Source organism: Dreissena polymorpha, chromosome 7 (assembly GCF_020536995.1).
Source record: "Dreissena polymorpha isolate Duluth1 chromosome 7, UMN_Dpol_1.0, whole genome shotgun sequence".
Lineage (NCBI taxonomy): Eukaryota > Metazoa > Mollusca > Bivalvia > Myida > Dreissenidae > Dreissena > Dreissena polymorpha.
The window spans coordinates 29,252,966-29,313,913 of NC_068361.1; the positions used below are offsets into that span (position 1 = coordinate 29,252,966).

A 60,948-nucleotide genomic window follows, 5' to 3' on the forward strand; every position below is an offset into this window, starting at 1 on the left:
GGTCACACTTTGAGTTCAAAGGTCAAAAATGGCCATAAATGAGCTTGTCCTGGCCATAACTATGTCATTTATTGTGAGATTTTAAAATCATTTGGCACATTTGTTCACCATCATGGGACGGTGTGTCGCACGAAAGAATCACGTCAATATCTCCAATGTCAAGGTCGCCACGACTAAAAATAGATTTAAAAAAAAAAAAAACTTATAAAGGGGGTTAATTTTGTTTGTTCATTTCAAAAGTTCAGTTTGACTTTTCTCCCTTTATCAGATTTTTTTTTCACAATGAAAACCTGGTTTTGTGACAATTTTGTCCCTTGTTAAATGTATTTTTCGTATACGTACTGAAACATTAAACACACACAAAGATAACTTTATTTATCAAGCATGTGTAGCATATAATAAACAATAACACACTTACACAGCCATATTTTATACCAACGAAATACAATACACGATAAATACGGAACATAAACAGGTAATAGTTTTAAATAACTTTAATTTGATAATTATTCCGCTTGCACTTGCCTTATTGAAATTAGCGCATCGAACCGCTCTTATAGGGAATACATGTAATAAACACCGACTCGCTTGTTTTCACACCTTTATTGACATTACACAACAGATTAACACCAATTAGCTGTCGAGTGTCGTTTAACCTCTAATCGATTAAAATCAGTTAAACGGGCGGATAAAGCAATCAAGCTGTGATTGCCAGCTTTTTTGAATTTATGAAAATACATGAAGTTGCATAACATGGATTTGAATCAGAAATGGAAGGTTGGAGAAAAAAAGGGATCCAAGGATCCCCCGCGTTATATTGGACACAGCGTTATAACGGACCGCACTATATTGGAGTTAAAGTGTATTATTGATAAATCTATGTTAAAGTTTGCATACCACCTCAAATATTTTCTATGTCCTTTGACATATTGCTTTCATATTTTGCATACTTCATAACCAACATGATCCCAATCTATAAACAAGAGCAGACAACTGTATCAAGCATTTTGACAGAATTATTGCTCTTTTATACTTAGAATATGCATATTTTTGATAAATCTATGTTAAAGTTTGCATACCACCTCCAATATTTTTATGTCCTTTGACATATTGCTTTCATATTTTGCATACTTCTTTACCAACATGATCCCAATCTATAAACAAGAGCAGAAAACTGTATCAAGCATTTGACAGAATTATTGCCCCTTTTATACTTAGATAATTGAACATTTTGCTTAAATTGCCATAACTTCTTTATATATGATCACATTTGATTCATACTTTGACAAAACAACACTTACCTGACATACCACAATGCACTGCACACCCAAACTATCCCCCATGCCCCACCCAAGAATTCCCCCCCCCCAAATTTTATTTTTATAATTATTTTTGAAACTTCATCTTTTAAATTACCACCAACCCACATAAACCACCCCTCTCCATGATGGCTTACATTAACCTGTCAAGCACTCGAAATCTCTTAAGACAATAGTTACGGTCAATCTCAACCATGCATGGCCGCATTCCCAAACCTGGGGCACCCCCTGGGTCAAACATGCGGCGTGGGAATACGCGTCGGCCTCTGCCGCACCATTCTTCACCATTTGACTTCAAATTAATACTTAAGATTTCTTATGACAACACAGTGTCTCGACCATCCATGTTCACATTACCCACCCCAGGGCCCCGCCCACTTTGGTGGTAAAGATCCCAAGCTATTTCAGCATAATTAAAATCCAAGCCATTTTTGTGGTCAAGACCCGAGCTTTCTCACCATAATTAAAATCCAAGCCAGTTTGGTGGCAGAGACCCCGAGCTATTTCAGCATAATTAAAATCCAAGTCAGGTTAGTGGTCAAGATCCTGAACTATTTCGGTATAATTAAAATCCAAGCCAGTTTGGTGGTCAATTTTTTTTGTGGTAAAGACCCCGAGCTTTCTAACCATAATTAAAATCCAAGCCAGTTTGGTGGCGGATACCCCGAGCTATTTCAGCATAATAAAAATCCAAGTCAGTTTGGTGGTCAAGATCCTGAACTATTTCGGTATAATTAAAATCCAGGCCAGTTTGGTGGTCAAGACCCCAAGCTCTTTCAGCATAATTAAAATCCTAGCCAGTTTCGTGGGGGAGACCTTGAGCTATTTCAGCATATTTAAAATCCAAGTCAGTTTAGTGGTCAAGATCCGGAACTATTTCGGTATAATTAAAATCAAGGCCAGTTTGGTGGTCAAGAACCCGAGCTTTTTCACCATAATTAAAATCCTAGCCAGTTTCATGGCCGAAACCTCGAGCTATTTCCGCATATTTAAAATCCAAGCCAGTTTGGTGGTGAAGATCCTGAACTATTTTGGCATAATTAAAATCCAAGCCAGTTTGATGGTCAAGATCCTTAGCTATTTCAGCATAATTAAAATGCAAGCCAGTTTGGTGGTCAAGAACCCGAACTATGAGCATAATTCAAATCCAAGCCAGTTTGGTGGTAAAGATCCCGAGCTTTTTCAGCATAATAAAAATCCCAGCCAGTTTGGTGGTCAAGACCCTGAGCTATTTCAGCATAATTGAATTCTAAGCCAGTTTGGTGGTCATGACCCCGAGTTATTTCAGCATAATTAAAATCCAAGCCGTTTTGGTGGTCAAGACCCCAAGCTATTTTAGCATATATTTTTTCGGCATAATTTTTTCTTACCCAATTGTTTTCGTACACACATTTTTTTGTACCCATTTTTTTCTGTTTTTTGACTGAATAATGCCCCCTTTTATAGTTAGAAAATTGAAAATTTGGTTAAGTTTTGTGTTCAGGTCTACTCTTATCCTATTTGTGTTAAGGTCTACTCTTATCCTAAAGTATCAAAGCTATATCGTCTACTTAATGTTATAAGTCATGTAACTGACATTTTTAAACATTTTATTTCTTTCCCATTTTTGTTTCTTTATTAAGGCGACATACATCAACTATTTAATAATAATTATTAAGTCTACCTTTTTGGTAAAAATAATGTTTTTTTAACCAAATTTTCAAAATGGACATTACGGACACATGTCATTTGCTGAATGTAAAAAGTAGCATAACTGATATTTAGTTAAATTTTCAGGAGAAGGAAAAAACTGCTTTATTGAAATAAAATAGGGATACTAACAGAGTAAAACAAACACATGGGATATTTTCAGATTTGAATACTGGTATTTTACGCATCTTTAGGCAGTTCTGTGTACCAAGGATAAATACAATACTTAAACATTCATGTACAATGCACAATACTAAAAACCTGAATTGTAACTGTAATGTATTTCAGATTCGGAGATGTCTGTGTTGTTTCTAAGGTCAGGTGAAAAATTAAGTTTATATGTTTATAGGTTTAAAATTGCAAATTGTCCTCTTACTTGCCCTTGTATTTCAAGATAGAATACTTTCCTTCCCAGAGGAAAGAGATCTGGGTTTGAATCCCAGTGGGGGCTTCAGAGGATGATTCATTTTAAGAAAAATAAATATATTTGCTTTACTTTGTCTCTAACTTAACCAAATAACTCTGACAATGCCTTTACAAGTATGCAGTTTTTGATAATTCAATTATGCAAGAAACATGTATAATTTTAGGGTAGACTAAGACAGCAAACTAAGAATGGGCATCCATTTTAGTTTTTTAAGTCAAAACAACAATAAATGCATATAGGAACACATATTTAAATTAAAAATGCAACAATCAGAGGACATTATCAATTAAATAGTAAATGACTACTTTAAATATTTTTGAGCACTGTTTGTTTTTCAGAGATTTGTGAATATGCCGTTTAATGTTCTTCCCATTGAACTAATGCAATATGTGCTATGGAACTGGAATCATATAGTGTTGGAAAGCTGATGTTTCACGTCCAGAGGGTCCTTGCTTCCTGAAAGCTGAAAATTGTATATGATCTCCCCACTCATTCCATCCCGCGAAACCCTTAAGGTGTCGCACGTCTAGTAATATAGTGTGAAGCGGCATTGATTGAAAAATATACCAGTTAATCGAAGGTAGGTCTACTTTTTTTATAGTTATTTACCCTTTATCTGCTTGTTAATTATTGTCAATATATTAACACCTAACGTAGTCATATTTTAATTATATATTGTCAATATATTAACACCTAACGCAGTCATATTTTAATTATATATTGTCAATATATTAACACCTAACGTAGTCATATTTTGATTATATATTGTCTATATAATAACACATAACTTAGTCATATTTTAATTGTATATTGTCTATATATTAACACCTAACGTATTCATATTTTAATTAAATATTGTCAATATTTTAACACCTAACGTAGTCATATTTTAATTAAATATTGTCAATATATTTACACCTAACGTAGTCATATTTTAATTAAATATTGTCAGTATATTAACACCTAACGTAGTCATATTTTAATTATATATTGTCAATATATTAACACATAACGTAGTCATATTTTAATTGTATATTGCCAATATATTAACACCTAACGTAGTCATATTTTAATTAAATATTGTCAAGATATTAACACCTAACGTAGTTAAATTTTAATTAAATATTGTCAACATATTAACACCTAACGTAGTCATATTTTAATTATATATTGCCAATATATAAACACCTTACGTAGTCATATTTTAATTAAATATTGTCAATATATTAACACCTAACGTAGTCATATTTAAGGGAAAACTTCATACAGCTTAAAAACGATTATAAATTCATACAAGTTAAAAAAATGAGAAGGTACGTACGAAAACTCAAATGGTTGGCCACACAAAGCGATTCCTTAACAACAGGAAAATGATAAGCAATGAAATGCCCATTAATTCGAGCTTTTATCTGCTTATGAAGTAACAGCCTCATACTCTGATAGTTGTTAAGATAGGCCGACGCAAAAAGCTAGGCAGAAAAACTACCAAAAAGACACCATTTTTAAAATATGGTAACAGAAGTATGTTAATTATACAATGGCATTGTTGTGCACGATTGTCTCTATGAAGTGTCGGTACTAATAATTCAATTTTACATGGGTTTAAGACTCGCGTGATCAAATTAAATAGTGCCTAGACAGATGACACCAGAGTCATATCTCTGACTTATGCAGTTTTACGATTTTAAAATACAGCATTAGTTACTTCCAATTGTGTTTAAAAAGATCATAGCTCCAACACACCGACAATATAAGATCCACCCCTAGCCATTTGATGAAAACTGGCCCGCTCTCCACCGGCCATGTTTTTAACAAACCAAACAAAGGTGGTGATGGTGTTGATGGGGTTGGCGATTATGGCGTTGATTATGACGATGGTATTACTGCTGTACATGTGATGATGCAAATCAGAAAAAAGCACAACAAAAACAAATCTTCTATAATATAAGAATTAAAAAAAACGCATACACTGTATTTATTATTTTTTAAATAAAACAACCGATAATTATAAATTAAAATATATTAAAAAAAATAAAAGTCGAGATTTATGCGAAAAAGACGAGTAAAACATTGGCAATAATAATCAAGTACAAAGTATAAAAATTCAAACAAAAAATAATACTAGCAAACACATGAACATGACTGATAGAAAATCAAACAATAATGGTCACGGATAAATACATGGCAGTCGTCAGCACAACACTGTTATTGTACAAACTTCTGCTTTAAAAAAGAACATCAATTAATTTCTTTAAATCGCGAATATCCAAATCGAAATTTTGGATTCAAATATTCTGTTTGTTTTCTGATATTGGAATATTCGTTCTCACCTAAACATAACTTCTCTGCTTTTCGTGTTAAGTCGTTATGGAATGTATGTATTTGATTATCAAACATTTGAAATCCTGTGCGTGTATGTTATTATGTAATGCCCATGAATACCTCTGAAACCTGAAATAAGACTTTAGTCCCGCGTGTCCTTTCAGTAAATTTCTGGGCCTTATCAACACGCCTTATCCGGTCAAAAAATAATGTTTTAGCTGCCGAAATGTTCATATATATCCAATATCACATTAAAACGAAACACTAAATTTGCCGAGGTAATTGTTTTCTCTAAAAGGGAGGCTACCAATCAAGCTGCATATCGGCTTTACTCCAGACATATTTGCCTCCCCTCTTAAAGAACATTTTCTCGTCGAAGCCGCTGAAATTGAGCCCATTCTCCACGCCTACGTCCAGAACAGATCTTGATGGTTCTTTTGCACCCTTCGTGCAGTCCAAAAACCGCATCTGTGGAAAAAGAAATCAGGGGCGCTCTGAGAAAAACGGGCTTTAATTAATGTGCGTACAGTCCAAATTAGCCTGTGTATTCGTACACGCTTAAAATTGACGACACTTTCCGCCATTATGGTATATTTCATTTAAAGGAAGTACATTGTATCTTTGTTGCGAAAATCCAGTTTAGGGGGAAAGTGTCGTCCCTGCGGACTTCATAGGATAATCTGGGACAAAACATTACGCACATGCATTAAGCCCCTTTTTCGCAGAGCGAGGCTCATATGCATTTATGTTAGCTATCTGTAAAATACTATGAGCAAACCATTGTCTCATAAACATACATTTTATGATGTCATTTTGATTACGAACACGTGCATAAGGGTTGTCGGCCTACACACGTCGGTATCTATATAAACTGCATTATCTGACATATTCTACATATACTACCAAATAATTGATTACTCTAGTAAAGCAATGTAACAGGCGATACTGCTCAGTCGTTTGCGGAGTTTTGTCTTGTAAAGAACCAAACAACTTGAGCAACATTATCTCTCTGCTGTGTACCAAAACGTAAATTTATATGGGTCAGGTTGAATTTGATAAACTTACATATTCGTCAAGGATCAGGTACGAATTCTGCATCTGAAACAAAAACATATAAACATGTAAGCAAAAGCCGAACAGAGTAAGAACTAATGTGAAGCAGTAACGTTAAGTAGTACAACGCTCAACGTTATAAAATATCGTGGCCATCACTGTGAATACGGTCTCTGTAAGCTCGAATCCCAGTCCGTCCACATTAATTGGCCACTCGCCTGGTGTCAATCAAACTCAGGTAATAATCAATCAGATTTCGTTTATTGCGGCCACATGGTCCGACAAACAAAGACTGTCGGAGTAATGGAATAAGCGTTTTTATGAAAGCACAACTTAGTGGGCGGAGCGATCGCGTATTTGGCGACTGGTCAGTTGTACGGGGATTTGTATTGAACAAATTATACAGTCTCCATCCCCCCCCCCCTCTTCCACTGATTTTAGGCAGGCAGTTGTGAGAAACTGTTGTTGTTTTTGTGTACTGGTTAACCACTTTATCCAGGTAATGTGTTCATGAAAAGCGTGGTTCCGGTTCACAGACCGCGTTAGGGCGAATATAACAATCCGAACCAACCAAACATAACGCGCTCACCTTTTCGTTAGATTCTGGCACCAGGCATTCGACATCCTTGTGTCTTCGGAGAAATTCGTCAAACTCAGCATTGGTGATGACAAAGGATTCTGCCCGTCTTAGTGCATCCGGACCGGTGTTTTCACCGTCTATCAGGAGGCACTGAAATACCTTGGGAATACGAAAACGACATAATTAGTCCTTATTGTATCACTTGATCACATTTATTGCAAAGATTCAGCACCAAGTAAAGTTAAGATTCAGCAACAAGTTGAGTCAATGATGACAGTTAGATAAATGTTTTTGCTAGCTACGCAGGTGTAAACAGGAAACAGTAGCATTAACAAACATGCTTAATTATGTGAATGTTTTATGCTAAGCAGAAACCGTATTCCTTATTTCAGAAACATTACGTGACATATGATAATCAAAGAGAGGTCATGTTTAAAAATCTACATGCATGACATTTCATAAAGTAAGTTTATTTTTTTCTCTAACTTTTGCCTGGAAACTTGTGTTCTTTATCTATTTTAATGATGGTTACCTAGACCTTGACTCCACCCACCTTTAAAACCCAATCCCAAGCGAGGTCTTTATAAGTTATCATTAAATGACAGATTAAATTTAATGGAAATACCTAGGTATTTATCAAGTCTAATAATAAGCGGAAAACGTATGCCTATTTTCAGATAGATAACCTTTATACCCATTTACATTTTATATAATCGGAAGCAATGTATTGAGATAGGTTACGTGTAAACATCATCGCAAGTTATCTCACATACGCTACGCTTCTTGGTGTACTGATATTCTGATAACAGAAACAATGGAGTGGCCTTGGACGAAGTCTTGACACATAAATACATTTTCATAAAAATACCCCACTTCGTTATCGAGGTTTTAAGCAGATGCCAACTCGACCCACATGTCACCCGTCGCATGTTCTGTGCAAACCTACTGTAGCGTAATGCGATGGAATTATACCGCACACAACTCGACGCTTTCAAAGCCCAAACATTTTTATAATCAACACGATACATGCGAGACCAAATTGGGCCTATTGACAAAAGCACATTGCGAATTATGTATCCCCGGCAGTCTGGCGTTTGCCATCTCTCTTAATACAAAACGTACCTATCTAAATATACATAAAAGCACCAAACGAAAGTATGTCATAATGTCAAAAACATAGTAAAATGCGTCAATTTAAAAGGAAATTTTCAGATAATTAAACATAAGGTGTAATAAATAAATGCCACTTCGTTACGCTACCTTCCACCTGCACGGATTCAGGTGCATTATTTCCTCCACCATGTTCTCATCCTTGTTGTGCGTGTTCACAACTGTGTTCAGTTTGAATGCCACCCGCAAAAACATAACTATAAACACGTCCGCAAGGACTGAAGATTTTGAAACGTTTTTCAACTGTGTTCAGTTTGAATGCCACCTGCAAATACATAATTATAAAGACGTTCGCAAAGATTTGAGATTTTGAAACGTATTCACAACTGTGTTCTGTTTAAATGCCACCTGCAAAAACATTATTATAAAGACGTTCGCAAAAATTGGAGATTTTGAAACGTGTCCACAACTGTGTTAAGTTTGAATGCCACCTGCAAAAAACATAATTATAAAGACGTTCGCAAAGATAGGAGATTTTGAAACGTATTCACAACTGTGTTCAGTTTGAATGTCACCTGCAAAAACATAATTATAATGACGTTCGTAAAGATTGAAGATTTTGAAACGTGTCCACAACTGTGTTCAGTTTGAATGCCACCTGCAAAAACATAATTATAAAGTCGTTCGCAAAGATTGGAGATTTTAAAACGTTTCCACAGCTGTGTTCAGTTTGAATGCCACCTGCAAAACATACTTATAAAGACGTACGCAAAGATTGGAGATTTTGAAACGTGCTTAGAACTGTGTTCAGTTTGAATGCCACCTGCACAAACATTCTAATAATGACAACGTAAAGAATCGAGATTTTGAATGCATATTATCAATGCATGATCTTTAAACCAGCGCATAATGTCGTAATTACTCTACGTTTTCGGACACTTAATTATTTTTTATTCGAAAATTTAGATACGAAAAATATCCAAAATTACAGGTCTCCAAAAATTGAGAGACACAAATTAAGACGGCCGAAACTTATATTGAAATAAAAGCAATTAATAAATCTACAATTATTTTAGTGTGATTTATTCTTCTTTCTCTGCTCAACAAAATCAATACAACTTCACATTGTCTGAAATGATATAGAACAAAAGTTAAGAACATAACAGATTATGATTCCTTCATAGAACGGATCAGTTTGAAATGCTGTTGAATGAATCAATTGTTGCCTACCGGAAGCATGGTGTTTTACCCAATTACACGAATGTAATAAACCATTGACCTCAGGCATGCATCTGCCAGGTTTAATGACCTTAATCCGGTTGTAAAAAAACAAACATGATCGAAGTGTCACAAGATAAGCGAAAATAGGGCCGTAGTCTGTAGAATAGCGCTGTAAAATCTAATGTCCGAAAATTAAGAGACATTAATTATGGACGACACCCGTATGTCCGAAAATTGAGAGTCACGAAAAATAATTATGTTTGCTAAAAAAGAGGGTGTCCGAAAATTAAGAGTGTCTGAAAAAAATAGAGCAATTATCGGTAATCATGCAGATGGGAGTCTTGTCAATAGCCGAAAGGCTTATCAGCAATATATGATCGTAAAACCTGGTCACAACCATCGTACAAATCGAAGGATAATCAACATCTAGCTGCTTATCATAAATACATGACCTATAAAACACTGTTTGACCATCGTACAGAGAGAGCTTATAAATTCAGCGATTAAATTATTAATTATTATCGAAAAACTATTATCATCGGTGCACTACTTAATTATCGGCGCACAGTCTTCGCACAGATCAGAGCCTTATCCATAATTTATTGATTATCATCCGTGGACCTTATAATCGGCGCACAGTCTTCGCATGCTTATGGATAAATTATTGTTTATCATCAGTGTATTACCTTATAATCAGCGCACAGTCTCCGCACGGATCGAAGGCTAATCAGATGAATTTTCTGTCCTTGCTGTCGACCGATCTTCTCATTTGTATCGGCATCAAAGCTGTCGCACGAAACAGCCAAAATGTCCAAAAACTCACCTGAAGAGATATTTTACGGGTATTTGATTCGAGCCTCGCTAAATGAAAACGGAGCTTAATGCATGTGCGTAAAGTGTCGTCCCAGACTAAACTGGACTTATCACAAAAGCGGAAAGTTTCGTCCCTGATTAGCCTATGTGGACTACATTTAGCCTGTGTGGACTACATTTACCCACGTTTTCATAGAGCAAGGCTCATATTACGGACAGCTGTTAGAAGCGTTTAAACAGACCGTTCAATCTAAAAAAGTGTCACTTATCTGTTCCCCCCCACACACTTCCTAAAGTATCATTCTTTTACCTTACATTTACGACATATATTTGCGAACTAGACTACGATATAGCTCACATAATGGTGACGCACTCATATTACTCTAACGGCAAATTTATGTGTGGCAAAAAAGAAAAACAAGTTTCCACTAACATCGACACAATTTTGGGGTAGGTATCGGTCGGCTGAACTTGTTTTCTTCGTTTACGTTCTTAATAATTAATTCCCGGTTTAATAAGAATATGCATTGCCTTGCAGAAATCATCGTTATTTATCATTATTTTGTTTTTTAATAGTCTTATGTGAATTAGCTCCAGTTAATTTATATGATCGCATGAAGCAAACATGATCGCAAAATTAAAAGTAATTTACCCGGTAGGGAATTTCGCAAAAATGACCGAAGACTCAAACTGCAACACAACAGTCAAATTACGGATCGGCGCGTGAAAAGTAGGGTCGGTTGGGTAAGCGGAAACAAACAACTTGTTTCCGCATTAAGGCTTACATTGCGATAAGGCCTACTATCGGAATGGTAAGAATTATTATTTTTTGGCCTTGGGTTGTTTACAAATCCGATATGGATACTACTACATGATAAACCGTTATTGTTTACAAGTTATAAAAGCATGTCAAGACGGCATGCTTCGAGTTATTTGAAAAAGTACGTTACATAGGTCATTACTTTAAGTGTACACAAGTGTCCATGACCGGTAAACGATCTACCGTCAAGGCCATCGTGGTTACACATTAAACAATATAGCTCCGCTATAATGGTTGTAAGAAGCGATATTATTAAACCGCTCTTATAATAAAATTTCCAAAACTTTTTAGGATAAACCTTAATCTGTACTTTTTATTGTTCACATGGTTAAGAATATTGTGTTTGTATATGAACAATATAATTCAAGTGCAGTTTTTACTGCATATTCCATGATCGCTAAATATTCCATTTTTATTTAAAAAAACACAGATTTTTTTATAAATAATTGATCTAGTGTGTTATGAGATGTTATGATTTCAAATGGCGTATTTTTACCGCACTTAATTGATTCATTTACGGTTAAGATCATGAACAAATTATGTACATGAATATGGGGACGATCGCAAAGTATTATTTATACAATTTCGAACGAATATTCCTCATTTACAAAAAAATAGCTATGACATCATTTTAGAAGCATACGCGTCAACGTTACAAAATGCCCAGTATGCCTTTTGGTTCTCTGAAAATGACAAGAAATAAAGAAATAATCATTTTCAGAATTTTTTTTTTGAACATCGTGACGAGCATAAACAATCAACCAAAATATCAATATAAAGAAGTGAAACTCCAGCTGCTGGAGCAGTATTGAATTTTCATTAAAAACAATTAGTTGGTCCTTTATTTAAGGCAAGTGACCGATTGCCCAAACAGTACAAAACAGCACAATACAGCACAATACAAACCAACATAAACACAAAATATGAATAAAGCTGGGGTCACCGCCTTGGAACGGTCAATGCAAAGCATTGGGGGTTTAAACCTGGTTATAGAGCGCTCAACCTCACACTTGGCCCAGCAATATTCATAATACATTTAAGTGTAAATAAAATTTAACGTCATAGCATTGTAACTCAAATTAAACAATAATAAAAGAGAATTAAAACGCATTCAATTTAATTACTATGTAATTACTCAATTGCATTTAAGATACAAGAGTAACAGAATTACAACTTTTTGACGAACGATCAAATAAAACTATTAACAATTGTCAACTACATTCTTTCTTTATAGAAAAGATTTGAGAATGTAGAATCATAGAGTTAATATCTCAGATAATCATCGCGCAAATACAGGAAGAAGCAGCAATAATGGGTGTAAAAATTCCATATTACATAGCTTGGTTGTTTAAGTGACTGCTAAACAAATTAAAAATAATTCAATCAAACAAGAAACGCCTATCAGAGAGAAAATATAAATAAAATGGAACGTTATAGACCCAATGACCTATGCATGTAGATTACAACTGGGAAAGTCGGTCGTATGACGTCACAAAAATCCATAATGACATAATGACGTGAACAAATTCCAAGGGCAGTACTAAATAAAAATATTAATGGGGCTGTGCTACTAATAAAACAAGTTTACGTCATTTAATATTAAGAAGCAAATTAATACAAATGGTAATTCCATTAAAACGACATTATTGGAATCAAACAGTATATAGGTGTTTTGACAACTGAAGACAGAAATGACCTGATGTACGAATTGAGTCCAAATGTAGTTTACATGCAGATTTGTTCATACGACACAATGACACAATTTTATTCAACAGTAAAAAATGCCTATAATGTAGTATTAATGCAGATTTGTTCATACGACACAATGACACAATTTTATTCAACTGTGAAACATGCCTATAATATCACTAATGATTCCAAATTTTAAGGGAAGAAAGATATAGTGAATCGAAAACCATCAAACACGTGTTTTTAAGTACATAAGCATCGTATCCTTTTGATAAAAACAAGTTAATTAAATTGAAAAGTTTAATATGAACATTTGGTTTAACATATTTTAATTTGCGGACACGCTTCAAAACATCTCCGTAAAATGATGGATGGGAGATTCCATTATTTAAATGCCATTTTAAAGAAACATTATATTTTGAAATTAAATCACCATACTTAGAGTAAAATCTAGCAAATTTATTTCTTAGGTTATGATACAAAAAGCCTTGTTTTAGCAATTTTTTAGTTAATATTAGATTACGATCATTAAAATCTTTAATACACGAACACGCTCTGGCATAACGTACCAACTGCGAAATGTAAATATCATAGGAAGGTCCTTCAGGGATGTTGCCATCTAGAAACGGAAAATTCACAATTTCAAAGTTAAAATTGTCCCGTTTGTCGTATAAACTAGTTTTGATCAAATTATTATTAATAGTTAAATGTAAGTCTAAATACGCAGCGTCTGTATTGGATATACACGATCTATTTAAGACTAGTTCTTTTGGGTAGATTTTGTGAATATATTGTTCAAATAATGGATTATCTAAATTAAGTATGTCATCAATGTACCTACTAGTAAGGTTAAAACAATTAATCAAATCTACTTGCTTAGTTTTAGATAATTCTAACATAAATTCGCTTTCATAACAATATAAAAAAAGGTCAGCTATAAGTGGCGCACAATTAGTACCCATAGGAACGCCAATAATTTGTTTAAATATTTTACCATTAAATTCAACAAACAAGTTATCCAAAAGAAAAGTAAGTGCTGCACAAAAGTCAAGACCAGTCCAAATGATGTAATTATCTAATATCTGATTAGTAAAAAAGCTGTTTTAGTGTTTAAAGCTAGATACAAACATTTCTCTCTAGCAAAAGTTTTTTCAATCAAAGAAACAAGTTTGGATTTTATTAAAGCTTGAGGAAGCGTTGTATATAGTGTCGAAGAATCATAAGTATTTACCTGTGACACCTTATATTTTTTATTTTCAATTTTATCAATAACTTCTAAGGTGTTTTTTATTGACCAAAATAGGTTAATATTACTATTTTCATAAACTTTATTACAAAATTTAGCTATATGATATCTAATAGCACTCAATGCAGATGTAAGATACACTGATAATTGTTTGGTGGTACAAGACACTGAATTAGCGATAAAACGACTTTTATTTGGCGTCTTATGTAATTTAGGTATCCAGTAAAGTGATGGCAATTTCTTGTCAGTAATATTGACTATTACATTGAACTTTATGCATTGGGCAATATGGTCGGTAATAATTTCATTAGGTTGCTTATTGTACTCACAATATGATGTAGTTTGTGAAAGTTCTTGTGAAATAGTTTGAACATAAAACACTCGTCATATTATGATAACATTATTAGCAGCCTTATCAGCAGGAACTAATACGAATTTAGATTTTAAGTCTTCAAGCAATTTACAGAGATTTTGTTTATTAAATTTAGGTGAATGTGGTAGGGCCAAAGGATGTGTATCATAAAAACATATTTTATTCATGGCCATACTAAATATTTTTGTTTTCCAATCATTGAGTGCAATAATTTCAGCATTTTCCTTCCTGCACCATTTAGTGCAATAATCATGTAAGGATGTTACGATATTCTTAATGCAGTCATCAAAATCAACAGGAATAGGCAGTCTGTACTTAGGGCCTCTGCGTAGCAAATTTCTAAGGTTTTTATTTTGAATGAAATTAAGGTCCCCAGTAATAACATGTCCAACTGGACCATATATATATTTAGAACTAGTACAGTCACATAATGTAGGACAATTTCTTATTAAATTTATATCTGTGGAAATAGAATTATAATTAAAGACGATACTTCTTACAGGTTTACTATATTTGTAGCAAATAAGTGGTGATTCAGTATTGCGGAAATAAGGGGGAATCAACCGACGTACATTTTTATCATTGAATATTTGAGGAAGGTCAATTAAATCAAGACCTTTGTTACAAAACTCAAGTTTGATACGATTTCTAGTTTAGTTAAGTACATTTTCAATAAAAGGTTTAAGATAGTAGTCAGTGAAAGATTCAATAATACAAGCACATTCATATAGAGGGTCAGATTGAAGTAAAATAAGTTTACATTCCTTATCAATATGCGCCAGCGAAGAAACAGAAAGAGTGCACTTAGTAATTTATGTTTACCCCCATTTTGTAATACTGTGTAGCAATCATTTAAAGAAAGCAGACGTTTAAATTTACGCCTTAAGTTACCATTTTTCCTAATGCCATGTGAACGTTTATTTCTTAGACGTTTACTAAACAGAGAAAATGAATTAATCGATTTATTTTTAGAAATTGTTCCAACATTTAGAATATTATCATTTAATCCAAGTGGGTTAGCTGATTGCAAACGTTTAATCCATTCAAATTCTGACATGCACCTTGCTTTTAATTGGCACTGACTTGAAGTACTATTATTAAAAATAAGTTGCTCCACAGGATGAATTGAACTATTAGTTACGCTATGACCTGTTTTATTAAAGTGCTGGTAAATGAAGTTATAAGATTTATTGTTATTTTTAATTAAACAAAAATGTTCCCTAAAACGTGTTTTAAGTGATCTACCCGTCTGCCCAACGTATTGCGCACCACAACAGGGTACATTTCAAGTAATAACATAAACCACATGCATAGAATTTCATGTCAAATTTACTTGTTTTTAAAAAATAATATGAATACATATTGTTCTTGGCCGGATGATTTCTGTTGATTTTTCAAGAGACACATTAATAATCAATGCTTTTCATTATGTGAAATAAGCGAAGCTGATACGTTGACGACCTCATTGAAATAACAAAGGACGAAATCTTGAATGAAACCAAATCGTGCGAATGAAACCAAAACATGCGATTTAACTTAAATATCTAGATATATCATGATTTGCAAACTGTTATAAATTTAATACAATCGTTGACTTTGCTACCCATGACGATAACGTAAGTTATATTAAACATTGATAACGCTATTTTAAGACTGCTGATCCAATGTAGGTTACAGGTGGGCTAAACACACGCTATGTAGATATCATATTACTAAAAACTAAAACTGAATTTAGCAACGACGCTGACATTTGACTCGTATTAGATAACACGTATATATGTGACGAACTGCGAGTCACATTATCTAGTGGGATAACTAAAATTGATTTACGCAATCACATGTGCAAGTAAATATTGTGTATTGCACATCTTCGCTTCATTGTGATGATATATTTGAAGTATGAAATCAAACGCTAAAAATATGGAAGTAGTATTGGTAGTAAGCTCCATAATCAATCAACATTGTATGCGGGGCGACCGACCAACAGAGAGATTAAATGAGCCGCGTTCTGGGAAAACTTGGCTTAATGCATGTGCGCAAAGTGTCGTCCCAGATTCGCATGGGCAGTCCGCACAGGCTAATCAGCTACGACAATTTCTCGCTTGTATTGTATTTTTCGTGTACAATATGTCTCTTCTAAGCGAACATCCAGTTTAGGCGGAAATTGGCGTCCCTGGTTAGCCTGTGCAGACAGCACAGGCTAATCTGGGACGACACTTTACGCACATGCATGAAGCCATGTTTTCCCTAGAACGCGGCTCATGCGGGGGTATGATAGCACTCACCGTACTGCTCAAACCAGCGCTCCGAGATGAGACTACCGTTTCTGACGATGCTGACGCTCTCGACGCCCAGCGTCTGTTAGCAGAACTTAACCAGCTCCCCGACGAACGCTCCCTTCTTCACAATGAACGGTTCGCCACCGGAAAAGTTGATTTTCTTCATGCCTTAAACAGGGCCTTGTTGCTTAAAACTTAAACGGATAGTTATTTTTATATCAAGTTATTTATGTGATTTAAAATGTTACTACTTTGGTGTATGTTTTAATTATTTGTAAGCTATAATAGTTTTATAGTAACATTGCTCTTAAAATTAATTTTGTTTGGGTCTGAGTTAAAAGACAGTTTTGATTGTTCAGCAACCGGGCCCAGAATAACCTGATTAAGAAATTGAAACGTCGTTTATATGCCTATACACTTATGTGTATGTGAGCCTCGCTCTACGAAAAGGGTGTTTATAAATGCATGTGCGTAAAGTGTCGTCCCAGATTAGCCTGTTGAATCCGCAAAAGCTAATCAGGGACGACACTTTATCGCTTTTATTGTATTTTTCGTTTAAAGGTCGACCCTTCCAGTTTACGCGGAAAGTGTCGTCCCTGATTAGCAATCCGCACTGCAAAGGCTAATCTGGGACGACACATTACGCACATGCATTTAACCCCCTTTTCACAGAGCGAGGCTTATGTATTTTTTTGATGATTCATAAAATCCGGTTGAATGGTGAGATTTAAACATACGAGTTTTTCGAAGTTTAAATCTCAACAAACAAACACTCATCGAGGTAACGTTCAAAATTTCTCACATCAAAAAGTAACAAGGAACTCAAACATCATACAGACATAATGAATGCACTCTGCATATATGAGTCTGATCGCTTTTAATCAATTCAATAATTTATTTCCTTTGTATTATAAGACATTTACGATTCTCCAAATAAACATCAGTATCTAGAAGATTATATTTTCTTAACTCAACAAATGACAGCTCTATTGTCTTAAACAAGACATTTTCGACGACGAATCGCGTGAAACAACTACTTCAGTAGGCTTCATTCTATGAAAACTGGGCTCAGCTTACGTGTCATTCCAAATTAGCTTGTGCAGTCCGTGCAGGCTAATCAGGGACGAAACTTTAAGTTTAAAGTGGATTTTCGATTAGAAGAGTTTTTCTTCAAACGGACAATTCAGTAGACGCTGAAAGAGTCGTCCCTGATTAGCCTGCGTGGACTGCAAAGTCAGCACAGACTCATCTGGAATGACTCAACGGGCATGCGTTAAGTCCAGTTTTCGCAGAACGCCGCTCATATCAAAGTATATTGATCAACCACTCACCCGCATTTTTCAAGAGTTCTAGCCCTCTCTTCGCATTGTCAAGCGGTATCACAAGCGATGTTTTCGCAGTGTGAAAACAAAATCCGCACTTGTAGTTGCATTTCCGCGTGAAATGATAATTCACGCTTAGTGGGACTACTTTTTCGGCGTATTCATCCGACGGCATGGCAGTCGGCATTGTCGTCGGCAGTTTTCCCGCCGGCAGTTCGCCATTTTGCAATTTTATTTCACCGCAGCACGTGTTTTCCGTGGCACACAGATTATTTTTAGGTTCTTTCAGTTTGTAATATAGCCGAAAGCGATTAATCGCAAGCAGGAACGCAAAAAGCGCCGCGCAGAGTAGGCAAGCGGTAGCTGCAAATAACTCCATCATGATAGCAAATGTTAAATAAATTTCGATGCTATGCTAGATGTATAGTACTTTCTGAAAAGCAATATTTCGCACAACAGACCTGTTTCGGCGGCTGAATATATACGCTAGAATGAAATCTCGCGCGTTTAATGCAACCTTGAGCTTTTCAGAAAACGTATCGAAATTCCCGGCAAAGATTCCGGTCTACTTTCGTTTCCCTATATCGAACTATAAACGAATGGAGTTACAATCTATTCATAGCACGCGCTATAAGCGCATACGATTGGAAAATCCGGCCTGTTTGTGCAGTGCCAATACGCTTCCATCGCTGGATGACGTATTTAGTCGGAAGCACGGACCAATAGCGCAATGTTTCCAATTTATGATCGAGTTAAGCGGAGATGACTTCCCAAATATCAGAGCGAATGGTATAGCCAATGGAAATTACATAATATGAGACTACCTATTGCATTATACACTTTGTCAAATACAAAGGACTGATAGTGCGCCATAAGATAATTATTATAATTCTTTAAGCGTAAATAATACACGTTTCTGAGGCGGAACCAGGATGTAAGGGGGGGGGGGAAGCGGTGCGAAATAAAAATATAAAAGATAGGTCATAAACCCAAAACAGTTCATTTATTAACAGTCTAAAAATTGAAAGTGTCCCGTTGCTAGTGATTCGGCATTGGAACCAGTTGTTGAGACTCAGCATTGGAACCCGTTTCGCGTGACTCGGCATTGGAACCCGTTGCGAGTGACTCGGCATTGAAACCCGTTGCGAGTGACTCGGCATTGGAACCCTTTGCTAGTGACTCGGCATTGGAACCCGTTGCTAGTGACTCGGCATTGGTACCCGTTGTTAGTGACTCGGCATTCGAACACGTTGCTAGAGACTCGGCATTGAAACTCGGTACGAGTGACTCAGCATTGGAACCCGTTGCTAGTGACTCTGCATTGGAAATCGTTGCTAGTGACTCTTCATTGGAACCCGTTGCGAGTGACTCGGAATTGACCAGTCGGTTGTGACTCGGAATGGACTAGTCGCTGGCGACTCCAAATCGGAACCAGTCGCTGGTGACTCGGAATTGGAAACAATCGCTGGTGACTCGGTATCGGAACCAGTCGCTGGTGACTCGGAATAGGAACCAGACGGTGGTGACTGGGAATTGGAACTAGTCGCTGTTGACTAAGAATCGGAACCAGTCGATGGTGACTCGGCATTGGAACCCGTTGCTAGTGACACGGAATGGACCAGTTACTGATGACTAGGAATAGAAACCAGTTGCTGGTGACTAGGAATTGGAACCATTCGCTGGTGACTCGGGTTCGGAAGCAGTCGCTGGTGACTCGGAATCGGAACTAGTCGCTGGTGACTCGGAATAGGAACCAGTCACTGGTGACTCAGAATTAGAAACAGCCGCTTGTGACTCGGAATCGGAACCAGTCGCTGGTGACTCGAAACAGGAACCAGCTGCTTGGGACTCGGAATTGGAACCAGTTGCTGGTGACTCGGAATCGGAACCAGTCGCTGGTGACGCGCCATCTTCGGAACGCCTGCTGCAAGGCTCCTCAATGTTTTATCCACTGTGAGCGGACAAGACCTCTTCCGATGGTCATTTTCAGTCTTTCAGAGCAACCCTCATTTCTCTCAACAAAAAAACGCACTCAGCACGTAATGAGACAACGTGATAACGTAACGCAAACTTAATCCCAAACTTCAGGGTTGCAAATAACAGTAGCGTTCTTCAAGCTTGTATCATTTCAAGCGGACAGACCGACTGAACGATAGACGTGAGGTTTGTATGACAGTGGTTTTCGAAGAAACCATTTACCTCTGTTTCAAAGTTAGTATACGTTTATTGCGATTAACTATCGGTTACTAGTATCACAAAAAGCTTTTACATATTTGTCGGCAACGTATTAATTAAAAGTACTTAATTTCGATCGAAAAAACCCTGTGCTTAGTTCAAGGCCACATTATGTCAGATGGCACATCAGTTTATAATAAATAGTGTGGGAATAACAACTCACGGTCTCAAACTCATCTGAAAACAGCACAATATATGTAAGTCGAGGCCCTGGTTTAGCAGCTTGATACGCAACTCCTTTGTTTTACTTTTTAAGTGATAGAACAGACGAAGGCAAATATAGATTATGTTTTATTTATAATCTAAATTCTCTAACCTGATTATATAGTATTCGTGTTAATGCCTTTTTATGATTTCATGATAACCAAACATATTTTAGCAAAACAATCACCGGTATACGTTCTTTGAACCCACCCTATACATGTAAAACTAGTTTAATTGTTATAAAAAATTACTTCGTAGCCCAATGATCCAATTTAAGCTCAACAGAGCATGAAGTTCACAAAATGAGCTGTTGTAATAATTTCCATTTAAAAAACGCAATAAGATATGAATGACTAATTTGAATGTGTAGCAATAAAACTGCGTCATAATGAAGTACTAACATACCATATACGTCAATGGTGGAGAACAAACTAATGTTAAATACATAATATGCGATTTGAGGATACATATCATATGGTCTCTTTATTTACGTGCACAAATGTGCAGTTTGAGTATACGTGTACATAGATTCTGCAAATATCACTATATATACTTGTATCAAATGTCTTGGAAATCTGAACTTAAGTTCTTAACTGAGTATGGATTTTTAGAAAGTATTAAAACGTATTAAAGTATTAAATTAAGTATTAAATCAGAATACCGGTATACGACGTATATATTTTTACTGTTCAAGAGTATTCTGGTTCAAATCAGAGGTTACATCCGGTGACGAGCCGGATCATTTTTCAGTCATCCATGTAAAAGTCATACATGAATTATTTCTTAAAGTTTCGGAAAACAAAATCAACCCAGATATATCAGATATCGTTTGAATAAAGTACGGACAGACTGCAATCTAGTAAAACAGTGTTGAGATTAGGTAAGCTATAATCAAGCTATATTCATTACTCGGTTTACATTAAGCACGCTGACAAGCCGTGTACACTGCGTGATATTGCAATGGTTGTTGTCTGCATTTGCAACCTTATCATGTTCCGAAAATAAGCATGGTGCAATAATAGCTATGTATAGATTGATATAAAAGGCGCATACAATACCTGGATTTCATTTGCAGTCGCAATATATGGAGGATAAACTGTACGGTCAGGTAAGAATTAAAATTTTAAGAACGCGCGCGAAGGAGCGGATGGATGTAATTTCTTTTTTCAATTTGTTTACATTTGTTTACGTATTTTTATACATTTTATAAAAAGGAAATAATCGTCGTGTATCGAATGCACTGTCATTTTTTTTGGACTGTCTAGGTTTATGAAGTTCTTAGTATAGTATATCGCTTTGGAAGCGCATCAAGTACATAACAAGTGAATTATTCGTTGTTAAAACATGGTGGATTTGGAAAATGTTTATTTCACGCTTGTTCATTATCTTAACAAGACATAACGTGCCTGCATTTTAAAGTTGCTTTCTTATACCTTGTATCTGTTTAACTCACCTGTATTCATTGTGATCATGTTGATCTTTTGTGATCGCTTTATGTCAGTCGTTCATTGTGCGCCCGTCGTCAACATTAACCTTGTTAACACTCGAGCCACATTTATTGTCTTATTTTTATTAAATGTGGTCATACTATTTTTCCCAATGACATCTTGGCCGAATTCGGAACTTGGTCATGTGATATTTAAAAATTTGGTCACTAGGTCAAATTGAAGAAAACAGCTTGTGAACATTACAGAAGGCACATGTATGGCTATTGTAACACATTGCGAATACTATATAAGTCACATTTATAGTCTCACTTTCATGAAACCTGATTAAAACAGTTGTTTTAATAATATCTCGTTGAAGTTGGAAATGGTTTCGGTTCATCGAAAAACATGGCCGCAAAATTGCGGAGTAGTTTTTTTATTGCCATAGAAAAACCTTGTTAACCCTCTACATGTCACATATATAGTCCAATATTCATGACACTCGGTCCAAGTTTTTGTTTAATGACATCTCAGTGGAAATCACAAATGATTCCGGTCCGTTGAAAAACATGGCCGCCAGATAGTCCATATAAACGTACCCACAGAGCCTTTGATAATTTTTGCAATTGCGGCTCTAGGGGTACGTATGCACCCCTTTATAAACACAATCGCAGTTTTGCGCACATATTTCGTTCGCATCACTCAACAGACGTTCTTGGTTACCAATTAAGGATAGCGATGAATAAACTTCAAAAACACATTAAATTCACCTGAATGGCAGCCTATGGACTTGATCCTTTGCATTCAACCTAAACAACACGTCAATATTTCAACACACTGACATTTTGATTTTGAAATTACGAACAGTGTAAATATTCGAAGACTGTTTGACATCGTTATTGACTTGGTTACATCAAATATCACGATGTGCAAAAGATTGGTGTACTGCGACCTAACCGATAGCGACACGTTTTGTCGGCAACATTACAACAGTTCCCAATATGGTGGATAGAACGTACGAAAGAATAACAACGTAAATAAAAAGCAATTATTTCTTGCTTTAATTGTACCATTTGCATGAGTTTGAGCTTTAGACCGGAAAAAGATGATAAGTGTTTGCAGTATCAGTGTTCCGCAGCCTTTGCAGTGGTGATAAAATGTTGCACCTTTGAACAATAGACGGTGCATTGCAACTCCCAAAAACCCTTTGGGTTATAAAGTTGAGAGTTGAATTATTGCCACTAGGCCGCCAGAGGGTTGGGCAGTTTGTCTAATTTGATGTAAGATTTCTGGTCCAATCTTCATGAATCTTTGGTCGAAACGTTTGTTCTTATAATCTCTTGGTAACACCTAAAAGTCACATTTATTATTTGTTATGGACCCGTCTTCAATAAAGTTGCTCGGATCATTTGTTCTTATGACATCTCAGCCGAGTTTGGAAATGGTTCCTGTCCGTTGTAAAATATAACCGCCAAGGGGCGGGTCAGTTGTCCATGTATGGCTATATTAAAATCCTGTTAACACTCAAGATGTCACAGTTTGAGTCTAATCTTCATGAAACTTGGTCATAAAATGTATTCAAATGTTATCTTCACAGAGTTACAAAATCGTTCTGGTAAGAACATATTTCTTGTTTTGAAATCTAAGCCGAGTTAAAAACTGGCTATCTTTTGTTTTGAAATCTAAGCCGAGTAAAAATTTGGTTATATATATATATATATATATATATATATATATATATATATATATATATATATATATATCAGCATGTTCCTGTTTCAAATTAATTGACATTAACGGGTGAAGTACATACCAAGTATTGATAGATTTTAGCTTTAATGTACACGCATTGAATAATATGTGTAATGGGAAACCTATAACTATTTCCAATGAACTATTTTTAGAAAATGGAAATCCGACAGTAAATGGATATAGGGATCCCCATTCATTTTGAAATCAGTATCATAATAATCAGAGATAAAACTGAACGAACACTCAATCTGGAATGCGGCACAAAACGTGTATGGTCGGCACCAAAAATTTAAATAGCTGAAAATGTGCTTTGGCGCCACCTTCTGTCATTAGCGCCATCTCATAGGCATTGGCTCCATCTCTTTTGGAAAACACCGAATTATCTATTAGATCGACAAGAAGTCAATTTTGTTGTCCATGGAACAACTTAAACATGTCAAAAGCAATCCTTTGACGTTGTTAGCGATTACATTGGGATACAATTTTCTCGTCACCCAGGCAAAACACTTCGGTGGTCTGTTGAAATTTGTACCACGCCATAACGTGGTCATCACGTTTCCAAATTGGTTGTTATTGTATGTTTCTGTACATTTGTGGATGAATAAATATTCGCTTAATATCACCACATAGCCCGATTGTCAAAATTATGCAAAATACGTTGAAAAATACACACATTTACAACTAAGTCACTATGTAGAATTATCCGTGATATTTCATAACATACGGTCCTTAGCGCTACCTCGGAAGTAGAATTGGTTCATTTAATTTATCAATGCATGTCGACAAACAGGTGCCGCCCGTGAATTACGGCCGTGAATATACGCCTTATGAAATGGACGTACTGTATTTGCTAAATTTTATTTTTTGGAAGGGCAAATTTTTTATCTTGCAATCGATACCAGGTTTTCAGTGTCTGAAATAAATTAAGGGCATTAAGAATGCTTTTAAATTGTATCGTTTGTTACGGGAACAAATTGGATTTGATTTAGTTTAATGATAACCTAACTCAAGATATAAGCAATAACATATTTAACCTTTTTTATTGATCATTCGTTCACCCGTTGTCTATTTTATTTAGCTTAATGCAATACATACAGTGATTTCAGTTCAGTCATGAAATATCTGTATTCAGTTGTTTCTATGTCAGATTATACATATGCTAATTGTATTCATTCAAAATGTAGTTTCATCTACTTATATTACTATTACAAATATCATGACTCTATAATATAGTGAAGCTACAATTTATTCATTTGATTGTTTTTCGTAATGATCGAAGTAAGAAAAAAGATCGAACACTCAATCTAGAGTGCGACACAAAGAGTGTTTGGTCAGCACCAAAAATTAAAATAGCTGAAAATGTTCTTTGGCGCCACCTTCTGTCATAAGAACCACCTCATTGGTATTGGCAATGCATCGCAAATAGGAGGTGCCGCCTGTGATTTACGGCCGTGAATATACGCCTAATAACATGGACGTTATATATTTGCTAAATTTTATTTTTTTGAAGGGCACAATTTTTATCTGGCAATCAATACCAGGTTCTCCGTGTCTGAAATAAATAAATGGCATCAATAATGCTGTGAAATTGTATCGTTTTGTAACGGGAACCGATTGAAATTGATGTAATTGAATAATAAACTCACACAATATGAACGCAATAATATGTGAGCTTTTTTATTGGTCATTCGTTCACCCGTTATTGTGTATTAAATTGAGCTTAATCCGAAGCCTACATTGATTAAATTTTAATCATGAACTATCTGTATTTAGTTGTTTCTGTGTCAGAGTTATATAGATGCTTTTTGAATTCATTCGAAATATGACTTATATTACTATAAAACATATCGTGACTCTACTGTATTCCTAATGTAATTTGAATCAATGGTCGACAATCACACAGCTCACTAGCGCTTACGTAATCAGTTTATGCGCTGCACTTATTTGGAACATCTCTTGAAAAATAGCATGGTACGATTATTGATAAAATACTTTAAAGTCGCTCATAAATAAATTCAACTGACAGGGACGCGTTATGAGATGCCGGATAAGACGTCCGAGGACAGGTAATGTACATGTTAACAATTAAGCAACAGTAGTATCAGTTATAAGAATGTAAATCATGTAGTCGTGCTAGATTACAAATGCGGACGTTTTCTACGTAGTTTCTGAAAACTGTTTGTACTGCAGTAAATTGCATTTCATTTATATAATAATGGTATTATAATGGCGAAACGAAACGAATATATACGGGCGAATGCAGAACTAATTGGTGTTTATTTATGCATTATATGGTTTGGTCATAAGAGGAAATAGCGTAAGTGCTATAAAAAGCATTCAGCGGGAAACCTTTAGTGTTTTCCCGCGAAGTATTTTTATAACAATCGCACTCTTAATATAGTAACATGCTGGGATTACCCGCGGAGCAGGTAAACAGGTATGAAGCACGATCACATGTAAAGTAGCTTAGGCGTAATCGATTTATAATAGCGCAATACACACCTTTTGTATTCCTTCAATACAGGTAGCTTAGATTGCTTTAAACTATGTATGTTTATGGGCCTAACTAAGTACAAGAAGTGGACTTAATAGTTCGGTGAAGTTGAAAGTTATACATTAAATGACATATGTACAATGGAATAACAGTTTTGTTCTATATATACATAAATAAGATTGTTAAACTCTTCTATCGGACTACTTAGCCAATTACTAGCTTCCATATTTACATTATACAAATTAAGAACTTATGTCCATCCTTTAAGAAAACATCCCGAAACTATATTCCTCGGAACGAACGTTATTGCCTTATTTGTAAACAATGGCACAATGTGGATATGTTCAGTATCTTTAATTACAACACAGGTATATTAAACGGGCTTACAACAGTGTCCCATCTATTGAACATTTCGACACCTTATTTGCATCAACATGCACATCTGCAATGAGCATTTGTGTGCAGTTGTAATTATGTAAATGAAGCTTTAACCAATTGCAAATTATTTTTGAATGCCACAAGCACATTCACATTAATACGTGTAATGGTAGTACTGTCTTTCAAAGAATTATTGGTCTGCTTCTTCACATTATTATTGTATTGAACACAATTTCTTATTTTGTGAAATATAATGATAGGTGGTATCAATTTATATAAAATAAGCATCGGACAAGCGGGAGTAAATCGTTAAAACTTGAGACATTAAGTTTAAACCTGTCTAAGCAAGGTTAAGAATATAAGAAAGGTTACTAATACCACCAAATGACGGTTTGTGAACATAAACACTGAACGATATTTAAGTTGGCTGTAGTTCGTGAACACTTGACAAATATGTCAATCATTCGGACTTACAGACTTGAAATTTTTGTCAGTCCGAATCAGTTTCTGTCAGTCCCACTGTCCGACTAAACTATTACAGCAAAACACAACAAAAGAGAGTACCTATTTGATGTTTATTGGTTTTGATCACATTAAAATACAATAAAAACATGTCCAAAGTCGATATAATTAAACAATTATTATATTAATAATAAACCACATATAAACCAAAGGTATTCTTTTTAGACTTCTTTTTGTCAAACTGTTTTTTAGCCTGCACAGCTCTACAAATCCGTGTTTTTGAAAAGTAAGGGTGACATCCAATCAAGTTTGACTTAATTGCACATCCCCATTCACACTACTTTGGATGACTTCAATTTCTGTTTATTAGCCAATTTCACAAGTTTTAAAACAACACCTATTGTTAAAATATTTTCTCTTAGCTGAGGTGGTTGATTTCCAGGTTCAATTAAAAGAATGTCTATCACACCTATTTCTTGATAGAAAGGCCAATAATAATTACCACCATCCATTCTTGTTGTCTGAAATAACACAAAACATATTGCTACAAACTATCAACAACAAATCAAAACATAAATATCCCTATGTCCGAATTTTAAAATATCCGAAATCAAGTACATCGGGTGAAAAATCTAATTTTGATTTCAGAAATTGTTGGTGTGTAAATTAAAATATATCCTTCCCAGAACAATATAATAATGAAACTATTTAACAGAAATGCTCACAAATGCCTGTTGAAACGAGTTTTCATGCGGTTTTTGTTGTGGAGAAATTAAATGGAACAAATAAAATGTCGGACGCACTCGGTTGCTTTTTTTAACAAAGACCGTTGATTTTGAACTCGCATGTTATAGTCAATTCTAATCCAACTTTAAACATCAAAACATCAAAATGAAGGTAAGAAAAAAGGATTTTGACAGAAGTTGAACAAAAAGCATTTACCTTCTATTAATCCAAAAGCATATTATACACTTTGAGTAATCTTTTTGAAACCATTTTTCATCGGTCGGTGAACCATTGTGTCAGTCGGACCGATTATCTTTAATCAATTGTCGGTCCTTAGAAAAATTTGCCGGTCAGGACCGGCGGACCGACGGTTTTGGCGAACCCTGTGGGCCAAATTAATTTTTAGCGAGGCTGTTTTCGGAGAAAACCCGAGCTATTGTCATAGCCAGCTCATCGTCCGCCGTCCGCCGTTGGCGTCGTGCTAAAACCTTAACATTTACCATAACTTTTTAAATATTGAAGATAGCAACTTGATATTTGGCATGCATGTGTATCTCTATGGAGCTGCACATTTTGAGTGGTACAATTTCAAGGTGAACATCATCCTTCAAGGTCTAGGGTCGAAAACACAAAGTCAAGGGAAGTAATAAGCTTTAAATGGATATAGTTATCTGACCTGCCCACGTATACATTTTTGTTAAATAAATCAAAGCGGCGCAATAGGCGGCATTGTGTTTCTGACAAACACATTGTGGTAAAAGGTCAAGGTCAATGTCATTTTTTACGGTCTACGGTAAAACATACCAATTTAAGGGAAGTTATAAGCTTTAAAGGGAGATAATTATAAAATATTGAAGTGTACCTCATGGAGCTGCACATTGTGAGTGGTGAATCTACAGTCACGGTAGTGGCTTTTAATTACTTGCTACTAAAATAGTGATTTGTTACAGACAATTATTTTAAAGGGAAGTAATTTATATAATTATAAATCTCATAGTATATATGTCCTTACCAAGAATTGAAGTTCTTCCACAGTTACTGCACATATTTATTATTTAGATTATGTATAACCCAAATGATTAATTTGTCAAAGTGTTTTTTTAATGATATAATTATAATTTATTTGATGTTCATAACATACCTGTGGATTTATGTCCATAGATACATGATCAACTCTGGCTCTCTGTTAAACCACACACATAGTCACTTATCTTTCCTTTAGTAAAGAGGTTTTTTCAAAATTATGTATTAATGTACACTTTTTGTGTTTCACACTTATTTCAGGCTTAGCTAGATGGTGGGGCTGGGGCGGGTGAGGAGTGGTACCGAAGGCTCTCACGTGCTTCAGCTTTATCATCTGGCGCAGCTGAAGACTGTCTAATATGTTCCTGGCGGACCATCACGGGAAGTGCCCGGGCATGACTTGGGATGGTTCGCTGGGAACACCTTTTTCTTTGTAATGTACTTAAGTATACTGTTTATTGTTCTTGATGGTTTTTAAGGAAGTGTGAATTGTTACTATTTATATTTATTGAATAATACCTCTTTATTATTAACTAATTAAGATCCGCTTCATTTAGGTTGGTGACTGTCTATTTGTTAAAACTGTTTTCTATTTCTCAAGTTATATCTATTTATTATATTACATACGTGCAGACGTTTAAATACTGTAACAACTTAAACATCTATATATTAAACGTGCAGACGGTGGAAATCCTTTTCTTAATTCATTATTAATGTTAAACTATTTACTAAAGTCACCTTGTTCCGTACATATTCATTTAATTCTTTTTAGCGGATACTTGGGGCGTTATACACCCCAAATATGTGATGAATACATTTTATGAAAAAGAAAAAAAACCTCTGGCTATGATCTCTTTTAAACCACAGGCCTTGGTTGTCAGTGATGTCTGACATGGTCATAATTGACTGTGAGACCCTCCTTCTCCCCCCCGGTTGGATTGGACAAAATTCAAGGGAAGAAAAACCTTTAAAGGGAGGTGATTTCTATACCTGCCAAATGATAAATATAAATTGTAGTTCAATGCGGCGCAGTAAAGGGCATTGTGTTTCTAACAAACACATCTCTTGTTGGGTTACTAGGTCAAAGGCCAAGGTCACTGTGACCTCTAAAAAAATATCTGACAAGCTTTCGCAGCCGAACGTGGCACCCGTTATGCGGTGCTCTTGTTATAAATCATGCTGAGATCCCAAATTTTAACTTTTTCAAAAGCAAATATAGTTAAACTTTTCCAACATTTGAAAAACATGCCAATACTGATAATTACAGACTAGCATTAAAACTTGGTTTACAATAAAACAAATACTTGTACTCACACAAAATTTATACATGTTTTTGGCTGAAAAGAACGTTCACATTTACCAATTTTCTACTAAACCAATATTTTTTTTTGAAATTTAACCAAATCTACCTCGAGACTATGATACTTGCAACAAGCGACCGATAAGTGACTTAGTTTAAATCATCGTTCAAACACAAAGTCTGCCGGAAAAATTCCGCGAAATCCGAAATATACGTCCTTTAGATAAGTGTGTACTTTTCTTGGTTTCAATATCAACACAAAGGCTTTCTTATAAATCGGCTTGATTCAAAACAGCTTTGTCTTATGAGCGTCTCAAATGCAGAGGCAATATTATATTTGGCGTCAAAAATGCCAATCTCGACGAATCCCATCGTACCGTCATGACAGGATTTCATGAAGCAGAGCTCATATGTATACAGTCAGCCAGTATAACTGAGTGAAAAGATAAACTTTATGCTAATGCACCAATAGCATGCATATAAACAATGTATGTTAAACAGTTATAATCTAAATCAAATTTATGAGTTTTGTTCATGGACGTTTTTTATTGTAGATGATGAATTCCACTCAAAAGGCCATATACTCGGATACTATGTTGACAAGAGGAATGTAACATATCAAGGAATGTATGTCGTTTTTATGCTTTTCCATTAACAAAGTCACCAGTACATGCTAGTGGTGCAGTATGGCCGCTAACACACACCTGTTTGGCGACAAGGAGACCAATAATTGGTTCAAAGCGTGTATAGGACTCACTGTTACGAAGGAAGGACTCACTAACTTTCTTTGCGCAGAATTACAGAAAGTACACACCGTTGTTGGTAAAAGTTGTGGAAACTGCCTAATTGAAAACCTCATCCAATGTCCGACAAACCCATATTGTAAGAAGAGGAAACGGAATTATTGTCCTTTTCACAAATCACAGAAACCGCAGCCATGCCCGATTTGTGATACAGTTAAACATAATATCATATTACACCACAGATATGGTGGACCTTCTTGGAGGAACACTCGTGCGGAGAAGTGGGCACTAAATTATTGGGAAATAGGCAAATGCTTCCTCCCTCCGGACGGATATAACAGCATTTCCTCGGTCCAAGAATCGGACTTTAATGGTGTGATAAGCATCATGTTGAATTGCCTACATTTCCAGACATGTCTCTCCCCCTTATGTTTATCACCTCTACCGCCTGATAAGCAATGTCCTCTAGAAAAGGTAATACAAAGCACGAGTTAAGTGTTTAAACAGTAGTGTGTCTATTTGTTTTACTCATATCTGAATGTGTTTGCGAACATTAAAGAGTATTTCATAAAAGCTGTTGAATATTTCATTAACTTCTATTGTATGACTTTCTTAATACTGCATTAACACACACTTGTCATGTCAAGTATGTGTACATCAAAGCGAGTATTTACGATCTTTATACTTGTTTGCAAAACTTATAAAACATCAAACACAAACACAACAATTCAGAAAAAGTAGTACCATTAAATAAATTAAGTTTAATTACATTGCAATTATTGTTTACGTAACAAAATCCTTCATGTGCACAATAATTGTTCTCTATTTGGAAATGCCCATTAGCTGACGCAGCTTTGTTCATACGACACGTAGACGCGCTTTAGATTGTAATAATAAACGTGTCGGTATCGGCGTTAATATTGCAGTATACAGTATACTTTATTTCATTGATGGTCCTTTATTTTTCATAAACTTTATTAACATGCATAAATCATATTTATAAGCTTATAAGATTGTGAGAGAGAAATGTCGACATTAACATTTTACATACTTGCTTTAAAATTCAAATATTATACTTGTTTATTTATCATGATTTGTTTTTTCTTAGGTCCGTCAGATTGGCCGAGATGTGCGACACACTTCCGACTGCAAGGTTACAGATGCTGACTTGCAGGACTATTTCAAGACACTGTCCACGCTCCTTGCTGACCCACAATACTAACAACATGATCCTTCAGCCATCATAGCATGTACAAGACTTAGTGATGTAAGTTGAAGGGACCAGTTTATATATTTATAAATTTAGAATGGTTTGTAACGTCTGCCAAACAGCAAAGAATAGTTCAACTTATAAAACTAAAATACAATCAACAACGACACATAAGGCAAAATAAATGTTTTATGAAATATAAGTGTTTTCCCAGAAATGGGTAGGCAATAAGTATTGCATTTTTCCGTCCGTACCTACATACTTGAGGCCGCCCCGAAGCTCCTTCTCTTGAATTGAGATCGCATAATATTCACATCTGAATTACCTTAATGTGGAGATGATCATACACAATTTGGCTGCAACATTAGTTTAGAGAATTATTGTGGTTTTTTTTGGTTTCCACTATTAACAATTATATATAACATATGCATAAAATGTGTCTACTCTGATTGCCTTTAACTTCTTGGCCGATTTCGCTCAAACTTTCACAGCTTAATCATCTTAATGGGTGTTTGATCATAAAGGATGGAATTTTATCACATGCCATACCCTGTTTCCCATGTAATATAACCATTACATATATTTTTATCTTACTCATGTGTAATACTTGTTGCCGTTTGGGCGTTTAGGGTTCTTTCTTCGAACAACACGTTTGGGTTTCTAAATATATTATATTTATGATTTAATATCATAAACATACAAGTTGACAGCATGAATGATATGCAAAGAATGACATTCTTATAATAAGTATACATTTCAATTATATATAAAATGATGTGTTCCGACGGTAAGATACCAACTGAATTAATACACAAATACAACTATTAAAACAAAATAATTACAATAATACAACCGACCGACATGAATATAAAAGATGTATAAAATGCATATTTACCTAAATATATTATATTTATGATTTAATATCATAAACATACAAGTTGACAGCATGAATGATATGCAAAGAATGACATTCGAAATAGTCGTTCATGCACACGGATGTGGTTGAGTGAATAAACTCATGCTTGACAAGCCAATTAACGTATTAAAATGTTAGTAAAAACAGTTCACCTTTCTACCCAGTCTCTACATACTGAAAACTAATCAACTACTACAAAAGAACGCTACTAATTCTGTTTAAAGTTAAAATCTACTCTGTCCAACCATTGAACAATCAGAGCAATGTTTCCTTTAAAAAATAATTTTTTTCAATATCATTCAGAATAAATATATTTATGAACTAAATATATTTACAACAATGAAATACGTCTACAACACATTTCCCCTCTCTAAGAAAATGTCGTCCTCGACATTATTAAAATTCAAACATCGCTTGTAAAGCGAGGTTTGATTAATCTCGTGATCAAAATATTTATGAAAGCATCGTTGTTAAAAAAATAATGACAACCACAATATTAACGTTTTCGTTTGCAACTGTTTATTTTCAATTTGAAAACAATGACAATTTGACAAATAAAAACATAATACACTAATTTGTATTTAAATACTCAATCGTGAATGTTAACAGCTGTGTATCTTTCCAATACAAATCCACACATGTTAAATTTATGCTGTCACTGTACTTAATCATTATTGCAAATACATAACAACACCAATCACAATTTATACTCCCCGGATGTAAACCAAGCCGGTCGACGGGTCTGACGTTGGCTGCAGCGCCGTGGTATCTCCTTCCGTTTGGAGCGTCGTGCATCTGTTTCAACTTCCGACTGATGGCTGTCGGAACTCGTGTTCTCTGCGCGTTCATCCACGTCCGTGGAGGACTCGTCGGAAACCTCAGGCGACGAAACACGCTGCACTTCCTGTATCGGTAAGAAGGAACACGGCAGCAGATGATTCCGGTGGACGGTTTTAATGCCCACATCGCCGTTTTCCTTTTGAATGCGAAATACGGGAAAACTTAAATTGGGCTGATCTAAAATAACGTAAACGTCAGAAGACCATATATCACTCAGCTTGTGTTTTCCCTTTATTCCGTTATTCCGAAGTAGACACCTGTCACCCGGAAGTAATTTCGCCTCCTGTACCCTGATGTCGTAACGTTGTTTAGCCTTATCAGCATTTACGAGAGCGCATCGGTTGGCATATTTGTATGCGTTGGCTAAATGTAGCTCAAGTTGTCTCATATATTCTGATGGCGAGGCTCCACCAACACGTTGACCTAGAATGCCCAGTACAGCGTCAATGGCGAGCCGTGGTGTTCTGCCAAACATAAGGTGGTAAGGAGAGTATCCCGTAACCTCACATTTGGTTACATTATATGCGTGTACCAAGGCCGAAATTGCTGATTTCCAGTCGGACTTTCGCTCTGACTCTAGTGTTCGCAACATTTTGATGAGAGTTTGATTGAAGCGCTCACATTGGCCATTTCCTTGGGGATGATATGGGGTGGTACGCGTGCGTTTAACACCAGCAATCTTACATAGTCTCTGGATTACTTTTGATAGAAAGTTCTGTCCACGGTCACTGTGTAGTTTTTCGGGGAACCCATAGTGCACGAAGAAATTTTCAAATAACACTTTTGCGGTGGTCCGAGCGGTCTGGTTTTTCGTCGGAAAGGCTTGAGCGTACCGCGTAAAATGGTCGGTAATTACCAGTACGTTCTCGTAGCCGCCTTTAGATACTTCCAGTGACAAGTAGTCAATGCATAAGAGTTCCATCGGATAGCTTGATTCAATATTGACAAGCCCTGTTGCTATGATCGGCGGGCTTTTACTTCGAAGGCATCTCCCACACCTGCTAACCCACAAAGCAACGTCTGTCGCCATCCCTGGCCAATAAAAGCGTTCTTTAAACAGAGACAGAGTTCTATCACGCCCCTGGTGACCTAAGTCATCGTGTAACGCACGGAAAATTTCTTGTCGAGCTGACTCTGGCAAAACAATCTGATAACTGCGATCTTCTTCTGATGTAGTGCGATGGTATAAAACACCATTGGATATATGTAACTGTTTAAAATGCCGTAAGTACTTTTTCACTGCTTCCGGCTGACATTTATAGTCAACGATGTCGGGAAAACGTCCGCCTTCTACGAACGATTTAACGCGGGAAATAACATCATCCGCATTTTGACCGTGTGCCCAGTCATGCGTGCTTAATGTCTGGCACTTTGTTTGATTGTGTCGTGTGTCTGTGAACGTCGCGGCAATCGGTGTATCGTCAACAACATGTGCCGCGAGAACAGCGCGTATGACATTATTTCCCACCGAAACGGTATCGACATGTGGTTGTCTTGACAACACATCGGCGTCAATATTTGATTTTCCACTTCTGTATTTTATACAGAAATCATAATTTGATAGTGCCGCTTCCCATCGGAGACCACACGCATCCAGTTTTGCGGTAGTTTTTACATATGTTAGGGGGTTATTATCTGTAAGAACTTCAAAGGACACTCCATACAGATAGTCATGGAATTTTTCCGTGACTGACCACTTGAGAGCGAGAAATTCCAGTTTGCTCGAGTGATAATTTTTCTCCGACGGTTTTAAACTTCTACTCGCATATGCGACAACCCGTTTTGTATTGTCGTCCTGCATCTGATACAAGACGGCCCCGAGACCATTCAAAGATGCGTCCGTGTGTAAGATGAACGGCTTATTGTAATTGGCATAGGCCAAAACAGGCGTCGTACATAATTTGTCTATGAGCGTTTCAAACGCTTTTTGTTGTTGTTGACCCCAAACAAATGGACGTTTTTTCGATTTGTTTTCGTACCCAGCCAACAGGTCGTTTAATGGTCGAGCTATTGTAGCAAAATTTTCCACTATATGGAAAAAAAAGAAATGTCATTTTGCTTCTTCACCAATAGTGTCAAAGTCTTTTTAAGCAATCTGGCAAATTCAGTATGGAAAAATCTTTCACGGTAGTAATACAATCACCAGATGTCCGATAAATATATTGACTAATAGAAACAATTTAAATCACTTCCTCAAATCTTACTGAAATATCCAATAAAGGATATACGTGTAAAATTACATTCATAATATTAAAACATAAAACTTCACATATGTTCTCAATTGAGGAGAATGCCATACACAGTCAATTAAACTCAGATCGTCAATCAAAACTTCAAGTTGCAATCTTGTGAGATCCACAACACCTGCTTTCTACTCATAGCGTTAGAACCTTCTCATTCGTTTAGCATCAAAGTCATCCCTACGAGGTGGTTCTCTTCTGTCGCCTCCACGCATGTTGGGGTTATTTGGCCCCATGTGACCCCCAGGACCAGGGAACCTGCCACCAGAACCAGGTGGTGGGAAATTCCCTTGTCCGGGGGGCTTCTGGGGGCCGGAAAATCGTCCTGGCGGCCCAACTGGTCCTGCACGTTGCATGTGATCACCATGTGGGGGTCTGTCCATGTTAGATGGTCGATCAAGTTCCATGTTGCCAGGTCTATCTCCTCCAGGACTTCCAGGACGTCTATCAAATCTGCTGCTATCCATAGGGCCCGGTGGTCCTACTGGGCGGTCCATACCAGGGCGGTCCATACCGGGACGGTCCATACTCATGCCAGGTGGCACGGGGGGAGGGGCCATGGGCATGGGTGGCGTGTTTGGTCTGCCCCGGTCTCCCATACGACCAGTGCTGTCAAGCATGCCTCCAGGCCCATCTCTCATCATGTCATCAGGGCGGCCGCTGCGGTTGCCATCCCTCCCACGGTTCATCTCATTGGACGCCCTCATCATCATCTCTCGCCTGCGCTCCTCCTCCTGTCTCATCAGGCTTTCAGGGGGCGGGGCTCCCATCTGCTGGCGACGTCTCATATCACTCTCCTGTCTTCTTCGCATGTGTTCATTTTTCATCTCATCCAAACGTTTCAGCTCTTCCTGTTGTCGCATCAGATCTTGTCTTATTTGTTCAGCCTGGAAGTCAAACATAGCTGTCTCCATTTCTTCAACAAGCCGCTGCCTGTCTAACTCCATCTCTTGTTTCACACGCTCAATCCTGTCCTTCTCCAGCTTGTCGATATCTCGGTACTTGTTCCCGAACTCAAACTCAAAGCTCCCAGGTGGAGCAAATCTCGGCTCTTTCTCCCTGTCCTGCCGAAAGCCGTCGTTCCTCTGTACAAACTTCTCTGTAAGACCATCCTCCTCATCGCGCTGCTCAAGCATTTCCACTCTCACTGGGCGAGGGTAGGCTGACAAAAGAAAAATGCCTTCACTGATTCTTTTGAATGCTGCCTGGGCGCCTGGTTTACGTGCAAACTCCACCAGACCTTCGCACAGTGACTTCCCGCGATCATCCACAAACACAACAGCCCGCTCCACCTCTCCAAACTGTGAAAATTCCATGACTATCTGTATGGAGTGTCCTTTGAAGTTCTTACAGATAATAACCCCCTAACATATGTAAAAACTACCGCAAAACTGGATGCGTGTGGTCTCCGATGGGAAGCGGCACTATCAAATTATGATTTCTGTATAAAATACAGAAGTGGAAAATCAAATATTGACGCCGATGTGTTGTCAAGACAACCACATGTCGATACCGTTTCGGTGGGAAATAATGTCATACGCGCTGTTCTCGCGGCACATGTTGTTGACGATACACCGATTGCCGCGACGTTCACAGACACACGACACAATCAAACAAAGTGCCAGACATTAAGCACGCATGACTGGGCACACGGTCAAAATGCGGATGATGTTATTTCCCGCGTTAAATCGTTCGTAGAAGGCGGACGTTTTCCCGACATCGTTGACTATAAATGTCAGCCGGAAGCAGTGAAAAAGTACTTACGGCATTTTAAACAGTTACATATATCCAATGGTGTTTTATACCATCGCACTACATCAGAAGAAGATCGCAGTTATCAGATTGTTTTGCCAGAGTCAGCTCGACAAGAAATTTTCAACTCGAATTCCTTTCCCTCAAAATATTGTTTTAAACGGGACTCTTCCTGTTTATTTTTGCGTTCGCGTTCCACAAGTGCTAATTCTTTTATTTTCAATTCTCTCGCTTTTACGTCAGTATCCTTGGTTTGATTTTCCGTTTCTATTTGCGTTCTCAGAAAACTCATTTCAGACAGCTCTCTGTTTATCAACGACTCAGAAAGTCTGGTTGCAACTGGAGTTTTAACCCCATTTTCCTGTATTTGCTCATTTCCACTGGGATTAGCTCTGCCAGGAGTTTTAGACTGATCTCTTTCCTCCTCGGGCCTAATGTCGTGTGAAGGTGTGCTTTGGTTCTCAACATGTAAGCCCCGTCTGCCCCTTTCAATAAACATTTGCCTGGCATTTTGTAATTCTAACAGTTCATCATCAATATTTCTACGCCTCCCCCTTGATTCGCGGTCGCTACCCGTAGCCATGCTTTTAAATGCGGTTACATTAATAAAAATGTGTATGCACAATTGTTAACTAGGGATTTATTCTAAAAAAAATCCCGTATGTTAAATTCTTAGGCTATATTACTTATTGTATGAATATAATTTTTAGTTCATTGTCCTTTAATGAACAGAAAAGTGAAAAATAATTCACACGAATCGTATTTATTTCTCTCTTTCTTAATTTACATTTACGTTCAATTATCTCCCCTTTTTACCGAAGTCAAATTTCGTTTAATCAAGCTATAATAATAACGACTCACTTTTTCCCTTTTTCCAATAAAGGTACCGAAACAGTTATCTCAACACACCTGTATTACCTCCCTTGGGCTTATTTTAAACCAACAGCCTGACTATCACAAATATCTATTCAAAGCTCTTTTATTTTGTACCAGGTGTTTACTAAGTTCGATTTTATTTCGATTCGAACTCGCAACTGGTTTACTATCGCGTGTTTACTACACTGCCGAAATAGCGTTCTTCTTGCGCTACGATATCGCGAGCACGTGCATTTACCGGTAAGACGCCAGTCGCACATACACGCATTAAACTACATAATGCAGTTTAAATCGTATATGTACATTTTAACATTATCAATTTTTAGAAAAAAAAACAGTAATTATTTTCCGGTATTTATAAAGAGAGTTTTCTCTTTAAAAATACGCACAAAGCGTTTTCAATTCAACCATACGTAAAGTATGACAAATTAACAAATTTACGCATTGAAACCTCTTGATACTTATTATAACCCTTGGGCAAAATCTACTGCTTCTAAATAAATCCAGTTACTCAAACCTATCTACTACTTAACGTCATGTAAGTGGTGAGTAGATTTAACTTCGCCATGCAATAAACTTTGTGCTCGTGAAGGGACTATAATTTCCTTAAAATAACTTCATATGACACTAAGTTACCAATGAGCTGAAAAAAAGTCGTTTCATTTATCTCGACCAATTCGCAAAATGCATGACCACATAAACTTAAATTAGCTATATATGTTGTTGTTGTTTTTGTAAGTCAACTGATTGGTATTTCAAATCATTCATTTACGACAATGAAACTACAATAAATAGATATATGTACATTGCACAATAATTATAAAAATATTTACACTCACCGAACTCCGTCGGAACACTTACAAAATACAAGCAAAACACAATAATGACACGATACACAATGTCCACAACGATTTAAGTGTCCATCACTCTCCGTCCTGATTGAACGTGAATCCTTCCTTGCGTAGCAGAACGTGAAATCCTGTACGTACGTTTTAACGGTTTTGACGTCAAAGTTTTGTGCACAAGAAATACGTAGTTGTACTCACATCGGTGCTCGAGCTCGATGCCGCGCAAAAATGTGGACTCCTACTCCCCGGGAAAAATCAAAAACCGGTTTCCAAGGAATCGCTGTGTTAAATTCCTGGACTCTCCCCCTCCTCGCTACCGGTCTGAGGCTCCTGTCTGTTTTCGCCGTAGTAACGTGTCCGCTACTTCCGTTTTTCTGTTCCAAACGCTGTTGTTGCCGAAGACTCGTTGTTGGGCGCCAGTGTTGCCGAAGGGCGTTTAGGGTTCTTTCTTCGAACAACACGTTTGGGTTTCTAAATATATTATATTTATGATTTAATATCATAAACATACAAGTTGACAGCATGAATGATATGCAAAGAATGACATTCTTATAATAAGTATACATTTCAATTATATATAAAATGATGTGTTCAGACGGTAAGATACCAACTGAATTAATACACAAATACAACTATTAAAACAAAATAATTACAATAATACAACCGACCGACATGAATATAAAAGATGTATAAAATGCATATTTACCTAAATATATTATATTTATGATTTAATATCATAAACATACAAGTTGACAGCATGAATGATATGCGAAGAATGACATTCGAAATAGTCGTTCATGCACACGGATGTGGTTGAGTGAATAAACTCATGCTTGACAAGCCAATTAACGTATTAAAATGTTAGTAAAAACAGTTCACCTTTCTACCCAGTCTCTACATACTGAAAACTAATCAACTACTACAAAAGAACGCTACTAATTCTGTTTAAAGTTAACATCTACTCTGTCCAACCATTGAACAATCAGAGCAATGTTTCCTTTAAAAAATAATTTACTTCAATATCATTCAGAATAAATATATTTATGAACTAAATATATTTACAACAATGAAATACGTCTACAACATACTTTTTAAGCGTTTTCATTGGTTTAGTTTTCGTTTATTGACCAATCGCATTTTGTTATTTGCTGAAATGACGTTGCAACGACAAATGACGACAAGAAATGTGAATAACATTCGGGATTTATCATTTGCGTAAATATTTATTTAATTTGCTCACTTAAAAGCGTGTGATAAAAAATATCTGACACTCGTTGTCTTACTATAACATTTTTTATTAAACTGGTCTAGGAAATTCGTTAGTAAGCTCGCCAAAGGCTCGCTTACTAACACAATTCCTGAACTCGTTTCATAAAATATGGTATGATATAACAACTCGTGCCAGATCCTATATGTATCAGCTGCACATTTTACACTTATGATTGGCATCGCACTGAAGTGCGGCGACTCGTATGTAATACGTTTTATTTCGCTTATGGGAGGAGAAGTTATTTTACGGATCAATGTATATATTTTTGTTGTCAGAATATCTTGCACAGTGGTGTTTTTTTGTGTAAATTAGTTTAAATAAGTACTGCATTTATGCCTATTATATTAACTACAACATTTATTGCAAATAATGCAAAGCTAATTTTTAATTAATAACTGATCACATGGACTGGGCAATAATAAAATATCACAGGGACTGGGCAAATACGCGAACCAGTGAAAATTTCTGGTTTTGTATAAAAACAAAACATGATCAAAATATATTTATATTGTGTTTTTTCTAACAATAGCGCAGATTTTTGCTGTTCGAGTCTTGCTTAACGCGCATTTTCTTCAATTTAACAAGACGACAGCGATTACAGATTGTATTGCTTTATTGATAACCGTAACACTACAGTCACTTATTATTATCTTAGTAAGAAGGTGATTTTTCAAGCGGTTCCGTAGTGTAGTGGTTACACGCTTGCTTCACATGTGAGAGGCCCAAGGTTCGAGCCCCAAAATAATCAAATTATTGTATTTATGTTGTATGTTAACTTTTTGTTTTGATGTAGACATTTTAGTTTAAATAAATATTCTGTTTTATTGTAACCAATCGTATGCCCCCGGATCGAAAGATCGGGTGTATATTGTTTTTGGCCTGTCTGTCCGTCATTATTTCATTCTGTCATCTAATCTTTAACCTTACATTACAGTTTTGCAATAACGTTTTAATAATTGAACATAGCAACTTTATATTTGGCATGCATGTGTATCTCATGAAGCTGCACCTTTTGAGTTGTGAAAGGTCAAGGTCAAGGTCATCCTTTAAGGTCAAAGGTAAAAAAACACAAAATTTTAACCTTAAATGAAAGTTTTGCAATAACTTTTGAAATATTGAAGAAAGCAACTTGATATTTTGCATGCATGTGTATCACATGGAGCTGCACATTTTGAGTGGTAAAAGGTGGTCAAGGTCAAGGTCATCCTTCAAGGTCAAAGATAAAAAAAACAACCTTACATTCAAGTTTTGCAATAACTTTTGAAATATTGAAGATAGCAACTTGATATTTTTTTTTTTTTTTTTTTTTTTTAAATATATATATTTATTCATCAATACACAATACACTTACACGCATGGAGTTATAACAGAAAAAAAAATACAAAGAAAAAACAATACTACAAACATCTGTCAAGAGACTGTAGCAAAAAATAATTTAATACAGTTCGACAAAATATATCGAAGCATAAAGATGCATATTCAGACTACAATTTTAAATGAATTATCTTAAAAAACTATTCCAAGTTGTTCTAAAAGTTTCTATTTGATTTTTATTGAAAGCAATTATCTCCTCAATTTTGAGCCTATTCTGAAGAAATGTTATAAAATGATTAATATTGGGTATATTGTTCTGGCACTTACTTCTAAAAATATAAAATTTTGCCAACAATGTGATAAAATTAACAATCTGTGACATGTTCGAATGACCTGTTGAAACGTTACAGAAGCTTATATGTTCATAATCAAAATATGAAATAAACGGCAAGTTCGCTGTTTGTTCGATATACACTTTAACACCGTTCCAAAAATGTTGAATTACAGGACATTCCCAAAACATATGCACATTCGAATCTACTGACATACTACAAAAATCACAAATATTGGATTGTGTTAAACCACATAACAATAGATAGCTATTGTTTGGAATAATTTGCATAATATATTTATACTGGAATGATCTTAGCTTGGTATCATGTGTCAGTCTAAATGGTTGAATAAACAATTTATTCGTTTGCATTTCTTTGTTAAAATATAGTTCCCATTTAGCAATTGCCTTAATTGGATTGATCTGCTTTGACAGTACGAGTTTTTGATATACTAATTTACAGATTTTAGTTGACTCTGAAATTGATGAGAGAAAATATTCTTGCGGTTGATTACTAATGTTTTCAGATTTCAGCTTTTCTTTCCATTCTAGTGGCACACTTTTTATAAGACTAAAGTATTTTAGAAAATCTCTGGTACTTAACCCGTACAAGTTTTGTAATTGCTCAAAACTATAAAATTGCCTTGTTCCATAGTCGTATATTTGTTCTATATGGTTGATTCCTTTAATATGCCATTCTTTATAGAAAAATAAACCGTTTGAATTTTTTATAAATGAATTATTCCAAATAATTTCTTTTCCGATTTGTGCGATTTTATTTTGTGCGTTAACCTTATTCCAGACCTTTAATATGTCCTTTAAAAATACTGAACGAATGTTTAGTGTGTTTATATCGTCAGGTTTGATGCGATTCTTTAAAATAAAGTAATTACCATAATTTTCTAGAAAAATACTGTATAATTTGGTTATTTTTGATTCAGGTTGATGTATAAATCGTTTAATCCAAGTAGATTTGAGACCATCCACAAAGCTATCAATATCAATCATTTTCAAACCGCCATTTTCATATTCCTGTATAATTTGATCACGTTTTATCCTGTCGGGTTTATCATTCCACAAAAATGTGAACATATTTGTTTTTAAGGTTTTCATTTTATTTTCGTCTGGTCTTTCTAAAACTGTAAATGGATATATTAGTTTTGGTAATGCAAAAGTTTTGATTACTGTGATTTTTCCTATCAGTGAAAGATTCCACTTTCTCCATTTATGTAAACAGTTTTCAAATTCTTGAATTTTATTACATATATTGTGTTCAGCCGTAAAATAAGTATTATTGTATATTGTTATTCCCAGTGTGGTCGCGCTTTCACAGTTCCAATCAAATTTTTTATGTGGACAAAATTTAACATTTTTGTTTATAAGTGCACCTAATTTCATTACAGAGCATTTATTGTTATTTAATTTTAAGCCGGATATAGCGGAGAATTTGTCAAGGGTAATAATTAAAAATTCAAATGACCTTTGACTGCCATATTTGACTTGATATTTGGCATGCACGTGTATCTCATGGAGCTGCACATTTTGATTGTTGAAAAGTCAAGGTCAAGACCATCCTTTAAGGTCAAAGGGAAAACAATAATGAAAAAGCGGCGCATTAGTGGGCATCTGGCATTGTGTTTCTGACAAACACATCTTTTGTTTGTTTTTATTATGCCCATGTCATATATGTGTGAGAGCGTGTAGAGGGAGGGTTCGTAAACACGTTAATACTTTAACAGTGTTTTCATATCAATGAGTGCTCAACCCCTATCGTAAATTAGCAACGTAAGAATAAGTTCAGAATCATGTCCCCTTGAAGAAGAGAAAAATATGAAATTTAATTAATTTATAAATAGCACTTACAAGAAGAAGCAGATTTTTAAAACCTACACAGTTCTGTTCCAGTAATGAAAACCGCACACGGATGCCAGTAAAAAAAGGAAACCAATGTTAATAAAATCAACTATGAAATATGTAGGGGTTACAACACAAAATCATAGATAATGGTTATTTGGGGTTTATAACACAACATCATAGATAACGGTTATTTGGGGTTATAACACAAAATTATAGATAATGGTTATACCAGTATCTTTTCTATTTTGTTTAAAATAATCGGCCAATATATTAATATTTACAGTAGAAAAAAATCGTTCCATGTAACTTCATTGAGTGCCTTTTACACTGAAATTTCCGACGCCCTGTGATGCTTTGCATCAATACTTATCTTGTACAATATATACATGTTTGGATAATGCACGCGCGCAAAGTTTAAAAAAAAATGTTGGTTTGCTGTAAAAATGGTGTATACAGTTTTGTGGTAAAGAAACTGAGTCGAAGAGCCAACTAACATGATCATTATTCAGCTATGAATATATTAATATTAATTGTAAATCGTATAATTGATATACACATGTAAAATAGAAAACGTAAAATAAAGTTGAAAAATAAAAATGTAATAAATTGACGAGTGTGTAGAAATTGAGGGACACTTGACGAGTTTGAAGAAATTAAAGCACAATTGTACAGTTTCATCACTTAACGTCATTTCTATAAAATCATACTAATTCGCATTTATAAGGTCACAGTTCACGAAACTTATTGGCATGGGCTTAACAGTAATATTAAGTTAAAATAATGTTATGTTTCAATATGTTTCAATATAAGATTTTATTTTATAAAAGTATACGTAATATTAGAGGTATGACTTCACCAATGGCTCTGCAACTAGTGAAAAATAAATGTTACCATTCATGAACTGATACGACGATCTCTCAAGGACATAACACATATCCATCAAACTGTATTATTTTCAACATGATTTGACATATTTAATATTTGTTTTGGGCAAAAACAACACAATATTTGTTTGGATTTGCATGCAGTTGCAGAATGATCGTATGTCATTTGAAGAACTTGGCAAGCTGTTGAATGAGGTCAATCAAACGCTCGAAGAAGCAAAAAAGACCGGCAAACGTTTTTCTGAGATGGCGGAAATGACCTTGTCAAAACATCTGCAGAAATTGAATGCTACTAATCAGTTGGGGCTGATACGCCTTAAAAAGAAGACAACAGTTGGGGAACAACGCCTTCATAGCAAGACGAAAATTGGGGAAAATCGCCTTGAAAGAAAGACACAATTTGGGGCACAGAGAATTGAAAGCAGGACACAATATGGGGAACAACGCATCGAAAACAAGACAAACGATGCGGATCAATGTATTGATAGCAAGGTACATGATGGAACACAACGCATCGAAATCAGTGTACAGCATGGCATTGAGCGCATGCAACAGGCAGCAAACACAACTGCACAAGCAGACTATGAACGAGACGTAGCAGGTTCGTAAACAGGTTTTGTTTTGCACACCAGTTCGTCTCAATATAAGTTATCCATTTACAAATTATCATTTCAAAAACAAAGTAAACCCAATTAGGATTTAAGTTTGGCCAAAAATCCATATATTTTGTGCATACAAAGACGTGTTTAGTTACACAATTAATTGTACATGAGTTGATTGAGCTACACTTCTGACCTGCTCATCAGCGTTATGATCTGGTTTAGGAGTTTTGTTTGTAAAAAGTGTAAATGTATTTTATTCTCTTTGGGTAGTCCATTGGAACTGGATCTTTACAAATCATATCCATTTTAAAACTAAAAATATGTTTTGAAGTCTTCGCGCATTTTACAAAGCCAATAACGCTTATTTTAAATTAAAACAGTACAGTTTAGTACATACGATTATGCGATTAAGGGATGCGTACGTCACAACTATATATGTTTTACTAATCCATATACGCAATGGCAACTACCCAGTATCTTTCAGGTTACTGACCAATTATTTTATATCTGATCTATTACTTAACAGGCAATTACCTATTAAATTCAAATTCACTAGTATGCCTGTCTACTATTGGCAGCACTTTAAAACTTCCTATGTTGCTTTAGAAGCATATTATAAATAATAATATATACCATAACAAGTGTACAGAATAAAGTCCCACAATTTCGTGTTCCCTTTAGCTCGTCTCAGCAGATGTAAAGCAATAACTAACTGTTCGTCGTGTGTATGTATTGTAATGCTCATACAAAAGCAAAAGAAACATAGCCTCATACAAGCTAGTTCATCTTAAATGCGTCTCTTTAATTGATTCACGCATATTTGTTTGTGACGCAATGACCATATTTTAGATATGTGTGATATTAAATTCTCTTTGTCAACTGTAATCAATAAACACTCGCTCTGAAAGATGTTCTAAATTATCAACCGCCACAGGCGGAGGGATTAAGCATTGGCCCTGTCCGTCCGTTTGTCAGTCCGTACGTCTGTCACAATTATTTTAGGTCTATATCTCAGAAACTATACAAGATGTGAACATGAATCTTCATTGGTGTATAGATATCAATGCGGCGAAATGTCATGTACAACAACCATAACCATACATTTCTTTATTAAGAGTAATTGCCCTTGTGTACATTTTCAGGGCTATATCTCATATATCATGCATGAATTCAACATGAAACTTCATAGGTGTATTGATATTAATAAGGAGAAGTGCCATGCTTAAAAAACATAACCCTTCACTTTCTTAAATAAGAGTTAATGCCATTTGTTGTTTTTGTGTGATGGCACTTTTCAGGGCTATAACTCAGATACGATACAACAGGTCAACATGAAGCTTCATGTGTGTGTATAAATCCATGGGAAAATTGCTTTGCACAAGAATAATAAACACAATTTATTTGCAGGGGATATCAATTCAACGAATTTGCTAGTATATAATCAATTGATGAAAACATTTCCATCTTTTTTTATAATCAGCAAGTTATAGATACCATGTTGAACAAGTACATCTCCAAACATACTAGTAATTTATTACGCAACATTTGACGAACTTACGTTGTGAAGCAGTAAAGAGGAAACAGTTAATAGAAGATGAAGATGGATATAAGCACTATTTTACTTCAAACTTCACGGCATAGCATAAGCCTAATGTGCGAAACAAACAGTTAAAAAAATCTCTAAAATGTTATTGTTTATTCGTTTAGTAGTCTACTTAATGGACACGGCAAAATTAAATAACATGAACACGGATGTACATTGATTGATGTATTTGTTTAATTAGTTAAAGGGGCATTTTCACGTTTTGGTCAATTGACCAAAAATTAAAAATGTTTCAAATTCGCAAATTGTCGTTGTAGTTATATTATTGGGAAAACAGTAATACTGAACATTTACCATTCTCTAAAATATCAATTATATGCATCTTCTTACGATGTAAAAACCTGACAATTATAAAGCGTTGCAACGCGAAACTACTTAATAATTTGGAGAGTACTGTTGTTGTCGTTATATTTTGTGATACAACGAGGACTTCTTATATAAGGTATAAAATACATCACTCATTGTATGAACACGGATGGCCGAGTGGTCAAAGCGATAGACTTTTACTTGAGCGGCCAGTGGTTCAAGCCCAGTTGATGGTTACTTTGTTCTGTTTTTAATTTTATTCTTGGTTTTACTGGAGCATTTTAGATCCAATGTTTACATGTATCCAAATAAAGCACTTTAATGACAAACTTTAATACATGTCAAACTCTGTGAAAAGACCCCTTAAAGTCTCTCCATGTATACCGTATAACAAAGCTTTATAGTTACATATTGAAATGTATATCACATCAGTGGATGCATTCATTTACAGTATTAACAGCAAAATAGAGCATGGGCCATGTGTATCCATTACACTTTCTTTTAAAATCAGTGTCAGCAACCAAATCGTAAATATCAAGTCTTGTGAACGTAGATCGCGCCATTATTTGTTTATGGGTAACATTAGTGTTATGTTGATAAAGATACGTGCTAATTTACAGGAGCGTCCTTTATATAAATTATCTAACCAGTTGTTAAATGCTTTGACTGTAGCGAGCGACTTTGTTTGCGAATTTCACTTTCGTGTTTTGCAATAATTTTAAAGATAGCGTACTTTTTTGGTATTGATGTAAGGCATTGTTTCATTATCATTACAGATTTTCGCCGTCGTTTGGTGGAACATTACAATGACACCTCGAGCAACGTGCCTCTTTCAGTATTGGATCAGAGTCTTGATAAACGTATAACCGATATATATGCAACGCCGAAAATGCACCGTTTTGATATAGCAAGTGATGGGAAACGTGTTAAAAAGGAGCAAGTACTGACATACAAGGAACTCTTTTACACAGACGACACAAAGTCATATCGACGTATATACGTACAAGGCGAGCCCGGCAGCGGCAAGTCAACGTTTGCAGCCAAGTTAGTTTATGATTGGTGCGACGAAAATCGGCCTTCAACGGCAGCTCCCAACAAAAATGCATCGTTTGATGACGTGTTAATCATTCAAAAGTTCCAGTTCATTTTTTTCCTCTGGTTGGGAGAATCAAGAGGTCAGACCGAAGTAACGCATATGATAAAGAAACAAATCATCGACACAATGTATTCTGAAGAAAAACGTGATGTCATGTACACTCTTTTACTCAAAATAATAGAGACGGAAATATGCCTTGTAATACGTGACGGTCTAGATGAATGGGTGGCTCCTAACGGTAGTAACCTTGCTAAACCTTCTATGGCGGGATTTCCAAAGGACAAGTGCGCGGTTCTTACAACTTCTCGACCATGGAAACTTGCTGATGAGCGTATCAAGAATTCACAGATCGACATCCTCGTAGAGATCGAGGGTATTAGCGATTCAGATACATTTAGTGAAAGAGTACTTCGGTGCATACTTGACAAGAGCAAAAATCTTGAGACAACCGCGAGGGAAATTAGGAGCTTCATAGAAAAGCGTCGGCTGACCTCGTTATCAAATTCACCGATGTTGTACACACTTGTTATTTGCACGTGGGTGGACACTATGGAGGAGGAGGAACATTTGAACGGATCTTCATTGTGTGCATTGTATACGACTTTACTTGAAAGCCTGTGTAAGAAAGCGAACGATACAACTGGCTTTTTTAACGATTTAAACCCTCCTCATGTGAAGTGTTTTTTAAGAACAAGTTACCTTCGGCCTATCATTCAAAACGTAGATGTCATTTCAAAAGCTGCTTTTCATCTTTTGTGTTCTCCTGAAAAGGAAAATTCTATTGTATTCAACGATCAGGAATTGTCAAACTATCTAACACCATCTGAACAAGAGTTTGCTCTCAAAGCGGGACTGATATCAAAACGGAAAACCAAAAGAGCTTTAAATTCGTCTATCTCATTTATCCACAAAAGCATTCAGGAATTCCTGGCTGCTTATCATATTGCCCGCAATGCACATTTGATTGATGACGTCATTTCCGGATATATGGGACGTCATTCGGATGCATATCTCGACATATCCCAGGTGTTCATATTCCTATGTGGACTGAACATATCGGCTGCCAATAAGCTTTCTGGCATTATGAATGAACATAATAATATAAATATGATTAATATGAACATATTTTCATATGAATACGATACGTTTCAAAGCATCATAGAGGCAGGATACACAGAGGCTGTTTCAAATGACCAAACTGGCATTCTCCTCAGACTCAGTCACTTTTATATCGGGAACAACTTAATTGGCATTAACAACATATGGAGAGAAAACAAGACCAATGCCCTGGCTTTGAAAATACAAGTAGACGACAAAACGGTTGGTGCCATACTTAGTTCATCTACACATAGCGAGCCAACATCGCAGGTTGAGTTTGACCTGTCATCGTGCCACAATCTGAAATATTTGATACTTCGGGGAAGCGGCATACACATGCAAGGTAATATATACACCATAACAACATAGTAGGTTTTCGATCAAGTTTTTTATTTCTCAAAAATGAACAATAAATAAAAATATAATTACAATTTATATCAGAGTGTTTAGTTTTGTTATGCTGTTAAATTCAATAGTTCATAAAGCTATTAAATACATGCATAATAACGTGCTATGATCGGTATACATAAAGTGGAAATAATAATAATATCCCGTATCACGTAAATGATGTCAAATGCATTTTCTTGAACGGGATCAATTACTTATTTTTAGTTTTGACCATTATTTTTCTGGAAATACACACCGTGCTTTTAAAACTTTTGATCATAGACAACGTTGCGCTTGCATAATGATACTTTTAGAGATACGTTTTATTATTACTTTTCATGCATTCTTTATTGCAGTTTGTGCCGTTATCTTAATGTGGGTTTCACAGATTTTGATATGTATCGAAATTTGGTGTTAAATGTTTTATTGATTAATGTTATCATTGGATCTAAAAAGCTTCAGTAAAAAAAACAAGAATAAAATAAAAGAAAACAATATCCCTCAGCTGGAATCGAACCACTGACCCATGGAGTAAAAGTCCAACTATAAGACCACTCGGCAATTCGTGATTATACAAAGAGTGTTGTATTTTATACTTTATATAAGCAACCCTCGTACTTTCACAAAACATAACGATAACATGCACATTATGGATATTTTAAAGCATGGTAAATGTGCATAATTACTGTTTACTCACCAGTATCATAACTGCAACGAGAATTTGCGAATCGGATTGTTTTTAATTGTGTCAAATTACCAAAACTTGGCAAGGTCCCTTTAAGATTTAAGAATATATTATTGAAAATGTATGAATTTGATGCCAACATTGCGTGCAGCATTATCGTGTATATGAATGGCTGATTACATCGAATTTTTGCCAAGAACACAGGCTAATCAAATAAAGTAATTATGATGGTTTTCGAATAACCATTATCCGCATACAAACTGCAATTAATGCACAGGTTTAAAATCTTATGAAAAATAGTTTTAAAAAAGTTATTTAAACAAAGCACCACTTACCGGTGTGTCAACATCCATTAACATCGATTTGTAAACCCCATAAAGTCATTTGATCCTGCAGCCTGGTACAGCACTATTTTATCCGAAATCCAGAGTTATCTTATGCAAAAACATTCAGCTATGTAATAAATATATAAATTCGCTGTTATTCCAACTACATGCATATTGGTTGTTGATGTCGAATTTCCTTTTTTTGGTTAAAAACTAGGTTTGTGATTTAACAGAAAACAAATATACACGTCGTTCAGGGAGTCATTAAAAACGTCAGTCTTTCCCGATTCTTGCAAAAATAGGAGAAAGTGATACAATTGGGTTTCTTAACTAGCAAGAATATTTGGAAATGTGGAAATTCTTTGTTTATTTAAGGTAAATTAATGTACAGATCGTTATTTCTTCATACGAAAATATTCATATTTTCAGTTATCAGTGTAGATATATGTTTTACACGCGTAATTAATCGCCATAATAAATGTAATTGCAATATATGTTTTAAAATACAATAACATACTCATCTGATTTATTGGGATGTGTTTTGATTAATTTATTTCGGATATAATCAATATATATCTATTTAAAATTTATTGTTCGATTAAAAGGTGTCTCTCAGCATTAAATCAAAGTGTTTTGTGTCATGTTGGGTACGATAAAAACCATATTGGGAGTAATTCTGTGATAAAACTGCATAATTTAATCCGTCAGTACGCCCACCTTAAAGTTGGAAATTAAATTGTCTTTAATTAACACACTTTATTGTTGGTTTTTTGTGTTAGCATTTACAGTAACTAGTGCGATGTGTTAAAATTACCTCAGTTTACACTAGCGAAAAAACGGAACATTCTACGAATGAATTGCCTTTTTATTAAACATGTGAATGACAGTAACTTCTACAAAGTATTGTGAGTGCATGTATAGTGAACAGGTCGAAACGCAGTAACAACGTATCGTTTCAAAAACTTAATAGCTGGTTTATTTAAATGTTATTACGAACCAAATAACGCCATTTAAAATGCTTATTGAGAAAAATATCAACGTTAGCAGTGGGCACATTACCCACCTATAATGACAAGGGACGTTTAAAAAAAACAACATGTGCAAAGCCCGACATATTGTTAAATATACGTCCGTTTTTATCATTAGTAAGCTAGCGATGGAACAGGAAATAATAAATGTGTTTCATATCCGTTACAAATGCACATTCACAGTTACTTCTGCATAGTGTTAAAAATACTTAATTTTCTTATAAGGTGTACACTTTCGATGAAACATGTAATTATATTTATGGTTCCTACTTGTTAAAAATGTACGCTTGTCCTTTACTACCATTCGTTGATGTTTTGCATCTCTGAAAACGAATGAGCATAATACAATTACGGGCTTTTTTATTGTTCTACGTGATCGGTGATGTGATTCCTATGATTATTGGTATGAAACGGAATCTGCATTATGCCGACCTCCTATTTTAGAAGTTGATGTGTGTTGGCCAGATTACAATACGGGATTTCGTAATATCTTTCTTAATCTAGAATCGTACTTGTAATATCGTGTTCTCATTAAGAGCACGAAATCTCGACCGATGTAAATGCGAAAAGAACGAAAACACGATGCAAAACCGTGATATTTCATTTCGCAAATTCGCTTTGGGTTTACTTGAGTTCATGTCGTATTTATGCAATATTTTGTCAAACACAATCATTTAACATAATCGTGTGCGCTAAAATATATTCCAGGTATGGAACATGCGATTTGTGAATGCGAACATAAGATGGAAGATCGCAAGATCACGGTTTGTGGTTAATATAATACGATTCGAGATTGCGAGATACATTGTGCAACATTGATATTTTGTTGCTGTTGGTTTGCCATTTTAAACTTTTGATAAATAAGGGCGAAATCGAGAAACGAATTTAAGAGAGCAGTCGACTTATTTTAATGCATGATCGTGTTATTCATGTCAAGACCTCTCTATGTAATTACGTATTGTTGCTCAAACTTCATTTCATTTCATGACCGGTTCTTGTTCTTGTACTCTCGCGTACCAACAGAAGTTATTGAAAGTTAATATATGTTAGGGTGACAGTTAAGGTATTATTCAGTTCACCTTAGTATAACGTGCTCATAGTGAGCTATTGTACGTGTCTTTTGTCCGTCGTTCGTCCTGCGCCGTGCTTCATCCGTCGTCAATATTAAATTGTTCACACTTTTGGACAAAAACTTCATGATTCCTGGTCAACACGTTTGTCTCAAAAATATCTTGGCCGAGTTGGAAACTGGATCACGTGTAGGCAAGCATTAGATCACTATGTCAAATTATACAAACAGCTTATAAACACTCTCGAAATCACATTTAAAGTCGAACCTTTATGAATCTTGGTAAGAACATTTGTTGTAATGACGTCTCCATTCAGTTTCCAAATGGTTTGTGTTTGTCGAACGAAAACATGGCCGACCGGGGGTTGGGCAATATCATCAATTTGCTATTATTTAACAATGATGCTCTAGAAGCCTCATTTTAGTCTTATTTTTTTTTAAAGATACTTGTTTAGAACATTTGTGTTATAGTATCGCTTTTGAGTTAAAAAATTGTTTGGTCCCTTTGAAAACATGACCGCCAGGAAGCGATGCGGATTTCCGTATATGGTCATAGTGACACATTGTTAATGCGCTATTAATGCGCTATTAGCAAATCTTATTTTCCAATCTGTATAAAACAGTTGCAAAACATGTGTCCCTATGTACTGAATTATTGTGCCAATATTTGAAACTATGCTACTTGACGTAAAAATAGGTGCATACTTCAAAATAAAAAGGGTCACATTAAAGGGCCTTTTTCACGTTTTTCTTATGACAACATTTAAAAAAATTGTGTCATATTCGCAAATGTTCGTTTAAGTTATGATATTTTGAGGTAACAGTAATACTGAACACTGAGTAAAAATGTACATTTTGTTTACTACGTTTATGGCTGCGTGATGCACTTGTTTAGGCTTTATATATACGCTGTTATTTGATTACCACGCGATACGAATTTATTTAAATTTCTATAATAAAGACTTTAACAATTTTTATTTATATTTCTATATTCTTTATTAGCCAACTACTTTTTCCGATTCGTTTTTAAAGCGGCCTTTTCACAGATTTTGGCGTGTTTTGAAGTTTGAAGTTAAATGCTTTATATTGATAAATGTAAACATTGGATCTAAAAAGCTCCAGTAAAAAAATCTAGAATAAAATTAAAAAAGGTAAAAATGTAGACCGCATCAGGGCTCGAACCAGTGACCCCCGGAGCCCTGTAGTAAAAACCAATTAGACCTCTCGGTCATCCTGCCAAGTATATATGAAAGACGTATTTTATACTTTATATACACAATCTTCGTAGTTTCACAAAATTAAACCACAACAACAGAACTCTCCAAATTATTCAATCGTTTTGCGTTGCAACGCTTTATAATTTTCAGGTTTTTAAATCGTCAAAAGATGCATATAATGGCTATATTAGACCATGGTTAATGTTCAGTTTTACTGCTTTCCTCACAAATATCATTAATAAAACGAACATTTGCGAATCTGAAACAACTTTTTTCATTGTTGTCAATTTACCCAAACGTGAAAAGATCCCTTTAATAAGAGCACGTTACTAATTATCAATCGTATCATATCTGGAAGGATTTTACTTGCAATTGCAGTTGAAATGTTTCAACTTATAGGAGACGTAATTTTTATGAAGCGTTTTTGATTAAACTGTATGGGTTTCTCCCTTAGATAATGAAATTTATTTAAAAATTATTTGTGTTAAATAAGTCGTTATTAAACGCTAATCAACTATTTAAAACATTTAAACAATTTAAAGTGTGTTGAACATGTTTCAAGACGGATATATGAGAAATATTTTTTATTTAAATACAATATAAAGAAGTGAAACTCCAGCTGCTGGAGACATCTTTAAAAAAATATATACTGACAATATGTTATATCCGTCCATGTTATCTACGTAATTATACATTGGCTGATACATAAATATCCAGATAATTGATAGTAAACATCAAAACAAAATCCTGAGCATCAAAAATATTAGAGTACAAATGTATAAACCGTGTACCACATGTTCTTTAAACGTGATAAACATGTTGAGGATTTGATATCTGATTTTAGACGATTACAATGTGATAAAAATCAATGCAAAGTACATTTCTTTTTTTAAGTTTCAATATGTATTTATATTCAAATGTTATTCATAATTTTGAAGTGCTGATTGCATGCTGAAATTAGACACGTTTTTGCGCAGATTTATTGTGTAACCATCTTTCCAATAATTAATTATAAATCTTTTACTTTTGATGTCAGTTGAAATTGTACAATAAATAGGGGTCAAACGCGTTATAACGAGTTTGTTTAACATCTATATTGGTGTCACCCTTGGATCATGCTATTTTATTAAAAACGAATATGTGTTGGATACTTCGTTTTCAAATACTGATCAAACAATTACAAGTATATACACGGGAAGGAAAATGTGATAAGAAATATTAACAACACGCATATAATACGTATGCACCGATTGAAAATGTAAAAGTATTAAGTAATACTTCCCAATGTATTGTATTTTTGTATGGCAATAGGTTCAAACGTTTTAAATATATCAAAATTATTACACTTGTTACCGTAGTTAACATGTTAGAAACTGTTATAAATGTAAGTGAATGTTTACAGATTCGTCGAGTTCGGTGTCACCGACACTTCCGGTGTGTATTGTACTAAATAGAGCAAATCCAGCCCAGTGTGCATATCCTCTACCAGTGCTGCCTTGCATAGTATACATTGGATTGGAATTAATTACATGTTCGTCTACCTGGCTACGCAGTCTGTTCAGCACATTACTACCACTCAAGCATAATGCTGTGTGTAAACTGACGGGGGTCAGTTGTAAAGGTACATTTATTAGCTCCTCAACATTAACGTGTTTTAAGAATACATTAGAATACATACCAAATTATTTTTTTAAAGAGTGCGACGTTCTATGGGAGGTTCTCCGTGGTCTGAATATAAAGAGCTTTAGTCTGAGTAGTCGATATGGAGGTTTCGACGTAAATTGTGCAGACTCGAGGTCCCAGTTACTTTCATCGCTCACTCATCTGGACACGCTTCGTATTGGAGTGGATTATTACAGTCCTGGTTTGTGGGTGGCTCTCCGTGGTCTGAATATCAAGAGCCTGAGTCTGAATAGTCGATATGGAAGATTAAACGTAAATTGTGCAGACTCGATGTCCCAGTCACTTTCATCGCTCACTCATCTGGACACGCTTAGTATTAAAGTGGATCATTTCAGTCCCGATTTGTTGGAGGCTCTCCGTGGTCTGAATATCAGAAACCTGAGCCTAGTCTGAGTGATCAGTTTGGATATTTGAAAGTACATAATGCAGACTCGATATCCCAGTCACTTCCATCGCTCACTCATCTGGACACGCTTAGTATTAAAGTGGATTATTACAGTCCCGGTTTGTGGGATGCTCTATGTGGTCTGAATATCAAGAGCCTGAGTCTGAGTGGTCGATATGGAGGTTTAAACGTAAATTGTGCAGACTCGATGTCCCAGTTACTTTCATCGCTCACTCATCTGGACACGCTTTGTATTGAAGTGGATGATGACAGTCCCGGTCTGTGGAAGGCTCTCCATGGTCTGAAAATCAAGAGTCTGATTCTGAGTGGTCGGCACGGATATCTGAATGTTAAGCATGCAGAGACGATAGCACTGTCACTGTCATCGCTTAAACAGCTTGAAAAGCTTTCAATATTTTTGCGGACATATATCGACATAAAGCTACCTCAATCATTGAAGTATTTAAATATCTACTGCGTGGCATTGCTTCCATCGGAATTACACGAATTTGTGGGCACACTGTCTGCATGTACTCGTACAGTTGAGAGTAATCTGGAATTCGGTTGCGCTTCTTTCAACGATGTCCGTGTAAAACCAATTCCACCAGATTAATACATTTCAATCCAACAAGAACTGGGGACTCTGAATCATAATGCCGTGAAACGATTCCGAATATTACACCGGAGAAGTAAACCCAATATTTGTGAGTATGATGCCACATCTACTTGGTCCGTACGTGGCATTGGTGGTGCCCAAGACGATAATACGGATGATGATAATGTTAACGATGTTGCATATAAAAGCTTCGTTCCCGCAATCGCCGCAATTAGCAATGGAATCATTAATCGAATTGCAATGCGACTTCTGATTACTCCATCCTCAAACTCATTAATCGTCGATAAATGCGACTGCAAAACGTGATAATAACGAGTACAATTGTATTCATTATGTCTCGAACATTTTAAATAAGAGTGATATATCTCTTTTGGATAGCATACATAGACAGTTGGCATTGTCAAACATTAATTTAACAAGTTTAAATAATCTTAACATTTTTGTGACGTGTTATTGGTGTGTAAATGTTATAAATGAAAAATGTTTGATGAAATGCATGCCAATTTTGTAAAAGTATTTAAAGTTTACAAACACCATAAATTTCAACACGCCACGCAGTTTCATTTCATAGCCAATACTGGCTATCATGTACTGTTTTTTCTGCAATATTTATGTGCGAAGAAAATTATATGTGTGCGTTGTTTCTAGTTCGCGTTAAAGCACATATGTATGTACATTTTGTGAACATATTCCAGAACTGCTTAAAAAAGTTTCTATAGCCATGAATATTGCAGAATATCCAATCTATTTGATCCCTTATTGACTATAGAATTCCAACCGCTTGTCGTCCTAGAATAAATCATATAATAATGTGTTAAGTTGCTTCTTGCAGACTGTGCGTGTCATGTTGATCTTAATGTTTGTCATTACAGATAGCAGTAACCACATATTGTTGTACACACACACACACACACACACATATACATGTGTGTGTGTGTTAATTGTTTAGATGCAACAAGAAAAAGGTGCATACCTTTAGTTTTCATTTAGTTTCAGATTATTTTCAGGTACTAAAATAAATATATAATTGTATATAATTCTATATTGTTTTCTTGACTAGAATGGCTATCTTCATTTTTGTTACGCATGTCTTATCTTTATAAACACATGTTTTGGCTGTGACTCTGAGCCAAATATCAGGTTTGGAATCCTTACAACCGGGTTTGCATTATACGGTTTGAATTTCTTACAAACGGATTTGCATTATACGGTTTGGATTCCTTACTAACGGGTGTGCATTTTACGGTTTGGACTCCTTACAACCGGGTGTGCATTATACGGTTTGGACTCCTTACAACCGGGTGTGCATTCAGCGTTCAGAGGCGGTGACCCCAAATATATTCATATGTGTTTTTACTGTGTTTTTGTGCATCCGTACACGTGTGTTTTGTCTATAAATTTGAAATAAAGCAGATATTAAGTTTCAACTGAATAAAAATCAATTGTGATGTGGTCTTGTGCTTTGTGTAGAAGTCGGAATACACGTAGGAAATTCAAACTGTCGCCTTATTCCAGTTACCCATATTGATTCGTTATTGGTGACTTTCGATGCAATGCCAACGTTGTTTATTCTGTGGTAAAAACGAACAGCCTACACACGAGCATTTCTGTTTATAAATGTAAACGGTGATTTGTTTATAATATTTTCTGGTTATATATGATATCATTATTAAGTTTGTTTGTATATAACACTTGTTAAAAGATGTAAACCATATATCAACTACAATATAACGATTTACGTTGGCTTAAGCGCATATGATAACACGCATTCAATATAGATAAAGATTGAACATCCATATATATGAAAAAAACATTGTCAAACAATGTAGGAAACTTAAACGTGTGAGAGTTTTATATATCTGGGTTTTATTTAAAGAACGAAAATTCATACATTAATAACTAGTCTGTAAATTTAAAAAAAATGTGTGTGTGGTTTTACAACAAATGAATACAAACAAAAATTGTTTGTTAAAATTAGTCTGAATAATCATGTTATTGTTATTTTAACGGCGCTTGGTTATTTCTTTTTATGTTTGTTCTTTTTGTCGTATAGGATCATATGTAATTAATATTGATTTCTGTATTTTGTATTAATAACACCGTTGTGCACATCTAAACCATATGTACCTCAACGAATTAAGTATTATCTTCACAATCAAAACATCTGTGCCTTACTCAAATACCGGAAATTTATGAATGAGCTATCTTCATATCTTAATTTTTAATTGTTTTTAAGATGTGAATGTTAAAAAAGTGAAATATCACATACAACGAAACAAGTTGCAAATGTTTAAACCATATTTCTTGAGAGAAGTAAACGATGCAGACGATGTCAAACACAGCTTTATTACAGACAACATATAAAGTAGCAATACACACTGCTTAAACACGTATATAATATGCAAAAAACAGCAAGAGCAGAAGTTACAAACCTTTTATACTTGAACGCTAATATATACATCGCACTCTCTACTGCAATCGGTGATTGTTAGATTTAGATTCTTTGCAGAATAATAAAAAAAAGTGTAAGTAGTTTTCGCATGTTTATGTACAGAAGTAAAATATGAAGAGGATACAAAACAGTAGAAAAACGCATGCGATATGAAAAATACGGACACAATCAACCGCAAAGAAATCATCCAGCGCCGTAAAATTAAAATAAATACAAGATTTAACTAATTGTATGTTTGTTTTTTTAATGTGAACTGTTGCACAACAGATATTATATTTATTTAATCACATTGTCAGATAATAGTCATTCTTTTTCAAATTTCGGTTCTTTAATCTCCGACTTCCTGTGATATTGCTGATATTTTAACACAGATCACGGTCACCATATGAGACTTGTTCTGGGAAAACCGGGCTTAACGCATCTCCGTCGTGTCGTCACAGATTAGCTAATCATGGAGACACTTTACGCATAAAGTGTATTTTAGGTTAGAAGAGACTTCGTTTTAACAAACATTCCATAAAAGAGAAAAACGCTGTCCCTGATTAGACCGTGCGGACTGCACAGACCAAGCTGTAATACACTTAATGCTCATGCATTTAGCCTAGTTTTCCCAGAACGAAATTCGTATATGACAAGTCGTGTAGAACAGTGGTGATATTAAAATGACTAAATTAATTCGACCATAGGTGGCCAGACTCGAATAATGATGATTCTATTAAAAATAGTTATTATATATGATCACGGTTGAATAAAAATCGATATTGACCGATAAAAAAACTATTGCGTTTCTTTTTATTATGCCCCTTTTGAAGAAGAGGGGGATATATTGTTTTTGCTGGATGTCGGTCAGTCTGTCAGTATGTCGGTCTGTCGGTAGACCAGTTCGTTTCCGATCAATTACTCGTCAATGGATTGACCGATTGGCTTGAAACTTCACATGTGCATTGGACTTGGACAGTAGATGACTTCTCTTGAAATTGGGGTCACTAGGTCAAATGTCAAGGTCACTGTCACAATAAGTGTGTAAATCATTTCCGATCCATAACTCGT

At 35.4% G+C, this 60,948-nt stretch overlaps 2 protein-coding genes and 1 pseudogene across 4 annotated transcripts; 1 reads left to right on the forward strand and 2 right to left on the reverse strand.

Annotated features, from left to right (window-relative positions):
* Positions 1-5,804: 5,804 nt before the first annotated feature.
* LOC127839573 (radical S-adenosyl methionine domain-containing protein 2-like) lies at positions 5,805-18,450 on the reverse strand (annotated as a pseudogene).
* Positions 18,451-21,739: 3,289 nt separating this feature from the next.
* Positions 21,740-58,873, forward strand: LOC127836851 (uncharacterized). Of its 3 annotated transcripts, none has more exons than XM_052363473.1 (7): positions 21,740-21,810; positions 30,819-31,481; positions 32,116-32,274; positions 45,490-45,946; positions 48,633-50,393; positions 56,165-56,530; positions 57,013-58,873. In XM_052363473.1, the coding sequence occupies exons 4-7, from the start codon at positions 45,505-45,507 to the stop codon at positions 57,441-57,443; spliced, it is 3,000 nt and encodes a 999-aa protein (XP_052219433.1). In that variant the 5' UTR covers positions 21,740-21,810; positions 30,819-31,481; positions 32,116-32,274; positions 45,490-45,504; the 3' UTR covers positions 57,444-58,873. The 3 variants fall into 3 exon arrangements, with proteins under 3 accessions (XP_052219433.1, XP_052219435.1, XP_052219434.1); XM_052363474.1 differs by lacking the exon at positions 21,740-21,810 and adding an exon at positions 25,819-25,947; XM_052363475.1 differs by having other exon boundaries at positions 56,165-57,152.
* On the reverse strand, positions 36,074-37,529 carry LOC127839574 (splicing factor, proline- and glutamine-rich-like). The gene has a single exon (XM_052367963.1). It carries the CDS (start codon positions 37,527-37,529, stop codon positions 36,357-36,359), a length of 1,173 nt encoding a protein of 390 aa, XP_052223923.1. The 3' UTR covers positions 36,074-36,356.
* Positions 58,874-60,948: the final 2,075 nt, after the last annotated feature.

What these genes read in the sequence shown, in the direction of transcription:
- LOC127839574 (XM_052367963.1), bottom strand. Translation starts at nt 37,529, where the DNA reads ATGGAATTTTCACAGTTTGGAGAGGTGGAGCGGGCTGTTGTGTTTGTG.
- LOC127836851 (XM_052363473.1), top strand. Translation starts at nt 45,505, where the DNA reads ATGTCATTTGAAGAACTTGGCAAGCTGTTGAATGAGGTCAATCAAACG. An exon ending in AAGCGGCATACACATGCAAG is followed by an intron (nt 50,394 to 56,164) that starts GTAATATATACA and finishes GAATGTTTACAG; the next exon opens with ATTCGTCGAGTTCGGTGTCA. An exon ending in TCTGAGTAGTCGATATGGAG is followed by an intron (nt 56,531 to 57,012) that starts GTTTCGACGTAA and finishes GTCGATATGGAG; the next exon opens with GTTTAAACGTAAATTGTGCA.